The sequence below is a fragment of the Gymnoscopelus braueri genome (genome assembly GCF_963280865.1).
Source record: "Gymnoscopelus braueri genome assembly, chromosome: 21".
In the NCBI taxonomy this organism is placed as follows: Eukaryota; Metazoa; Chordata; class Actinopteri; order Myctophiformes; family Myctophidae; genus Gymnoscopelus; species Gymnoscopelus braueri.
The window spans coordinates 17351270-17423358 of record NC_137623.1 but is presented as its reverse complement, the minus strand read 5'-3'; the positions used below and the strand labels follow the sequence as shown (position 1 = coordinate 17423358).

General features: G+C 41.1%; 6 protein-coding genes across 9 annotated transcripts in view; 3 read left to right on the top strand and 3 right to left on the bottom strand.

Moving 5' to 3' along the window:
- The first annotated feature begins 13066 nt into the window (after positions 1-13066).
- LOC308077494 (leukocyte elastase inhibitor-like) lies at positions 13067-29394 on the top strand. 3 transcript variants are annotated; one of them, XM_080418206.1, is made up of 10 exons: positions 13067-13225; positions 14472-14657; positions 20227-20331; positions 20896-21036; positions 21631-21748; positions 22882-23024; positions 25757-25834; positions 26637-26726; positions 26816-26996; positions 28612-29394. In XM_080418206.1, the coding sequence occupies exons 2-10, from the start codon at positions 14481-14483 to the stop codon at positions 28845-28847; spliced, it is 1269 nt and encodes a 422-aa protein (XP_080274332.1). In that variant the 5' UTR covers positions 13067-13225; positions 14472-14480; the 3' UTR covers positions 28848-29394. The 3 variants fall into 3 exon arrangements, with proteins under 3 accessions (XP_080274332.1, XP_080274334.1, XP_080274333.1); XM_080418207.1 differs by having other exon boundaries at positions 13109-13225; positions 14475-14657; XM_080418208.1 differs by lacking the exon at positions 20227-20331.
- A 1968-nt stretch (positions 29395-31362) lies between these two features.
- Positions 31363-43269, bottom strand: LOC308077496 (leukocyte elastase inhibitor-like). 2 transcript variants are annotated; one of them, XM_080418212.1, is made up of 9 exons: positions 43219-43269; positions 41817-41999; positions 36375-36515; positions 34914-35031; positions 34394-34536; positions 34212-34289; positions 33802-33891; positions 33351-33531; positions 31363-32374 (listed from the first exon to the last, which is right to left on the bottom strand). In XM_080418212.1, the coding sequence occupies exons 2-9, from the start codon at positions 41991-41993 to the stop codon at positions 32145-32147; spliced, it is 1158 nt and encodes a 385-aa protein (XP_080274338.1). In that variant the 5' UTR covers positions 41994-41999; positions 43219-43269; the 3' UTR covers positions 31363-32144. The 2 variants fall into 2 exon arrangements, with proteins under 2 accessions (XP_080274338.1, XP_080274337.1); XM_080418211.1 differs by having other exon boundaries at positions 41817-42002; positions 43219-43228.
- A 2821-nt stretch (positions 43270-46090) lies between these two features.
- LOC308076903 (extracellular calcium-sensing receptor-like) lies at positions 46091-51261 on the bottom strand (the record flags this gene model as incomplete). The annotated part of the gene is made up of 10 exons (XM_080417420.1): positions 46091-47004; positions 47098-47221; positions 47317-47544; positions 48094-48369; positions 48459-48665; positions 49010-49279; positions 49912-49998; positions 50295-50568; positions 50683-50737; positions 51204-51261. 10 exons carry the CDS (start codon positions 51259-51261, stop codon positions 46091-46093), a joined length of 2493 nt encoding a protein of 830 aa, XP_080273546.1.
- Positions 51262-51770: 509 nt separating this feature from the next.
- LOC308076902 (extracellular calcium-sensing receptor-like) lies at positions 51771-62796 on the bottom strand (the record flags this gene model as incomplete). The annotated part of the gene is made up of 9 exons (XM_080417419.1): positions 51771-52684; positions 52774-52897; positions 52990-53217; positions 54077-54352; positions 54947-55153; positions 55442-55711; positions 56501-56587; positions 57016-57295; positions 62774-62796. The coding sequence occupies 9 exons, from the start codon at positions 62794-62796 to the stop codon at positions 51771-51773; spliced, it is 2409 nt and encodes an 802-aa protein (XP_080273545.1).
- A 1-nt stretch (position 62797) lies between these two features.
- LOC308077256 (glycosylphosphatidylinositol anchor attachment 1 protein-like) lies at positions 62798-64651 on the top strand (the record flags this gene model as incomplete). The annotated part of the gene is made up of 1 exon (XM_080417878.1): positions 62798-64651. One exon carries the CDS (start codon positions 62798-62800, stop codon positions 64649-64651), a length of 1854 nt encoding a protein of 617 aa, XP_080274004.1.
- Positions 64652-69576: 4925 nt separating this feature from the next.
- mrps18c (mitochondrial ribosomal protein S18C) overlaps positions 69577-72089 on the top strand; it is a gene marked incomplete at its 5' end in the record, with an annotated part of 7070 nt that continues 4557 nt past the window's right edge. The window contains 4 exons of the mRNA XM_080417161.1: positions 69577-69691; positions 69903-69955; positions 70369-70452; positions 71997-72054. Coding sequence (XP_080273287.1) covers positions 69577-69691; positions 69903-69955; positions 70369-70452; positions 71997-72054 — 310 coding nt within the window. The remainder of the gene's footprint in view (positions 69692-69902; positions 69956-70368; positions 70453-71996; positions 72055-72089) is intronic.

Here is a 72089-nt window from a genome sequence, read left to right as displayed (position 1 = left end):
TATCATAACAGCAATGCATTTCTGCTTGGAGAAACGGGCTCTAGCGATCCCAGAAGAATCTGAGAAGATTCAAATAGTTACTCAACACCTGATTCAACAGAATAACCTAAACCCAGTGTTTTACAAAGCCTTTGTTATTTCATGTAAGAATAAAGTTAACAGATGATCATAGACTCCATCACATCACAATGTCATAAATGCCCTGTGTGGCATTAACACTTGGGTGGGTGTGTGTGTGTGTGTGTGTGTGTGTGTGTGTGTGTGTGTGTGTGTGTGTGTGTGTGTGTGTGTGTGTGTGTGTGAGAGAGAGAGACAGTAAGCCATTGTGGTGTGGTGCCAAGGCAGCCAGATGAAAACCTACTGTAGGCTGATTGGGGTAATAAAGCCAGTTCCAACGGGAATGCATAGTAATCCACCATAAGTAATTGGTTTTGGTATGACATGGACATTTTCTTATACTTACTCTCTGGGAGCATAGGAAATGTGGGCATTCTGGAACCTGATGGCCGTGCAGGAGTAGATTAATCACCTAAGCAAAAATAAAGGTATAGCCATGACATTTAATCATAATCTTTGCATGTGCTACATTAACTGGAAACTAAAAACATGATTAATACTCACTAATGGACCAGCCCTCCACCACTGGGGAACTGTGTGGATCTGAGTAATGAACACCAGAAAAAGTAAATCATGATCAGTAGGGCTCTGTGATCTGACTGCATGATGATTTTATATGCAAGGAATGGAAATACTTACGACTATTTGACCTGTTTCGGCTATTGGACCTTGAAGAACCTGAAAAAAAACAAAACAGACTGTCAGTCATGAGCCATATACTGCTATTGATACGAATGCTGATTTGGTGTTCAGTGAATGTCAATACATACGGCTATTGGATCTGTGGCCCGTGGACCTGGATAGACCTGAGCAAACAAGACCAAAACATCCATCAATCAAACATAATCAGCAGTGCTAGTGCAAACCGTGTTCTGCTTGCCAATTTCAGACCTTGAATAAGAATACTTACGGGTGGTTGACCTATGATGTCCAGGGGACCTTGGTGAACCTGAGATATTCAAACCAGAGACAGTCAGTCAAAACCTATAGTGATACTGATCTGTGTACTCATTTGTTATTCAGTAAATGACTCACGATTGGTTGACCGGTTCCCATGACTTGATCTTCCCCTGCCAACAGTGCTGGGAGAACCTGAACAATCCAAACCAGAAACATTACTCACTCATGATCAATCCATGTAGTGCTAGTAGTCTGTATTCAGTGAATGCATACTCACGAGTAGTTGAACGGTTCCCATGAGTTGATCTTCCCCTGCCAACAGTCCTGGGAGAACCTGATGATTCCAAACAAGAAACATCAGTCAGTCATAACTAATATTGTGCTAGTGATGTGAATGCTGATTTGGTATAGATTCATAGACCTGTTTGACTATCTGTATGTTGGATTCATGTTAATTAATTCAGACCTTTAACCACATACTGTCAATACTTAGTAAACTTGACTGTTGGCTCTGAACTTGGTCTACTCTTTTTTTCCTTCGACACCAAACCTCTTTGCCGAAAATAGCTGAATAGCTCAACAAGCTCACAACTGTAGATCTGCTATTTTTGGCTAAAGTTCTCCTCAGAATAGGGATGCTAGGGTTCTAGTGGTTATTGTAATCTAAAAAAATCCTATCACAAAGATTTGGCGTCCCCCCTGCAGTACCTCTGAGGACCCCCTAGGGGTCCCGGACCCCTTGAAGACCCCTGACATAAAACATACAAAAACCTCAGAGACATATAGGCAGTATCAAAATTATTTCTTTTCAAACAGTGCAAAGAGAACAATGCTTCAAAGAGCTGAATCATTTCTTCTTCAGAGAGTGCAAACAATGCCTTAGAAAAAACTATATAGTACTGTTACAGTACAGTTCTGTTAAGACAAACTATTCACAGTATATCTTTGGCTGAGAAAATATTCAACTAACTGTTCTGTTAAACAAACGAAGATGTTGCTTAGAAATCACTCTGTACTGTTGGTACACTTCGTGCTTCGGGCAAACTGTACATGTGATATTTCCCTGTACAAAAACAAAGACTGCAAAATTTGGTCTCACCTCGATAGCTTAGGTCCTAGCAATTCTACTGAACATAAAATACTCTATTTATTTGGCAGTCAGACAGTCAATTTTAACCGTTATGTAAAACAAACAACAACTCTCTACACTTCACCTGTAACAGTTCTGTTTAACAAAAAAAAAAGTGTTCTCACTTTTGCTGAAAAACTAGTAACAATTTACAAAAAAACACTGCAATAACTATTTGGAATTGATGTATTTCTCTTTGGATATTTAACCTAGGTCAAGGAGGGTATAGCTGGAGTCAGAGTCGTAGCTTTCACTGCAGTTCGGGTTGTTCTGGGACTGGTGTGCAGGCTGGGACTGATGTGTAGGTTGGAACAGATCTGTAGGCCTGGACTAGTGTGTAGGCCTGGACTGGTGTGTAGGCTGGGACTGGGGTGCAGGCTGGGACTGCTGCGCAGGTTGGAACAGATCTGTAGGCCTGGACTGGTGTGTAGGCCTGGACTGGTGTGTAGGCTGGAACAGATCTGTAGGCCTGGACTGGTGTGTAGGCTGGAACAGATCTGTAGGCCTGGACTGGTGGGTAGGCTGGAACAGATCTGTAGGCCTGGACTGGTGTGTAGGCTGGAACAGATCTGTAGGCCTGGACTGGTGTGTAGGCTGGAACAGATCTGTAGGCCTGGACTGGTGTGTAGGCTGGAACAGATCTGTAGGCCTGGACTGGTGTGTAGGCTGGAACAGATCTGTAGGCCTGGACTGGTGTGTAGGCTGGAACAGATCTGTAGGCCTGGACTGGTGTGTAGGCTGGAACAGATCTGTAGGCCTGGACTGGTGTGTAGGCTGGGACTGGTGTGGAGGACCGCCGTAGCCTGGGTAGGGATGCTGGGGCATCTGAGGGGGGTACGGGAATACTGGAGCTCTGCCCTGAGGATATGGAGGGGTTTGAGGGAAGACAGACTTAAGGCCATCAAATAGTTGAGCCATGAGACGCTCGTTTGAGCGGGAGCTTTCTTCCATGAACCTCGAGAGGATCCTCTCTTCCCTTTGATGATTATTTTCCTGTTGTTCTTCAATCCAGCTGTTTTGAGCCTCTTGCATCTTCCCCTGGAAGGACTGTTGTTCAGTTGACCAGGTGTGCATATCTTTTGCATAAGCAGATGAGGGTGGTCTTCGTCCTAAAATGGCATTTGTGGAATACATCAATTAGTCTGCATGTATCGTATGAGATTCATTTTCCACATTTATTAAAAAGACATAATATGTACATATCAAGCTCAGAAAATTTGAATATTGTGGAAAAGTCAATTGTCTTCCGTAATATAATTCAAAAGTGAAACTTGCATATATTCTAGATGAATTGCGCACAAAGTGACATTTTTGAAAACTTGTTTTGATTAAGACTGAAGTCCATATCTCAAAATATTAGAATATTACATAAGACCACACAAAAAAAGGATTTATAATAATACAGAAATGTCGACCATCTGAAAAGTATGTTAATTCATGCACTCAATATCTGGTCTGGGCTACTTTTGAACAAATTACTTAATCAATGGGCCATGGCATGGAGGTGAGCCTGTGGTACTGCTGCGGTGTTATGGAAGCGCAGGTTTGCTTCGATAGCGGCCTTAAGCTCATCTGTGTGGTTGGGTCTGGTGTCTCATCTTGCTATTGACAAAACAACATAGAATCTCTGTGGGGTTCAGGTCGGGCCAGTTGGTTGGCCAGTTAAGCACAGTAATATCATGGTCAGTACACCAGTTACTAGTAGTTTTGGCACAAACCATGGTATTACTGTTCTGACTGGCTGACCAGCCAACTGACCTGACCTGAACCCCACAGAGAATCTCTGTTGTATAGTCAAGAGGAAGGTGTGAGACACTAGACTCAACAATACAAATGAGCTAGTGGTCTTATGTAATATTCTAATATTTTGAGATATGGATTTTAGATTTTCATGAGCTGTATGTCACTACCATCCAGATTAAAACGGTTTCAAATATTTCAGCGCAATTAATCTAGAATATTCAATTTCTTGTGTGTATTAAGGTAATATCTTCATTGAATTCATAGAACATGTTAACCTTTTTGTCCCCAAAATAAACTAGTGTAAAATGTAATTGAATTTTACAGCACCCGTTTTCTTTAACTAGCAAACACACATAACCTACTTTTGTTGGTGGTCCGTGGCTGTGCAGAGGTACTGGGACCACTGCCTTCCGTATCTGCTGTGGTCTGCTGAGTAGAGCTGTCATCTGTCTCTTCAAAGCTGGAATCCTCATCTGAGAGATGGGGGAAAACGGTTATAACAAGTTGTAGTAACCGTCTCTCTAATGCAACAAAATAGTCAGCTAGGACAGTTCTGAAATGTGTGAAAACACGCACGCACGTCTCTCTCTCTCTCTCTCACACTCACACACACACACACACACACACACACACACACACACACACACACACACACACACACACACACATATACATGTACTGTATAATGTCTTCATTAAGCAGGTCATAAAATACAAAATATAATCATGGTGCAATTAAACTAAGCTAAAAACCAACTGAAATTGATTACAGAGTACATACTGTGTGTTTATTGTGCATCTTGAGAAAAACAAATCTTCATTAAATTCATAGAACATGTTAACGTTTTTCCCCCCAAAAGAAACTAATCTAAACTGTAATTGAATTTTACAGCACCCGTTTACTTTAACTAACAAACACACATAACCTACTTTGGTTGGTGGTCCGTGGCTGTGCAGAGGTACTGGGACCACTGCCTTCCGTATCTGCTGTGGTCTGCTGGGTGGTCCGTGGCTGTGCAGAGGTACTGGGACCACTGCCTTCCGTATCTGAGGTGGTCTGCTGAGTAAAGCTACTATCTGTCTCTTCAAAGCTGGAATCCTCATCTGAGAGATGGGGGGAAAACGGTTATAACAAGTTGTAGTAACCGTCTCTCTAATGCAGTGCTTCTCAAACTTTTTCATGTCAAGGAATATATCTCTGGGACCCCAATTTATATTGTAAAATCAATATTAATGTAACTGAGTGTACAAATGGAACCAAATGGACCCGTCAGGGTCCATTTGGTTTCATTTGTTACACTGTCAGAGTTACAGACCCATATGAGTCCATTTGGTTCCTATCCATCATTTAGCTGGGGACCCCCTGGAACTCCCTCAAGGACCCCTGGGGTCACACTTTAAGAACCAATGCTCTAATGCAACAAAATAGTCAACTAACTGGTGTCCACAGAACCGGCTGTGTCTTATGCTGCAATTTCAGTGGAATATCCCACCTTATCAAGCTGTTGCGTGACTATGCTGAGAACAAGTGACACCTACTTACTGTATAAGAATGAATGAGTAGTTCAATTTAGGATTGAAAGGATATCCACGCCATCTACTGGACGTTATTATTTATTACATGGTTCAGTCGGCATGAGGTAGATGGCAATTGGTTTCAGCTGGTATGCCAGTAGCTAAAAAGTGGTTGATTGGAGAGCAAAAGTATTCAGCCTTGGTCAAACATATGTCTGTAAGTAAATGTTTTGTACTTTAAGTTTCCATGTGTTTAGTTGATTTGTTTGTTTTCTAACATTTGACAGTTCTGTCAATTGCTAATGTTGAGCTAAATTGCTGATTATTGAGCCAGTATACAGCCAATCTGGGAACCCATTTGGTTGTTTTTGCCTCTGGCAGCAACACCATAGATATGATGTCTATGAGCTGCAGCTAATTCAATTATTTGTTTGATTTGCATGTGCCAAGGAGCAAGCATTGGCAAATAAATCAAACATACCCACTATTAACTTTATGTACTATGTTTACTGCTATGACATGTCTGTGTAAAGGGACTATTACATCTGCTGCTTTGTTGTTGATAATAATAAGTGATGAAACAACACTATTATCATATAAAGTAAGAAGAATGTTTTGAAAAGCTTTGTGTCCTCCCCTCTCTTTCAGTTCAAAATCTACATGCAGGGACCAGTCTGAACGATCAGCATTTATATACCAGCCACTGGGAGAACTCAAACTCACCAGGATGGAAAAGCGTGCATATGGTGAGATGGATGGATGGACAGACTGATAGCAAGAAAAATCTTGAGTCTGAAATACTCAGTTAAAGTTACCGTGACGCAGAACCAAATATGAGGAGAGAATACTGAGTTCAATAAATTGGTTTATTCAGAGAATGCATTCTGAGACATACAGAGTAAAGCAACAGTTTACATACAGTCAGTAAGTCACTCCCCTCAACTTCAGTACAGACCTTTGAATACTTAAGTATTTTTTTAAAGCATGTACTTTTGAATACTTGAGTATTTTTAAAAGCAGTAGTCCAGTTCATTAACTCAAGTACAAATTCGACTGAGCAACTTTCACTTGTGGTTGAGTAATATTTGACCAGGAGTATCTACGTATACTTTGACTCAAGCACTGGAGTTATGAGTACTTTCTTTGTCCACCAATGCTCACCAGTCACCGACGCTGTCAGAATTATTTTTTGTGGAAATTATCGATCTACAAGCTAACAGCGTGAGTCTCTAGATAGACTATTTAATTATTTTCAATTTAGAAAATTATTAAATATTATGACATATTTGTTTACAAAGCCTAAAAGCCAATCAGTAATTTTTAAGTTCCAGTGTTCAATGCCAAAAACACAATTAAATAATTAATTGCAATTATTTCACAATTAATCATCAATTAACATGTCACGATCGTGACAGCCCTATGTCAGATGTTTGATATTAGGCTAACAAAATGTTATACTTATCCTAAATTGTAACCTAGACATTTCTGTTCTCAAATCTCCACATTTAACTGTGTGATTTCTGTGTGAATGAGATTCAGACGGTGATGAAGGAGACCTTGCACCAGTGAGGAAGAAGATGGCGCTTAGCCAGGAAGTGAAAAATGGTGGTGGTGCTTAATTACTTTCTTTCCTTTGTCCTTGTTCTTATGACATCCTTAATGTTCTACGTTTTATTTGCCAGTGTATTAATCAGATTGTTTTATGTCTTGATCCTAGTGAAAGGGCATGATCCTCTGAGAATAGTGCCACCTGTTGAGGACTCATTACATCAGACCGTTACACCTGTCACGCATTCTACTGTTGGAAACTACAGGGACCAGTCCAACGATGATGATGATGATGATGATGAAGAGGAGCGGCAGTTAGAGGGGGAGGAAGAATTAGAAATGAAAAATGTAGGCGAACAGGCAGTGGTGGACAGTAACTAAGTACATTTACTTGAGTACAGTTTTATTTTAAAACTCTTTTTCAACACAGCAATACATGTACATACAAAAGAAATGTAAATTGCACATTGGAATACTTTAGTATTTACTTGAGTACACTTTGTCCACCACTGCGAACAGGGAACAAAAGAAGAAGAAAAAACAACTAAAAGGAATGGAGAGAGTTATGAAGTAGTAGAAAGAGAAGAGGAGAAGACCAGCAAGAGGGACGTGAAGAAGGAGCAAGGAGGAGAGGAGGACAGGAAGGAGACTCCTAGCACTGCTCCTCCTCCAAGGTTGTTATCGTTTTGGATTTTCTTTCTTTCTTTTTTTCAGTTTAGTTTTAATTCGTTTTTAAAGTGGATTTGCTAGATTAGTTTTGTTATTTTACATATAGTTTAGTTTTTATTAGTTTGTAGTGTTAGTATCAGTTTTACTTACTGTAATAATTATGGTATAGTCAGGAGTAGCTGTAGTATACAACCCTCGTAGACGTATTTATGATTCTGACGTCTTCAATCTACGAGAGTTGTAGGGTTCACGCCCCATGGAGACTGGACTTTCTGCACTATGCCCCGTAGACACTCCAAACATGTACAAATGTGAAAATAAAGGTGCTTAACCCCAAGCCCCAAATGTTAACTGGCTCTACGGGGTAGTCGTTTAATGTAATAAGAAGTGTTTTAATGGCGTCTGTGGCCGAACGCCATTTTTTCACCCTCGTTTACTTCCTGTTTACATATAGTGTAATTCCGGGTTTCACCGGATGCGCCCCGTCACTACCCGTCACTACCACTACCATTGGAAACTTCCGACAGAATCGGCCACAGACGCCATTAAAACACTTCTTTATTTAAATATATGGATTATTACATTAAACTACTACCCCGTAGAGCCAGTTAACATTTGGGGCTTGGGGTTAAGCACCTTTATTTTCACATTTGTACATGTTTGGAGTGTCTACGGGGCATAGTGCAGAAAGTCCAGGTCTCCATGGGGCGTGAACCCTACAACTCTCGTAGATTGAAGACGTCAGAATCATAAATACGTCTACGAGGGTTGTATACTACAGCTAAGTCAGGAGCAAGATTCAAAAAGCTCAGAAAAATTGCGCGTAACAAAAAAGAGCTCACAACGTGTCGCTTTGCAATGCAGTTAGCGTTGTGAGCTTGTAGATTGTCCATTATATTCGCAATTTTTTTGGGGGATTTTTTTTGCAACATGACTTAAACTGCACTGAAATATCATAAGGACACTTTCTCTATGATTTCTGTTAGTTTTAGTTAGTTTTGAAAACACATAATACAGTTTAATTTTGTTCTTGATTTTCTAGGGGAGGCGAGATCGCGCTTGGGGTGGCGGCGGCCACCCTTGCCTGAATACGCCACTGCTCAGGGCTCTGTACTAGTGCCTTTTCTGTTTTCGCTCTACACTAGTTGCGACGCATTATGAGCTTGTAGATCTGCTATGCGAAACCTTTTTCCACAATACAATATCACGATTCAAGATTGCTTTTTTTGTCGGCAAGCAGCTTTAGAAAAAAAATCTAAGTTATGTTTCTCTTAGTTAAAGACAGCAGAAATTCGTAAAAGAATAAAATAAATAGTCACGAAAAATACTCAATCTGAATAAATAAATCCTAAAAACTAGAAGAATTCATGTCATAAAAATAAGCATAACCAGATAAAAACAGTATCAAAACTGAATGAATTTCATCCATAGAGTTCATCTCATCTATTTTAATGCATAGGAATGCATACCTCCCCAAGGTCATGTATCTACTAGTATAGGGAGATTGGAGTTCAAAAGTCTGATAGCCTGGGGAAAGAAACTGTTCCGCATCCTTTCCGTCCTTGCACTGATGCTCCTGTATCGTTTCCCAGACGGCAGAAGGGAGGATCAGGCTGTGAGAATACGGTTGCTGGGGTTTAAGTTGTTAATAACCCCACGCCTTCCTTCCAGGTGGGAGGACTTCTTCACCTCAGAGACGCTGACTGACACCCAAAACAGCCAATCACAATCCTGCTGCTCCCTCACAGGCCCCTCCCCTTCTAGAATGACTGGCGGCTCTCAAACCCCGGAGCTGTTCAGCGAGGATGAGGATGAGGCGGAGCTCACTTCCTCTCAGTCCACCTCTCTGTCCAATCAGGCCTTATCTGATCAGCACACGCCCATGACTGACACCCTCATCACCCAACCAGAGCAGAGAGTACATCAGTGGGAGGAGATTGGTAGCCAAAGCATCCAATCGGAGCCAGGGGAGCTGTCTGCGTCCAGCAAGGTCATTATAGTTTTGCATTTTTCATTAATTAAAACACATATTTTATTTTGTTAGTATTATTTTTTTATTTTTAAATGTATTTGGGAGGGACGGCACATAATGAACACCACACATACAATGCAATGTAAATACGCCGGATGTAGCAAGAATGCTAATTTCCATCCGTAGTCCCCATACAGAGAACAAGCAACATTACAAAAAAGAGCACATATAAACATTACTAAAAGGGTACAAACAGAAGAGAAAAAAGCAACAGTAAAAAAGGCCTAGTTTTAACCTAAAATACCAGACTCAGTTAAACTAAAAGAAACCAAAAAAAATTAAGCCTATTTAAAAATGTTTACATGTTTGATTGTCCATGATCCATCCTTTTAGTTGGACCTTAAAAGATGTAAAGGATGGACACTCACTTATGTTAGTGGGTAGATAGTTCCAAATTTCGCTTCCCTGAACTGAAAAGGAATTGTGCGTCTAGACTGAACCTCATGCTTCCGTTTTATAAATTAAAATTAAAACCATTTTAAGTATTAGTTAAGTATAACCTTTCCGTCCAATCAGGCCTTATCTGATCAGGACATGTCCATGGCTGACACCCTCATCATCCAACCAGAGGAGAGGAGGCGGGAACAAGGAGAGCCCGTCGTGAAAGACGGAGTGCATCAGGGGGAGGAGATTCGCAGCCAAAGCGTCCATTCGGAGCCAGGGGTGGAGCTGTCAGCGTCTCAGTCGTCTTCAGACTTTGACATTCCGTGCAGTCCAGAGTCACATCCTCCACCGCTACAAGAACTGGCACAACTGTACAGGAAGTTAGCATCAGGGGAGGAACTAGTGACTAGTCATTGGAAAGGAAGTCATGGCAAAGATGCTTAATTTAGGAACATACGCCATCCCATGCTTTGCCACTATACTGTAGGTGTGAAAATGGTACTCAAATGGTCTCCTAAGTGGGCACCGTCCGATGTCAGATCTTGTGTTACTGTTGCTAGATCACATGAGAGTGTGTTGCTGGGACAGAAAAAGGTCGATAACAAAGTTGATTTTCTCTTGATTTGCCTTTTTTGAAAAAATCTATTTTAGTGTCAGAATGTTGGGAAGATGTGTGACTTGTGATCAATGGGTCCAATGTTTAGTTCAGTGACCATGGGGCTAAAGAATGAGTCAGAAGCTGTGTTCACGTTCACTTCTCCCTTTGGAATTAATAGACTCATGACCTATGGTCTCCTAAAGGGTCAAGCACCTATGTCACAGATTCGGGAAGTAAAGTGAGATGTGCTGTCTTGCTTTTCTGTTGTTTGCCTTGGCTGTCAGAAGTCTGCATGAAGTTGGCATCAGTAGTAGTAGTAATTAGGAAAGGAAGTCAGGGTTCCTTATGATTGAGATGAACACTAAAGCACAGCCTGGCACTATTTGAATGCTTGCCTTTTCTACTCACTGGTTATGTTTACACATTTTATGGAATATTGATCCATATGTTATGTTGGTTATTTTAAGTTATATCATGGTCCGGTGGTCTGATGTTATTTTATTGTTTTCTTAGTTCCCTGTGTTCATATTTATAATGTTAATAATGATTATAATATTAATATTATGTTAATATTATTAATAGAGTAATTGTTTGTACTTTGTGCAATATAAATAAAGTTTTATTTTCACCTGTTAGCAATTCACATAATGGTGTTTACATTTTTTCAATTTACACATTACCACCACTACTGTAACTCCCCCCACATTTGACTCTGACTAGAAATACATTTGGTTTCAAAAAGAGACTTAGGGAAACTAGGTAACTTTTGGAAATTAGATTAGTTTAGGTTATTATTGGTATTTTCTGTTTTTTTATATAATTATTATGACGTTATGTTGCTTGAACACATATAGGATTTAACCACTTTCAACCTGGTGTCTATTTAGGACATAGGTTCTAAAGGTTTTCCATAATCTATGCAAAAAAGAAAACAGCAGATTTCAAGCTCAACGCACCACATTGTGTTGTGAATTGACTATTTTCAGGATAAAGTATAAAATGATATACTCACATTGTCAACATAATCATCATCATCGTTATTATCTATCGATCTATCTATATCTATCTATATATCAACATTTTCAGCGTTGGCATTTAGCAGACGCTCATCAGAGTGAGTTTAAAGTGCAAGATCAGAATAAGCAGACTAGCAGAGCAGCCTAAGCATGAACTCTAGTCAATAAACAAGGTAGCCTTGGTACCCATAAGGTCATTAGGAACATATCGGCCTATTCTTATGGTGTTGAATACTGTAAAACTCACAGCTGAAGTCAACCAACACAATCTTCATGTTCAAGGTGTTCTCAAAGTGGGGTCTAGGGACCCCTAGTGGTCTTTGAGGGGGTCCCCAGCCAAATGTGTCAATATAGCATCAAAATCAGTTAAACCACTTTGGCTTTGGCTATTTGAAAATATACAGCCAATGTACAAGCTCACAACATGGCACGATGCAACGCATTGTCAGCTTGTAGATCTGTTATTTGCAGTATTTGTATGGGGGTCCCTGGTACAACATTATTTTCAAATGGGGGTCCGTGGCCAAATAGCCCACATGTTAATGTGGGGGTCCTTGACATTAAAAGAACAACTGGTATACAATATACAACCCTCCTGGCTCCCGGTCAGGCCGGTATGCAAACTGATACAAATATGTTAAAACTTAAATTACATGTTTTAGCAGCACATCTAGCCATTGGTGTAAAGTAACTAAGTAAATGTACTCAAGTACTGTACTTAAGTACAATTTGAGTCATTTTTACTTTACTGGAGTATTTCCAAACTTCCAAAATTACTTGTACTCCACTACTGTACATCTCAGAGGCAAATATTGTACTTTTACGCCACTACAATTATTTGAAACCTTTAGTTACTAGTTACTTTGTAGATTTTGATTATTATTACAAAACATACATTAACCCTAGGCTATTTAAACTGGCTATTTGAAAATAGCCGATCTACAAGCTCACAACGCGTAGCGATGCGAAGCATTGTGAGCTTGTAGATCTGCTATTTTCAAAAGATGTTTATACATTTGAAAACTTGAAATGGGACATTCTGCATAATTAGTATTTTTACTTTTGGTACTTTAAGTATATTTTGATGCCAATACTTTTGTACTTTTACTCAGCACATTTTGAATTCAGGACTTTTTCCACCACTGTGTCTAGGCTATCTCTTGCAGTCTGCAGGGAGCATGAGGGAGCATGAGCATGACTGACTGTAATGTAATGAGTGAAACATGTCACCTGTAATAATGACCTGGTCCACATGAGGGCGACAAAGACAAAAACAGATGGGTGTGTTGTGCGTGGGCGAGGGGGCGAGGCTACAGTGACGCATGTTTTCCAGACCTAGGATAACTAATGAAGGAGAAGACAGGTTTGTCGTTTACATCATTGGCATCAGTGTTTTCCGTTGAGCTTCCGGCTCCATTTGCCTGACATCTGGCCTCTCCTTTACAATAATATCCTTGTTCTGAACGCGGAAGAAGAAGCTGGCAAGCTGAAGTGTGTTTTGGGCGTAACTTTCATTATCATGTTCATATTCTAGTTCTGTAAAAGTTGTTCAGTAGTAGGATAGTCACCACACTGGTAAGTTACACCTCAGACACCTCATGTTAAAACCATAGTGTACAGAAATCATTGCAGCAATGCTGTTATGAATATGTCATAGTAATAGTGTTTCATTTCATTTTGTATACAAGGTGATCAGTGTACAGTATTTATTTAATCATCCTAATCCTGTTCTTTAAATGGATACAGGAAGAGTGGGGACCTAAACAGTGTGGGCACCAGGACACTCAATGTTAAATTGGTTATTATTTATGTAAAAAAAAGAAAAGAAAAAAAGGAAAGACTTTGGGAAATGTTTGAACAATTGAAGATTTGAAGTTCTTGAACATTTGACATTTATGGCCTAATATTTCTACAATTGCTCCAAATTGCTCCAAACTTGTGGATATATCATTGTCATTGTGGGCATAAACAAGTTAAAGGGTAGATGTAGGTCTGATAATGATGTGATGTGATGTGCATGTTCAAATCATGTTAACTTTTCCATGTTTCATTTTATTTAGCCTACTTTCTTTCTTTCTTTTCTTTTTGTTCTTTTGGTGAAAAAAAGGCAATTTGATATTGAGGTCCCCACAATGTTAAGGTGGCTACTCCTTCTTGTATCCAAACATTTATTTGAGAGAGCTTTGTTTTTGTGACTTTGAATAGCAATAACTTCTATGATGATGTGGTATGACTTCCAAAGCCATTCAACTGTGTAAAGAGTTGTCTATACCGGTGTACACATGGTAAACAAACTGCAGTTGGATAATGTAAAGATTGTGTATGTAATGTATATACATTATTACAGTTTAATAATGAAAATATTAATATTGTGTATACACAGGGTACTAAATGAACTGCAGTTTAAAGGGGTCTCATTTTTGGATTCATTGAAAACGCATTACCCCTGGTTCTGGTCACTGATATTGACCTTCTAATAATGTATGAGGGGACTATAGGGGCTATTCTTATATTACTTTTTCATTTAATTTAAATTTTAAATTTGTTTTATTTTCTATCGCTAGGCATTTAAAATGTAATAAAAATAGTACCCCAGAAAAAAAGAAATACATTCAAACCGAGAAAGCCTCTGTGTCATTTTAAATGTTTGCGTTGGCTATTCAAAAATAGGCAAATAGATATACAAGCTCACTTGCTTGTGCATCTGCTATTTTTGAACATCTTTGAAAAATCTTGAAAGTGTGAGAAACAGATTCGGCCTCAGGTCTTAATGGGTTAATGATGTAAAGTGTCTGTGTCCGTTTTTTTTTCTTCTTCACAGCAGATCACCATGTCATCCTCCACCCCCCTGTCAGCCGCCTGCACCACCTTCTCTCTGTCTCTGTTCAAACAGCTGACGGAGAACAACGGCACAGGCAATGTCTTCTACTCTCCTATCAGCATCTCCTCTGCTCTGGCCATGGTGCTGCTGGGAGCCCGCGGAAACACACACACACAGATGACACAGGTGGGTGCACGCACGCACATTTCACAGTTTGTCATGATTGTATATACAAGGTGAATACAATACTATTTGAACTGGGGACCCCCCCCAAAATAATCATATTTGAACTGGGGACCCCCCACCCTGACAAGCACTTGGAATTGTAGGAGTTGAGGCATTGCATTTAGTTTGAATGGGTTCCACAGATAAATATTGTGACGCCTCGCGTCGCGAGGCACTGTTTTGCCTCTTTCTTATATTATCTGACAATTTGGCCAATGTTTGACCAGTTCTTATTGTATAGTTTGTTGATCATTTTTGATGCCGTAATGGTCTTTTTTTCATTTCATTTCTTTTCTTTTTTTGAGGTATTAAAAAGGCCTTAAAAGTCCTTAAATTGTCACTTTACTGTCATCTGGTGACCCTCCCTGGGGGTCCCAACCCGCAGGTTGAGAAAAGATTTGGTGTAGAGGGAAAAAAGACTAATTACAGAGTACAACGCACTGTGCGCAGGGCCCCATGTTCCTGAGAGGGCATCAAAACGGGGTGAGAGGGAAACCCTACAGACTCCAATATGATTATCAAGGAATATGTATATCCAATGTACAACAGGTGTTTCTAGGTCTGTTGTACATTATGTGAGTTTGAGTACAAAAGGAACAGAGTCCCCCTTTCGCAGTCAGGTGGGGATGGTATGCAACATAAAAGGATGATAAAAGTACGATCATATTTTTATTATGCACCTACGAAGGCTCTATGCCCAAACATTAGCATGCTACTCATGCATAATAGCATAATAAAGAATGTGAATCTGAGGTAACAGTATCAGTTGCATTTTTATTTTGGAGTGCCGCTACTACAGTTACAGTGCCACACATGTAGTACCTTTTTTACACACACACTCTTTGGTCAGTAAAATTATCAACACTAGATTTGAACACCCATTTAACCATTTAAGCCATATACTTGGTTAAAAGACGATAAATAGCTAACATAGCTGGAATGTTACTCAGCAATTTTATTACAAGTTTTATTACAGGAAATATGAGAGGCAGGACATCGTTTCTGCTGAAAAGCCAAACTCAAAAGCAAAGAGTGGTGAGCATGACTATGATAATGCAGTATTATCTTTGACAACCAGAAAACCCTGTTTCCTCACTCATTAGTTTAGCTTCGGTACCCAGGCTTTTTTTTTTCTTCTCCTCATCCATTGACTGAGAACCAGAAGATTCACATTGTAGGGCGGGTGTAACTTTCACATGGTGCAATGTATTCTGGAATGTTGTAGTAGAATGCTGTTGTGACCTGAGAAGTAGCATAATGGTACGGAGACAAATAAATGAATACAATTACATTTAAAACTAGCTCTTAAATAATGTACAATATAATAAATCCACATGCAGGGCCCAACCAATATGAGATGTTTGGTACCGATCCTATATATTTAGCAATCAAATTCAAATACTTTGTGACGTACTTCTTTGGTCTACTGGTAAGGACCATTCACACCAAGCACGATAACAATGACGATAACTATAAATAGGTCGTTTAACTCGAATGGATGGCAGCATCCACACCACGACTATAGCCGTGGACGATGTCGTTCGGATCACTTTCAGTGTGATTTTATGAACGAGAAGCATTGAAATGCTCTCATTTAAAATCCATCTGACATCTGGGATGCAATCTGTCACTTAATCTCGGAAAGTTTTGTTAATAATGGAGATGAGGAGACTATTATGAAGCTAACGCTGGCTGGTAGGCTAACTGTCGTTACCTCAGGTAGGCTACAACTATGAGAACCAGCCTCTCTCTCTCTCTCTCTCTCTCTCTCTCTCTCTCTCTCTCTCTCTTCCCCCCCCCCCCCCCTTTTCCAAATATGGTTTACACTTGAAGTCCGAGATCCACTTGAGAGCCACGCCATTATAACGTCTAGTTTATGCTGCGTCGGGCGATGGTGTCATGTGCCATAAATAGCCGTTCTATAAGCTCACAAGTATGTCCCATCTTGTTGAGGCACCACCTGCCACCGTTTATCCAATCTAAATGATGATCAGTAGATAGTGACATTACATAGAACAGGCGCGTCCATATTTGGAAATGTGAAAATACTGTAGGGCCAACTGCATCTCCTGATACTGTATACTGTGTCTTTGCACCATAAGAAAGTCACATACAAATGCATCACATTACAACAAATTTATTTTGTTGGTAGTGTAGTCAAATGTATAGAGTACAGAAGTCCTGACGTCACTCGTCCATCCCCTGGGTCGTAAAGTAATTTCTCTATGGAGAATAACATTGGGTCATCATAGAATTGTCTCATATAAGAATTGTGGTCCAAAAATAAGCAAACTGTCTCTGCGATATTGTCAGGGAGGTGGCTCTGTATCGTTTATGATAGTCAGTCACTCATATTTGAAACAGTCCGTTTCTGGAGAAAATGTAACTAATTCGGTGGAAGTAACATTCGCGTTTTCTCACCGTCAGTTGATGCTTCATATCCATAAGAGTCAAACCGCCGGGGTCATTTTTTTTTTTTTGGAACACAGTTCTTATTTAACGCGATATTAAACACGTCTATGGGAATTCAGAACGGGGGAAAAGAACACGACCCAGGTAGGATGTGTAAATGACGTCAGACTTCGGTGCTCAATGGTAAGTCACTTATCTGTGCTGTGAACAAAAACTAATCCAGTTCTTTTTTCAGCCTTTTTTCGCATGCATGCACCGCATTGCAATTATATAAAGTCCAATAAATTGTCTTTTGTTCAAATGGCAGTGTAACAAAATGTAACCAGTCTTACACATCTTGATAATGAGACAAACACAAGGAACAAGCAGTTATGAATCCTTTCAAATTCTCAATTCTCAATTCATTTTTAGGCGTAAATAATACATTTGAGGAAAGAAGCAGGCCTTATCAAATCTGCCCTCGTGCCACAATTGGCGTCCGGGCTGGACTTTGGACATGTCTGACATAGACCATGCTGGAATGTGTTATCGTCTGTCTCCATAGAGTCTGGGGTGTCAGAAATATTGTCACACTGTTGTCTTAGTAGGGCTGGGCAATTCACTGAAAATATAGAACCAATAACCGACTTGATCTTAACCACTTAAACCCTCTAGACTTGGTAAACTGGAAAAAAAATCTGTCTTCACCAAATGTCTTTGCCCCAAAAAAATGCAGATCTACAAGCTTACAATGCATCATGTTGCGACACATTGACAGCTTGTAGAGCTGTAAATAATTGAGAAGCAAGGAACCACTGGTTCTCTTCTAGATTGGATTCTTCATTTTCACTTAGGGGTGTTGAGTTACTAGTGTAGTGACACACCAACAGTCACAAATAGGATGTAATAAACTACTGTAGGATGTGATAAACTAATCAGCCCACAGTGTTGTTGGCTAATGTTTTATCAGTCTGTTACTTCTGTCTCCTAACAACAGACATACGGTATAAATGTCCAACACACATGCATATCTTTATTAATTCAGTATGTAATCCTGCAGGCATAATGTAAGTGGCCCTTTTGGAGGCAATCTTTGAGGGTTATATGCAATTTTAACGTATTATTGTATTCATGATTACAGGTGTTCAGTATTACTGTACATGTCTCAATATTTCAACTTTTGAAGGCTTTGGGTAAATCCTTAAGTGTTGTGCTAAGGAATTCATGTTTGGTCACGTTGGGTTGCACCAAAGCAAATTCTTCTCATGGCAAAAAAACTGCTCTGGCCATGATGACATAGTCCATTAGACTTTTTGAACGGCTCCACTCCTCACTTGGCACATTTGATGAACTTGGCACATACCATGCTTCAAATATTTAGTACTAATCCACCCACACATTGAGTTATTGCTCTTCTCAGATAGGCTAACGCTTTCTAAACGGAGGTCACGAGGTGATACCACTGTACAACATCATTGGTCATTGGTTGTCATATACTCCTTTATTAATCCTGAGGGAAATTCAAACATAAGTTGTCAGTTGGCAAAAATACAGGTAAGAGCGTAGAGAACAAGTACAGAGAAGCCAAACAAACAAAAAGGGTAACAATATCAAAAGAAGGTATAAAGATGACTTAACATCTGACCTTTCCTTCTTAGGGTTGGGATTTTAACAATTACGGTTCCTTAACGATTCCCTGTTAACGGTCCAATTCCTTAATGGTTCCCTTTAAATGATTCCTACAGTATGTGTATATATAAAAAAAATCCGATGAACACAAATTCAATCATACAGTATAGCATACATATCATTGTAGTGGTTCTCAAAGACCCTCTGGGTCAATTGAGGGGGTTCCAAATGGACCCTTACAGGTCTGTAACTCTGAGAGAACCCTTACGGGTCCATTTGGTTCCATTTGTACACTCTCAGAGTTATGGCGGTCAATTGTATAGCAGACGTGAAGTCCTCCACATACCAGCTCTGACAGTGTGATAAAACCGGTTTCGGGAACGGTTCCAAATGTGATGGAACTGATTCCGGTTCCTCAATGCTGGATCCAGCTCCTCCGGTTCCGGATACCAACCAGTGGCGTACCCACCATAGAGCCAAGGCAGGCGTCCGCCTGCCCAACTCAAATTTAGCCTCCCCTAGAAAATAAAGTAAAAGACTGGTTGAAAAACAAGCAGTGAAAAAATTCACACCGAATAGTGCCCGTCGAGCCATTAGCCCGCCTCCTCGTCCATTCACGCGGGCAGGCAGCCAATCACTACCGTATACAGTCAGTAGGGCGACACTCGTCTATAGTGATGCAAATGTATGCCTTTGTTTTCATGGCATGGGGTGCCAGGAATGCCAGGTGTGGGGGTCTGGGCCATCACCTGTACTCACCTGGCATAAAAGGGGCTCTGAGAGCAGCTTTAGCCATTCATTACCAAATATAATAATTTGTGCAGGACATCATGTTCGCCTTTTCTGTAATGCTGCTTTTTTGAGAATAAAAATACATACATTGAATATACTTGCATATTGTTTTTATTAACGTTTTTCAGTTTTGTAGTCAGTGTAGTGTTGTTGTTAACTTGTTTCCCCCAAGATTTTCCGTTTTCCCCCGAGTACCCCCCGGGGGGGGGGGGGGGGGGGGGGCGGGGGGGCGAAATCTCGCCTGCCTTAAATGTAATTCCTGGGAACGCCACTGATACCAACACTACTGCACCTGAACAGCTCAGGTGTGCATAGTGCACAGGTCACCAATAGGTGGAAATAAGTAACATTTGCATTCAGTCATCAACAAAAATGGCACATAAATACACCGGGCTACATCAATATGACATAAACGCGTATGTGTGTGCACAGCAAAGATCAGAGTGCTAATTTAACCCTGTGCACTTTAAGAAAACATTTAAGACTGACTTAACTAGCAGTGGTAAGTATTGAGGATTATGTGTACCTATGCTACTACATTGTCAGAAGGAAACCGAACAAAACATACGTTTTACTCGTATATACCTGCACAAGATGTAACAATAAAGTACAACCTTGAACATTGAGGATACACATACCACAGTAGAGTGACAAAGCATTTTTTCCCCCTTCTACTTTGTCCTAATTTTGACACACAACATGCTGATCGCACCTCCAGGTTCTCTGCTTTTCGAAGGCAGAGGAGCCCAGTCAGGCAGCAGCAGAACAGACACAGATGCAACAGCAGGTCCAGATGTCCAGACTACCTCTTCACCTGCAGAAGGTGCTACAGTAGCAAAGCTAACTAACTACTAAAGGGCTGTGTTACTAACTGGCAGCTGGGTTCTGACTCACTGGGTACTGACTCACTGGTGATGGGAATGTTCTCTCTTATCTGTATTGGTGGACTGTGTGAGAGAGTCTTTATGCGTCATTTGGTGTCAGGATTAATGGGCCGTGTCCACTGAGATGTTTTTTTCCCCCTGTGCACAGCATATGTTTTGAATTGTTTACAATGGAAGCGCCGTGTTTTTGGAAACCCCCGGCAACGAGGCGCTGGGTGTTTATTTTGCACCTATGTTATACTTACAATGGTGTCATGCAAAGATAGCGTGAATACAGCATTGTGAGACCTGCTATTTCCGCTACTTTTAACATGTTTTACAAATTTGAAAGTTGAAAGGGATTAACTTTTTGTAGCCCTATTGGACTTCATGGCCCTACTGTATTAAAAAAAGTCAAATTCGATTATTTTATTCAAATCTATTAGTACGATTAACGGTTGCACGCCTAATAAAAACAAATGTACTTCCCTCACTCAGTGGTCTAATGTTTTGATCTCCCACAGTCCCTGCACCTCCACAATGTCAAGGGTGACGTCCATGTGGACTTCTCCAAGCTCATGAGTGACCTGAACAAGACCGGAACGTCTTACTCCCTCAGCGTGGCCAACCGGCTCTACGGAGAGCAGTCCTACCAGTTTGTTGAGGTGTGTGTGCGTGCGTGTGTGCGTGGCAGTTGTACTGCTATTGACACAGCAGTACAACTCAGTGTATACTGGTAATCTTTTTGGCCTGCTCTACGTGTGTGTGTGTGTGTGTGTGTGTGTGTGTGGTGTGTGTGTGTGTGTGTGTGTGTGTGTGTGTGTGTGTGTGTGTGTGTGTGTGTGTGTGTGTGTGTGTGTGTGTGTGTGTGTGTGTGTGTGTGTGTGTGTGTGTGTGTGTGTGTGTGTGTGTGTGTGTGTGTGTGTGTGTGTGTGTGTGTCTGTGTGTGTCTACTGAGAATCATAACGAACCTTGGGCACAGATGTAGATTCTCTATACTCATATTTGGAAGCCTGGGCCATGTATATAAAATCACCACGAGTGGCCTAACAATCGCTGGCATCACAAAGAGCAAAGCCAAACAACTCGCTAAATATTGCTCTGTTTCAGCTGTTATAGGCAGTTTGTCTGTGTGGAGGAGAAGGTGCCGTGTGTATCCTTAGGTGCCATGAACTATCAACCCTGTTACATTTGTTTCCCTGTAAATTAATTGTAATTTGGATTCAAATAAAGAATTAAAATGTGTGTGTGTGTTCCAGGAGTTCTTAGGTGCCACCAAAAAACACTACAATGCACAGCTGGAGTCTGTGGACTTCAAGACCATGGCAGAGGCGGCCAGGGTCAACATCAACGGCTGGGTAGAGAAACAGACACAAGGTACACACGGACACGCACAGGACTTAGGTCAGAGTAGGTAATGAGAGACCATAGAAATACAATCAATCAATCAATCAATCAAAATCAACCTAAGGGCTCATCTATACTTTGTATAGTTGTGTCGTCACTCTGCGAAAAGAACAGACTTTAAACTGAAACTTAGGCTTAAAGGTTAGGAAAGTCGGCAGCTGTTTGGAAATTCAATGGTTTGAATCCATTATACCACTGGCAGAATACATTCTCAACCATTCAACAGTTACCAATGAGGTGTTTTTGAGCAAGGCACTTAGATAAAGACCGCTATTGTAAATGTCATTGTCTATAGACAGGGAGCTGCGTTCTCGCTTGGATCAGCCGTGGTCACACTGCGCTCCTCATGTGTGTATACGTGGGAAAAAGTTGACCACAATCCTGCTCTTGTTTCAGGCGGGCGTGTGCTTGAAACGAGCACAGCTGTTAGATTGCCCACGCCTCCCTACCTACCCGCTCGCCTCTCATTTTCTCCGCCAGGCCGGACGGCCGGAGACTAAGTTTTTGCCCCCCCCCTGTGTGTGTGTGTGTTTGTGTGTGTGTGTGTGTGTGTGTGTGTGTGTGTGTGTGTGTGTGTGTGCGCGCGCAACTAATCTCCGGCACCGTTGGACCAATCGGCATGAAACTTTTAACGCGCACCACACTCCCAGTAGGCCAAGGAAGAACCTCTACCCCAGTTTTTCAAATTGACCTCATGGTGGCACTATAAAAGGGCCCTTCATGTTTTGGCCTATAACTCTTGAGCCGTAGGTCGTACAACCCCCCCCCCAGAAAACCATTTTGTTTTCTTCAAAACACACTTTTTGCTAAGTACTCGTACTGATTTTGTCCAAGACGCATGTCAATCGGTAGACATGTCTGTGGTCACGTGAACGATGTATCTGACAGCTTTTTCAGATTCCATTCAGTTACTTCCCATCTGAAAAGTCCTACATCATACTAAACATTTTCCCTTCGAATGGATTCATTTTAGATTTTGTAATTCTCAATTATAAGCTAACTTTGACAAAAAAAGAATCCCTTATTGTCCCTTATTTGAAAAATCGGTTAACAGCCCCACACTTTAGTGTAGCTTGACTCCATGTGTTGTGTGTGTTGTTTAGATAAAATCAAGGATCTGCTGGCCGCGGGTGTGGTGGATGAGATGACCAAACTGGTGCTGGTCAATGCCATCTACTTCAAAGGCATGTGGGACAAGCCGTTCAAGGCCACCAGCACCCGTGATGCTCAGTTCAAAACCAGCAAGGTAACATGATGATACTCAGTTTACACTCAACAAGGTAACATCAGTGACAGCTAAGGTGTTGTTATAGTATATTGTATCTTGGCTTAAAGGAGAATTTTGGGCTAAGGTTTTCTTACCTTTTCTATGACGTTATGATATCTTAGGATGAATGGTACAGTAGAAAAATGTCATAACTCCATCCTGGGTCCGCCACAGCTTAAAACGTGCGCGGATAGGCCTTGCGTTAGATCGCATATTTTAATAGCTTTTTATTTAAAAAAGATTGGTGAGATCTGACGTTCATAGTGACAGAACAAAAAAAGAAACAGAAGTCTCGCTAGACGAGATTTCAATCTCGAGATTTCAATCTCGTCTAGCGTTTTTTTTTGGGGGTTTCATAGTGTTCTGTCACTATGAACAAAAAAAAGAAAAAAATATATTAAAATATGGGATCTAGCGCAAGGCCTATCCGTGCACGTTTTAAGCTGTGGCGGACCCTGTAAGGAGTTATTAAATGTTTCTACTGTACCATTCATCCTAAGATATCATAACATCATAGAAAATGTAAGAAAACCTTAGTCCTAAATTCTCCTTTAAGCAGGCATGTAGACGGATTTATAAAATGATTGAAACTGATTTATGTCATACTGTAGGTTTGTGGTTAGTTGTGAGAAGAGGATGGGTTAATATTCAGTGTACAGACAAAATAACACAAAATTGTTTATTTATTATCATTGTGGTGTCTTGAAAGGCTAAATAACTAAATTCAAGTTATTAAGAAGGGCCTTCTCAGAAGAACAATGTTCTTTAGTAGGGCAGGGGAATATTATTATACATAACAAAATCGCTTGCTTTATAAACAGTCCCCAAGTGGTGCAGAAAACCATGGAAAAGAGAAAACTAAGGCTAAAAAAAAACTTATAATATAAAGCATAGGCAATTAATTAAACAGACCAATGCATATCGATTATAAAGTCTAGTTCAGAGTAGTTGAAACTTGTGACCACCTGCAGCAGAAGGTCAGTGTGTAAAGAAAAGCACTCATGCATGCATCACTAGACTGAGCTTTTTGTGTGAGTGACAGAATCAGATTGGTGTGAGCAACGTGTTTTGTGTGATCAGAAATGTGTTGCGAGATTCTAAAACCCGTTCCATCATGTCGCAAATATTTGGTGTGAACTACGTAGGTTTAAAGTCTTCATCGGGCTGTGTTTGCGAGATCTTAGATGAAAGAAGAGGTGATCTCATTTCTGACATATTTACTAGTGTGCTTACAGTACCTCTTGTACAGTACATATACGAAGGGCTTATTTAAGGGTGGGTAGATTGGGTAGATACTGTGAACCTAATAAAGACCAAGTTGTATTGAACATATGACTAACCTTTTCCAGTACGGACAGACACACCCTCTTACCACGGACAGACAGTGTTCATACAAGAGATGTGCTGTGTGGCACAACGTGTGCACACACACACACACACAGTGGGGAAGTCACACAGACACACCCAGGTTGTGCAACCTGAGCCGTCCACACCTATCCTTACTTCTCTGTGTAAATGATTCACCAGGCTGGAAGTCATGGGGTTCATATGATCATCACACTGGTCTAACTTCCTCAGAGGGCTCGGAAGTGACATGATGACTTATGACCATTGCATAAGCTATGTGATACATTCACTATACAGTACGTGCTGTCAGGCAGAAACCTTGTATGCCCAATACTTTTCATTTTCAAGAAATGGAAAAAGAAAAAGCCTGTGTGCCAATGGATCCAGTGTAGTTATGATTTAGTCACAAGCTGTAGCTAATACTTTTCATCGGTTAAATATGTACAATAGTCGTAACCACTTTACACCTTGGGCATGTCATTGTAGGCAATTATTTTCAAAAAGTTTTTTGAAAAACAGATCACGCGAATCGGTGCAGAGTATCTCTATAGTCATGTGATCAACACGGATCTGTCCGATTTTCCATATTCCATCCTGATTGGCTAAGATTGGCTTCCAAAGTTTGTTTTGAACAAAATGCCTCAAATCATGAACACAGCTTGCGATTTCCGTGAGATTTTGCACGCACATTCCCGCTAGGCCGAGGAAGACATTTTCAAATCAGCCTTTTGGTGGCGAGTTTTTACCTATAACTGCAGCGATCTGCGTGAAACTTTGCACGAGGCCAAGGAAAAACCTTTGCTCTGTATTTTTCCACATCTGCCTTTTAGAGCGCCACCAGGAGGCTGCCTTTTGTAAAACTACTTTTTTGATATTGCTCCTTCAGATTCTGTCCAAAAATCATGCATTTTTCACATTGGCCTGTTATAGCGCCACCATCAGGTCTAATTTAGCAAAACACATTTTCGGAACAAAATGCCTCAAATCATGAATGCAGTGTCCGATTGCCGTGAAAGGCGTAAGAAGAAATGGCACCCTTTTCACATTAGCCTATTATAGCGCCACCAGGAGGCCACAATAACCTACTGTACCTGACCTGGCAGAGACCTGTGCTCCGAGCAGCATTTTTTTCTAGTTAGTTATTTTCGCTATTTTGAGAGATGGCTAAAATGAGCTTGTAGATCAGCTATTTTCGACCAAGAGATTTGGTGTATAGGGGAAAAAAAGAGGGGACCATGTATAGACTGCTGGGGGACCCCGTCAACAAAGTATATCTTTAAATCATAGTTTTTAAAGATGTCCATGCCATACTGTACTTGGCTCAATGCATTTTGTCTGTGTGTTGTTTTTGACATTGTTGGCAGACTGAAACCAAGCCGGTGAAGATGATGTACCAGAGCGCTAAGTTCCGCCTTGCCTTCATCCCTGATTTGAACTGTCAGGTAATCAATCAGTTATTCTTCCTTTTATTTAGATCTGTGTAAACGCAAAAGGACACTTTGGTAGGTTTGGGTTGTACCATGATGTAGCTCCAAATATTGGTGAGATATTGTGCTTGTACCTCTATGAGTGAGTGACAAATAGACCCTCCTTGATTCTCCACATAAAGTAACGCAAGTGTCAGGTTTTGTGATGTTACATATTGGCATTATCTGCTTTATTTGAGTTTGTTTATGTGCTAAAAGAGTGACTGAGGGCTGTTGGGACTTTTGGGACTCTTTGGCGATTGGTTCATACTGGATTACTGAATACTGCCCCCCCCCCCCTGGATTATCCCGATCCCGATTGGGTCGTTTAGATTTGCAAATGAGAAGAAGTTGCCTTTTACAGCGTCACCAGACCTGAATGCGAGGCTAGCGATTTCAGGGGCTGGAGCCAGGCTAATGGTGAAGCACACCCTTGAGTGTAATATTGCTTAAATCAATGACACAACTATTGAAGATATCTCACCAATATTTGGAGTAACTACGCTGCGCAACCTACCTGTAAACCTCCACCAAAGTGACATTTTGCCTTTAAGAAACAAGGAAATGGCTTCTCAGCTCAACCAACCAAGCAGTTTTTTTTATTGGGATACCCCATAAACCTTAACCACAGGTGATTTGATTAATCAGTCCATAATTAGTCAATGGTTTTCTATGTTATGTAAAAACATATTACCTTGAGTTTTGATTCATTCGTGTCAAATTGCTTCTACATTATTGTTTATTGGTTGTAAGCAGTATGTCCCACTGTGTTTGTCAGGTCCTGGAGCTGCCTTACACAGGGAAAGACCTGAGCATGCTCATCTTTCTGCCTATTGAGATGGAGGACAATACGACAGGCCTGGAGAAGGTAGGACACACTCCGCGCAGATTTGGGGGTAGCTATAAAGTCAATTCTCTCTCTCCAATCTCTGATAATCTAACCCATTATATCCCCAGCTAGAAAAGGCTCTGACCTATGAGAACTTTGTGGACTGGACCAACCCAGACATGATGGATGAGATGAAGGTTCAGCTGGGTCTGCCTAAATTCAAGTTGGAGCAGACGGTCGACATGAAGGAGGTCCTGACCAAGATGGGCATGGTGGACGCCTTTGACATCGCAAAGAGCGACTTCTCCGGTACGTGCTGCACAGTACCACTCGCAGCACAAACGATGGGCTTGCAAGTTTGACACACGGACTTGATAGGTGGACCTATAGAAAATAGACAACCCACAACAGAACACTAGCTTTATTGTATTATTATTGGTTTGTGTGTCCTATCAAGCCTACATGGTTATCCAAATAAAGGGAAAGATGGATTTAATATTTAGACGCACATTATGTCCTTATTGCTACCACAGGCTAATGCGTTTCATCAGGAGCCTTTTTCATCGAAAAGAAGTATACACGTTTTACGCTGCTCTGATGAAGGCTTCTGCCAAAACACCTTAGCCTGAGGTAGCAATAAAGACATGCATCTGACTCATCACCTTTACTAAATATCTGTGCTGGAAATATTTGCTGGTTAGATACTGTATGCCAGGGGTCTTCAACAGGGGGTCCGGGGGTCCTCAGAGTTACTACAGGGGGTCCGCCAAATCTTTGTGTGATATGATTTTTTTTTACCTTAACCACTTGAACCCTAGCATCCTTTTTCTGAGGAGAACTTTAGCAAAAAATAGCAGATCTACAAGCACACAACGGCAAGGCGTTGTGAGCTTGTAGATCGGCTATTTTTGGCAAAGAGGTGATTGGTGTAGAGGGAAAAAAGAGCAGACCAAGTAAACAAAAAAAGTTGAATCTAAAACACAATTTTATACAATATAGAGGGGGTCCCTGCTTCATCTCTCTCTCAGCTAGGGGGTCCTTGGCCTGAAAACGTTGAAGACCCCTGCTGTATGCCTTTCATTATAGTCAAACCTGCAACCTAATATCGTGATTCGAATCGTATCGTGAGTTGAGTGAATCGTTACATGCCTAGCTAGCACACTAAAGGTCCATTTATGCTTTGTGCAATGAACAATGTTTTGCACGATGAGAGTAACGTCAAGACGACAGAGGTGTGTCGCGGACGATCTTCGGAGAGGGTGCGGCGTACCTCTGGAAAAATGAACGGTCACAGACCTCATCATAAAATCTTGCATGCTCTGATTGGTCGGGAAGAGGAAGGACAGTAAGCTCCGTTTCCACGGAGACGTATGAGACTCTATTCACTCCGTTGTTTTCATTTTGTGTCGACGCTGTTGGCAAGTCGCAGAATGTTGTTGCAGAGACTTGAAACTTGCTTGTGATAGGTAACACACTAAATGTCACCGCACCACGAACAAAATGTTTATTTTACACAAACCAGAACTTTGTGAGACACGTAGTACAATCCGTTGTTTGACACTTGTCGGGCAAAGCATACATTTAACACATTGAGTGCCAAAAACGGCTATAGCTGTGCCGAGTGCCGCGCTATGAGCTTGTAGATCTGCTATTTTTGAAAAAACATGAAAAAGTGTGCATATCTTTGAATATTTATATTTTTTTTAAGCAAAAATGTACTGATATCTTGGCGGCCCCTGGCACAAAAAAATATCAAATGGGGGTCCGTGGCCAAATGTATAACAATTTAGGGGTCCTTGGCATGAAAAAGGTTGAAAACCACTAGTGTAGACAGTAAAAAAACATCCAGTTTTCTTAAGTCTACAGGTTTTAAGTGGTTAACCGATGTGTCCTTCCTCTTGTCTTGCCCTCGCGTCCTCTCCAGGCATGTCTCCAGCCAACGACCTGGTGCTTTCCAAGGTGGTTCACAAGGCGTTCGTGGAGGTGAACGAGGAGGGAACGGAGGCGGCGGCCGCCACCGCCGCCGTCATGATGATGCGCTGCGCCATGCCCCCCCCTGCTAGCTTCGTGGCCGACCACCCCTTCCTCTTCTTCATCCGACACAACCCCTCCATGAGCATCCTGTTTGCCGGCCGATACTGCTCCCCTCCGGCTTCTTGAGTTGGTTTCTCAACTCAACTCTGGTCCTGGTCAGCTGGACCATAGTCTCTCACACCAGACAACTTATTCCACACTCTCTGAAGTTCTGTAACTACACCTCCTGAAAGCTGACAACGCAAGCTGTCATCTGTTTGTCATTTCCATTCGCGGAAATGTATTTTCAAATATCTTTTCAAATTTGCTTCTCCATGGAACATGAGTGAATACTTCTCTGTCCCAGACATAATCAATTCTGGAGTGATTATTGCCTTCTTGTAGATTTTTTGTCAAAGGCAGGCCTGCAAAATGTTTCCACAAATGGAAGATTTGTATTAACTACTTCAATTCCTTACAAACTCTGCCCCCTGACTGAATCCCACTCCTTCCTGCCTTATCCTGCCCCTGTTTTGTTTTTTTATCTCTTCTTTTCTTTCTGTCTTTTTCTTAACTAAATCTTAGTTATCCTTAATCATGACGATCTGCTTTATCCAATTGTATTTTCAACGGTGTTCATTAAAATCCATACTGTATACTGTGCATTTTTGTGAAATAACACACAGATACTGCTTATATTGTCTTCTATTGTTTTTCTTTCCTGTGCACACAGAGATAAAGGAGAAAAAGTAAAGGGGGGGGGGGGTTACACATGAACTGTATTCTTTTCCCTAATAAAATATATTTATTTAAACTGGGATGCAAAAACAAATGCTCAAATAATTCAAATAAAAGGACAATGGATAGGTGAAAAACAAACATTGTTGGAGTAATGCGTTCACTCCATATTGATCAAAGATGAAACGGGAACATGTTTTAGTACCGTTGTTTTGTCACAAAATGGGGCACTTTCCTATCATGAGGTCATCAGTGGTGGAAAAAGTAAAAATGTTTTACTTGTAAAATGATCAATTCTGCCATGTAGAAATACTCTGTTAAAAGTAGAAGTCCGGTAATCAAAATGTACTTGAGTAAAAGTACAATAGTATTGGCATCAAAATTTGCTTTAAGTACCAAAAGTTAAAAATACTCATTATGCAGAAATGTCCATGAAGTCTTCTTATTCCTTGAAGTCTGTACATAAATGTTCATGTACAGACTTCAAGGAATAAGAAACCCTATGCATGTGGACCCCACTTTCTATCTAGACTAATTGAAATGCATTGGCAGAATCCGCCCTCATAGGTAGAACAAAAGTGTGGTGTGACCGTGCCCTTAAAGAGTATTTCTACATTGCAGTATTGATACTTTTACTTAAGTAAAAATACATTAGTACTTTTCCCACCACTGATTCTACCTAGAAATACGACTTTACACATTAGACAAACATTCAGGAGCATTAGAAGCATGTGGCTGGCTTGAGAGATGCACTGCCTGTATGCCTATACATGGTACAGTAGTACCCCCTAGAGGATAAAAACTAAACTGTAAACAGTCCTTCCCATTGAAAATGGAGTAACTGTAAAACGACTTACTGTACAAGCACTGTGGTGTAAAGTAACTTAGTACATTTACTCAAGTACTGTACTTAAGTACAATTTTGAGGTATTTTTTACTTTACTGGAGTATTTCTAATTTGCAAAACTTCTACCCCACTCAAGGGCGCCGATACTGTGGGTGCCTCGGGGCTAAAGCACCCAGGGGAAATGAAGAGCACCCATCACAAACTCATCACAAAAAAAGAAAAAAACACCGACATCTTCACTTCATGGAGTACATTTTTGGTACCAAATTAACCGAATTAACCGCATTAAAGTAACAAAACCCCCGCAAAAAGGTAACAAACCTGGAAAATAACCACACATTTCCGCGCGTGTGTGTAGCGCGCACGTAGCCTGGTAAACCCTCCCTCCTGAAATCTCATTTTCCAGGCTAGCGCGCACGTGGACCGGCCACGCATGCACGCGCGCGTTGCGCACCCAGAAGCGCGGACATAAATCGGCGCCCCTGACCCCACTACATCCCAGAGGCATATATTGTACTTTTACTCCATTACAATTATTTGAAGACTTTAGTAGTTACTTTGCAGATATGAATTATTATATTATAAAACATACATTAGCCACTTCAGCCCTATTTTATACCTAGGCTATTTGAAAACAGCCAATCTACTAGCTCACAATGGTGTGACCCGTTGTGAGCTTGTAGATCTGCTATTTACAAACATTTTAGTTGGCTACTTCTACTTTTGGTACTTCAAGTATATTTTGATGACGATACTTTTGTACTTTTACCCAAGTAGCATTTTGAACACAGGCCTTTTACTTGTAACAGAGCATTTTTATATTGTGATATTGCTACTTTTACTTAAGTAAAATATCGGAGTACTTCATCCACCACTGCTTACAAGAAGGACGTACAAGTAAGATATTGCAAGGAAATGGGCCATGTTATTCTCTGTACATGGAAGTGATGGAGTGGAAAAGATACAAAATCAACCCAATAGATGGCAGTAGATGTCATCTAGCACCTGTATTGTTACATCTGTCAGACTTAACATTTTGATTTGAAAACATATGAATAAAGTCAGAGGAAACACAAATTATAGACACTTCTTTATTTACTATGTAAAAGCACATTAATGTACCAATGGGGTCAATCAAAGTAAAACAAAAAAACACTAGGAAATATCGCCTTTATATTGTCTTTAGTTAACTGATTAGGCAAATGGTTGAATTACAAATTATTTGGATATAGAGGACATGTAAAAGCCATGTTATAGAGTACTGCATAGGGCATAATTGTAGATGTACAGTACATTCAGTGCCTTATGTTGACATTAAGCAAAACTTGGGTGAAGTCAAGTGTGACTGGGCAGCTTCTGCACTAAAATACTGTGTGTCAATTGTGATGACCATCCCATTAGTTGTTTGTTTTGGTTTCATTCCAATTGTGTTATTTTCTGTTCCTGTGGAGGAGGAGAGGGTCAGCCTGCTGAGGTCTGTCTTGAGGATGAGACACACCTGTTCCCAATCATCCCCTTGGTTATTAAGCAGGCTATCTCCCACTCTCTCCTACCAGGCAACATGTCTGCTTGTTTGTGTTTGTTTCGTTCCATTTAGTTTGCTTTCTGCACATACAGTGCACTTCACAGACACTACTGATCTCACTGACGACGATACACACCTCATTGTATTTCTAAATATATTGTGTCTTTTTTTGTAAGAAATAAAATAAATTAACACTGAGGATTCATTGTAATTATGTTATTGGGTTCCCTGGCACAAAATAATTTCAAAAGGGGGTCCGCAGCCTAATACATATGAATTTGGGGGTCCTTGACATGATGACAATTTTTGAGAACCACTGGAGTTGAGAACCAACTCAAGGAGGAGAGCAGTATCGGCCGGCAAACAGGATGCTCATGGTGGGGTTGTGTCGGATGAAGAAGAGGAAGGGGTGGTCGGCCACAAAATCGATCATCTCACTATTCTCACTGCCAAATTTTGCGGGAGCAGCGGTGGCGGCTGCTGCCTTTGTTCCCTCCTCGTTCACCTCCACGAAAGCCTTGTGAACCACCGTGGAAAGCACCAGGTCTTTGTCTGGAGACATGCCTGGAGAGGACAAGTGGCAGTGGTGGAAAAATAACTCAAATGTTTTACTTAAAGGTAGAGTAAGTGATTTGCAATTATTCAAATAATTGCAAAATAGCTCTATATTCTGATAGTACTCATTGCTACAGAGTGTTTGTTCAGTAAAAGGAGTCTCCCATATTTCTCCAGCTCTTTATTAAACAGAAAATGCATTTTCAGTGCTCTCTCCTGATTGGCTTAAATGTTGTCACCTACCTGAAAATGTACTATATTTTCTTTACTAAAGAGCTGGAGAGACCCCTGTGACCAAACACACGCTCTGTAGCAATGATTACTATCAGAATATAGCCTAGGTATAAAATAGGGCTAAAGTGGTAAATGTATGTTTTATAATGTAATAATTTATATCTGCAAAGTAACCAGTAACTAAAGTTTTCAAATAATTGTAGTGGAGTAAAAGTACAATATTTGCCTCTGAGATGTAGTGGAATAAAAGTAAAAGTACTGATAATTGGGAAATACTCCAAGTAAAAGTACCTCAAAATTGTACTTAAGTACAGTACTTGAGTAAATGTACTAAGTTACTTTACACCACTGCAAGAGGGCAAGCAAGATAAGAGGAAAAACACTTTGGTTGAGGGCAATTTATGCTAAGCCTGACAAGTGTCAAACGATGCATTTCATTAGGTCTCTCACGTAATGAAATGAGTGAGACACATTCTGAGCTTATAGGTTTATGTAAATTAAACATTTATTTAGTGTGTTGGATTGAGTGGTGGCCAAAGTACTCAACTAGTACTGAACAGATGCTCCTTGTAAAATATTACTAATATTATATTACCATTATTATTATTACTCCAGTACATTAACTCAAGTACTGAACATATTTGACTGAGCAACTTTCACTTGTAGTTGAGTTATTTTTGACCGGTCACCAGGCCTATTTGTACTTTGACTCATGCACAGGACTTCTTTGTCCTTCACTGGCAGCACGTACCAGAGAAGTCGATCTTTGTTGTGTCAAAGGCGTCCACCATGCCCATCTTGGTCAGGACCTCCTTCATGTCGTACGTCTGCTCCATCTTGAACCGAGGCAGACCCAGCTGAACCTTCACCTCTTCCAGCGTGCGTGGATTGGTCCAGTGCACAAAGTTGTTATACGTCAGCGCCTTTTCTAGCTGAGGATGTAATGGTTAGATTAGCAGAGATTAGAGAGAGAACTGACCTACTATTTGAGACAATAATAGCATTCATACAATTGTTGTTCTTAAAAGCTGATGTCCTCACAAGTATAGTAATACAAGTGTGTGTGCGTGCGTGCGTGCGTGCGTGCGTGCGTGTGTGCGTGCGTGCGTGCGTGCGTGTGTGTGTGTGAGAGAGAGAGAGAGAAAGAGAAAGAGAGAGTGAGCGTGCATGCTTGCTTGCATGCTTGCTTGCGTGTGTCCAACCTTCTCCAGGCCTGTCGTATTGTCCCCCATCTCAACAGGCAGAAAGATGATCATGCTCATGTGTCTCCCTGTGTATGGCAGGTCAAGTATCTGACAAAAACAGTGAAACAGCTGTCAAGCCGAAAGACAGGTTTGCCAGGTTTGCGATGTTACAGTATATATATACTGGCAAAATCTGCTTTGGTTATGTGCTGAAAGAGTGACTTTGAGAGTTGTTTCACCATACAATGTAAGTCAATGAGGAGAATATTTTTGAATATCAATTTGCAATCAACAGAGCAACTATTGAAGATATCTCGTCAATATTTGGAGTTACATCTTGGCAAGGCAACTACAATCAAACCTCTACCAAAGTGTTTATTTGTCTTTAACACAGATCAAAATAAAATGAAGAATAACTGATTGATTACCTGACAGTTCATATCAGGGATGAAGGCAAGGGGGAACTTAGCGTTCTTGTACATCATCTTCACCGTCTTGGTTTCAGTCTGCCGACACGCCAAAAACATCACACAGACAAAATGCATTGAGCCCACCACAGTATGGCAATGACATCTTTAACCAATTAAATCCTGAGTATCACTGATGTTACCTGGTTGATTCTGAACTGAGCATCAGCGGTGCTGCCCTCCTTGAACGGCTTGTCCCACTTGCCTTTGAAGTAGATGGCATTGACCAGCACCAGTCTGGTCATCTCATCCACCATACCCACAGCCAGCAACTCCTTGATTTGATCTAAACAACGACACACAACTCAAGCTACACTAAAGTGTGGGGCTGCTAACTGATTCCTCAAATAAGGGACATCTTACAGAGAAAAGACTTCATTGCCAAAGTTACCATATAGTTGAAAATTGATAGGAAAATGTTTATGTACAATGTATGGCTGAAGCTATAGACCAGTGTTTCTCATCCTTTTTTGGGCCAGGTTTTGGAAATCTCTATGGGAAAAATGAAAAGGCTTTTTCTGAGTGGAACCACAAAATGGCTACGCCACTGCTATGCCCTATACGGTCGTGGAATATCGCTGCAGTGAATGTGTGTGTGTGTGTGTGTGTGTGTGTGTGTGTGTGTGCGCGTGCGCGCGTGCGTGTGTGTGTGTGTGTGTGTACCTTGTGTCTGTTTCTGCACCCAGCGGTTGATGTCGACCCTGGTCACCTCTGCCTTGGTCTTGAAGTCCACAGACTCCAGGGCTGTGTTGTAGTGTTTTTTGGTGGCACGTATGAACTCCTAGGAAACACCAACACAACAGCTCAGCTGCATGACTTCATTCACAATCAACTGAGTGAAAACATATTTCCTACATTATAAAATCATTAGTGTCAATGTATGTAAATGTAATGTATGTTACATTTTTACACTCTCAAAGCAAAAATGGATACATTTACACAATGTTTACTGTGTATAATATCAATAATAATATTATATTTATGTAGCACCTTCCTTAACATTTATATAATACTTCCAAAATGTGCTTTGCAGAATTGAACACATACTGTAGAAAAATGTGCTCCTCGGAGCACAGGTCTCCGTCAGGCCGGCTTGCCTACCCAAGACCCGCAAACTTTGGAAGGCAGTCATAGCCACTTGGAATGGGATCTTAAAAATCTAACTCATACATCTTGATCACATGATCCCAGAGATAACGTGTACCGGTTTGTGTCAGTTTTGGACACTCACACAGCAGTAGCAAAAAGTGTGTTTTGGAGGCCAGGGAAAAACATTTTTATTGTACGAGCTACGGTTCAAGAGTTATTGGCCAAAACGTTAAGTGGGCTGTTGTAGCATCACCAGGAGGCTGATGTGAAAAATGGGGGTGGGGTGGAGGTTCTTCCTTGGCCTACTGTGAGTGTGTGTGCAAAGTTTCACGGCAATCGGGAGCTGTGTTCATGATTTGTGGCATTTTGTGCAAAACGAGCCACTCCTGCAAAGTTTGGAACTTTCCGATTGGTCCAGCAGTGCATGTGGCATTTTGTGCAAAATTGCCCACTCCCGCAAACTTTGAAAGCCAATCGTAGTCTAGTCAATCGGAAAATCTGACAGATACATCTTGATCACAATACTAGAAATAGTAGCAAAAAGTGTGTTTTGCGAAAAAGATAAAAATATTTGGGGAGTTGTGTAACAATCCAAGAAATCCAAGGGACGTCCAAGGGAAAACAACTTTGATTATATGACCTATGGTTCAAGAGTTATAGGCCGTTGCGTGAACCTATCTGTTATAGCGCCACCGCAAGGCCGATTAGAAAAATGTGAGCGGCATTTCTTCCTTGGCCTAGTGGGAATGTGCGCAAAGTACAGCAATCAGAAGTTCATGATTTGTGGCATTTTGTTCAAAACGGGCCACTCCTGCAAACTTTGGAAGCCAATCTTATCAGGATGAAATATGAAAAATATGACAGCTCCGTCTTGATCACATGACTATAGAGATAATGTGTACCGATTTGCGTGATGTTTGGACAAAATCTGTTGGAGTAATATAAAAAAAGGTGTTTTGCTAAAATCTGCCTCCTGGTGGCGCTGTAACAGACCGGTGTGAACATTTAGGGCAGAGGTTCTGCACAAACCCCTACCCCAATAAACTGGTAGGAATGCTCTCCGTAGAGCTTGTTGGCCATGCTGAGGGTGTAAGACGTTCCGGTCTTGTTCAGGTCACTCATGAGCTTGGAGAAGTCCACATGGACGTCACCCTTGATATTCTCGATGCACAGGGACTGTGGGTGATCAAAGCACACAACATTAGACCATCCATCCAGAAAATAGATATATCCATTTAAATAGTAAAGAATAAAAGTGTTGGTACATAGGAAAAAGCCATTTGAGAATTGAACTAGAAAAAGTGCTCCTCAGAGCACAGGTCTCCGCCAGGTCAGGTAGGTTAGTGTGGGCCAGCAATGTTCGGCATTCGCCAATCAGGCTGGAATGTGAAAAATCAGTCAGATTGGACGGATTGATGACTTGACTAAAGACATAATATGTGTCGATTTGCGTGATGTTTGGACAATACTTGTACGAGTAGGCTAATATAAAAACACTTGTTTTGCAAAAATCTGCCTCCTTGTGGCGCTATAATAGGGCAATGTTGAAAGGGTGGCATTTGTTCCTCTATGTAGTGGGAAAGTGTATGCAAAGTTTCACCACAAATCAATAAACTTACATGCTTCAAACAAGCAACAGTCCAGAGAATAAACTGACTCTGTCAGACTGAGATAAAGCAGCAGCATTGTGCCCATGACTTTACTGACCCATGGGCCTGAGACCAGACTGACTGAAATAATTTAACCTGGGTCTCTGCATGGTGGCCTCAACCATCTGGGACAGATAACTTCAACACATTCACCTACAGTACTAGTGAACTCAACAAAGAAATCATTTTCCAAACTTTGCAGAAATCATTAATCATCCAAAACGTAAGTATTAATCATGTTTTAGCAACACAACTCTATTATGACAAAATCATAATATATCATCTTACACAGAAAAATCCCACACTCCCCTGTCAAATGGTATGTCCCAATTACCATACCCCTCCATATAAGGAGCACTGTGGTCATGTGGTACTCTTTTCTGATCCTCAAACCAGGAAGAGGACATGGCAAGTATGTGTCATTGTTTGGTTTGGTGATAAGCTTTAAACTGTGGAGATTAATAAAGTGGTCATGTTTCAAACAAACAATTGTATCTGTGTTGTTTGTATAAATGAATATGAAATGAGTAGTATGATGAGAATGCATAATAAACAGAAAATAATTAAATCATTAGAAATATAATTGAACATGTGAGGATATAAAGGTAAAGTGGGAAAGGCAGTGTCTGTCTTTACCACAGCCTAGTAAATCACTTTACACATTCACCAGGATTCTGGATCGCTTGGTTCCAGGCTTAAAGGGCAAGAACACTTTGGTAGAGGTTTGGGTTGTGTAGTTACTTGCCATGATGTAACTCCAAAGGTGGACAAGAAATCAAAAATAATTGCTCCATTGATTAGAAATTGATAATTCTAAATATGCTCCTCATTGACTTACTTTGTACGCTGAAACAGCTCTCAACGTCACTCTTTTAGCACGTAAACGAACACAAACGAAGCTGATTCAGACAATATAGAACATCATCAAACCCATTACTGTTTGTTTTTTAAATAAAAATGTCAAGCTCCTGCTGATTTTACTATTTAAATATCCGGATCCACAGATCCAGTCCTGGTTTTCTTAATATAAAAATAGTAAAATCAACAGGAAGTTAACATTTGTATTTAAAAAACAAACAGTACTGGGTTTTGAGGTGTTCTATATTCTCAGAATCAGATTTGTTTGTGTTCGTTTATGTGCTAAAAGACTGACTTTGAGAGCTGTTTTACCGTACATTGCAAGTCAATGATTGAGGAGCATATTTTGAATTATCAATTTCTAATCAATGGAGCAATTATTTTTGATTTCTTGTCCACCTTTGGAGTTGCATCATGGCAAGGTAACTACACAACCCAAACCTCTACCAAGTGGTCTTGCCCTTTAACATAATTTATAAAAAATATTTTTGGAAATCTCTATGGGAAAAATGTATGGGTTTGACGCCAGGCCGCACTGCTATGCCCTATAAGTGTATACAGGGTATTTGCACATTTATAAAGTTACAATTTAATGACTTTTAATACTAAATTGGTCAAATAGTCAAATATTACCTGGTCAAACATTGTGAAAATAGCCGATCTACAAGCTCATGTATACGTATACTAGGCTGTGTATGCTGTGACAGGATTCAGTATACGTATACTAGGCTGTGTACTGTATGTTGTGACAGGATACAGTATATGTATACTAGGCTGTGTATGCTGTGACAGGATTCAGTATACGTATACTAGGCTGTGTATGTTGTGACAGGGTACAGTATACGTATACTAGGCTGTATGTTGTGACAGGATACAGTATACATATACAGTATGTGGCTCTCGGTTACTTGAATTCATCTTTCTTTATTTCTTTTTTTATTTCTTTCAGATACTCAAGGCTGGCAGAGGTGTTGCAGGGGGTACACCCCACTCTTCATTATAAGCCTGGACTATGCATTAAGACATCAGTGGAGGAGGGGAGCAAGAACTGGGCTTCACTACTACAACTAGGAGGTCTAGATGGCTCCCTGATGTAGTCTTTTTAAAATGTTTATAAACACACACACACAAACACACCCCACACACACACACACACACACCCACCCATACACCCACACACACACATACTGTACATATGACGATGCAGATGATATCTGCATCGTAAATGCCCAGAAGACTGAGGTTCTTACCTACAGTATAACACCATCCCAGACCATCCACCTCTAATAAAGTACTGGTGAAGCTAACCAGAGAGAAGTAAAGTACTGGTGAAGCCAACCAGATGTACGGAGGATGGAGATGTAAAGTACTGGTGAAGCTAACCAGATGTATGGAGGATGGAGATGGCGGGAGTCGCCGTTGGAAGGCTCATCCGAGGATGCCCTAACCTAGAGAACGAGATCTGGAGATCTCTCTCTATCCATGAGTTTGTCTGCATGGGGGATTCCTCCGAAGACTTGGTCCGCATGGTCAAACGGCCGAAGACCTCGTCCTTCTCGGGGTTTCCCCTGAAGACGGCTGATGAAGACTGCTCAAAGTAGGAACCTCTTTAGGACTGTCACGATTATGACATTTTACTTGGCGATTAATTGTCGCTCAAATAATTGCGATTAACGTATCTGTCGTACTCTGTCGTACACTGAATTAATTCATTTAAAACATTAATAAAAATAATCTGGCTTTTTAGGCTTCATAAACAAAAGGTGCACAGGGCACATATGACAAATAACTTGCATAATTCAATAACTTTATACTTAACTTACTTAAAAACATGAATAGTGGAGATAGCAGTCTGCTATTTCCACTATTTTTTTAATGTTTGAAAACATTAATATTTTTCAACATGGAAATGATTATGACGATTATCCGAAAAAGTATTGCGATTATCTCAAATACTTGCGAATAGGCGATCATGTTATAATTGTGACATACCTAATTTTTCCTTTTCCTTTGATGGATGCTGCTGCTGCAGTTTGTGTTGTATCATATTTTGGTGGATGCTGTTCGTGTCATGTGCTGATGTGGTTCAAGATGTAGGTCTGTTGCTGTTGGGGCCCGGTGTGGCAGTGAAACATGTTCAGTGACTGTTTGTTTGTGGCTCTGGAATCGAAGGCTGATGTGAATCTAGACTATGTCGGCTGTGTTGTGGCTGTTATTGGATGTGTGTGTGTGTGTGTGTGTGTGTGTGTGTGACAGAGAGAATTTGCATTAAATACTTTTTGGACATAGGCCTCTGTGAATCCGGGCCTGGACCTGGTCATTTGAAAGGTCACTTTTTGGTAGGTACCAAAAGGTCACTTTTTTTGAGACAATCTACTTTTACATTTAAAAGTTTGGATGACATCTGTTGGAGCACTGTAAAAAAGAAAAGTTTTGCAAAAGGTGGCCTCCTGGTGGCGCTATAACAGGCCCTTGTGAAAAATGTGGGGCAGAGGTTCTGAATTGGCATCCAGGGAGTCTGTGTGCACAGTTTCGTTGTGATCAAGCCAGCGGTGTGGGAGATTAGCTGTTCACGGACTGACGGGGTGCAAAACATACTCTCTCCCCATGCCTTTCGGCCTGGCAGAGACAATTAACTAGAAGTTCAGGCCTCAAATCTAGCGTGACGTACCGCCCACTTCGTAGCGTGCATGTATATATTACTTTTTTTTACTCATCGCTGTAATATTAGGGGAGCGTGTATTCCATAGCCTCTCTCTCTCTCTCCCTCCGTCTCTCTCTGTCTCCCTCCCTCCTAAATACTTAAATGTTTGGGTGCAAAAAAGGGCCCCTTCTCTGATTGTGTGGCAGGGATAAAGATACTGTATGTGTTTGTGGTTATGAGACAGAAGTAACAGACGGACCAACTGATTAAACATTAGCCAACAGATAATGGGCTGATAGTTCATCTCATCCTACAGTAAGACTTTATAAGTAACTGTTGTTGTTTTCACTAGGAACTCAACAGGGAACAGTGAAAATTAAGAATCCAATGTTGAAGAGAATAAAACAACAACATGTTTAAATCATTTTGCTGACAGTGGAAGTCACAAGTTAAATGTGCCTGCATGACAGTGTTCTCAAGTTCTGTCACACCCAAACACTCCACTAGAACAAAAACAAGACGAATATTTTCTAAAAATGCATTGCCATGGTTTGAGAAGTTTGGTACAGTATGTGATACATTTAAAGAAAAGTACTAAACACATAGGACACCTTGACCATTGCTATGCTAACAGGGGCATTGATATTGTTCACAGGGTTCACATGCAAACCAACAAGCCTGAGTGTGACGGCAGGTGGTGAGCTTATTCCTTTTTGTCTGAGTTTTCTAATTGCTCCGCATTCGACCATCAAGATGGACCGGTCAATTGAAAACACACGGTTGCCGTCCTCTGTTCTAGAATACAGAATGCATTGACTGTTATTGTAAAATGAAAGCGAAATATTTAAGATATATATAAAAACAAAAATAATAATAATTTACCAAAAGAACATTTAATAAAAAAAAGACTTTCTTTTTTTTATTGTTTTATTATGAACCATATTGATTCTTTAAGAGAATGCCATAATCCATATCATATGAGAGCAGGCACTTTTTCTTTCACATTATTTGAATTTGAAACCCTCCAGTGGTCTTATCAGTGGCTGGTCAACATACAGTACCCACACACCCATCTGGCACGATTAGGATAGGAAAGAAGGGTGTGACTCTACACTGACACTTGCATTTCACTCATATGTTACTCTATACTGTAGTCATTTGGCTCAATGTCCATGCCAAGCTTAGATGTAATTGTGAACGTAGATCCATTTGCCGGGAGCTAAGCTAGGAAACTGAGCCGTGCACACTACCAGTATAAGCCAATCATGACACAATTCAATGTGTGTGCATGCATGTGTGTGCATGTGCGTCCGTGCATGCACCCACCTGTGCGATCTGTGTGGCAGTGTTTCCGCGGGCTCCCAGCAGCACCATGTTCAAAGCAGAGGACATGCTGATAGGAGAGCAGAAGACATTGCCTGTGCCGTTGTTCTCTGTCAGCTGTTTGAACAGAGACAGAGAGAAGGTGGTGCAGGCGTGTGACAGGGGGGTGGAGGATGACATGGTGATCTGAAGAAAAATAAAAACGGACACAGCCTTAGATTATTAAAGGGCTTTATTTATTTTTAAAGCACTTAAAACACAACGATATAAAATGAAAAGGACAATATCAGTCACCAGAACCAGGGATATGTGTTTTAAATTAGTTCAAAATGAGACGTCTTTCAACAGGAGTTCATTTAGGCTACCATGTGTACTATTATAGGCACAATCTTTAGATTATTAAACTGTTGTTAATTTACCCTGTGTATATACACAATCTTGACATTATTAAACTGTTGTTAATTTACCCTGTGTATACACAATGTTGACATTATTAAACTGTTGTTAATTTACCCTGTGTATATACACAATGTTGGCATTATTAAACTGTTGTTAATTTACCCTGTGTATATACACAATGTTGACATTATTAAACTGTTGTTAATTTACCCTGTGTATACACAATCTTGACATTATTAAACTGTTGTTAATTTACCCTGTGTATATACACAATGTTGACATTATTAAACTGTTGTTAATTTACCCTGTGTATATACACAATCTTGACATTATTAAACTGTAATTCCTTTGAATTATCTGTTAGCTGACTCTGAGCTGTCAGTGTCTGTGAAAGTCAGAAACCCTCCAGTGGTCTTATCAGTGGCTGGTGAACATACAGTACCCACACACCCGTCTGGCACGATTAGGATAGGAAACAAGGGTGTATATACCATTTCTATATGCACAATCTTTACACAGTTGCATAGCTGCATGGCTTTTGGAAGTCATACCACATCATCATAAAAGTTATTACTATTTGTCAAAAACAAAAGTGGGCTGGAGAAATGCACCTTTACAATGAATTCCTGGTTAGGATTTTAGTTCTGTGAATTAGGCCCCTTTAGATACAGTTCCTACTATATTTTGCATTTTAGGCATTTAGGAGTAGCTCTACCCAGTGCAATTGACAATTTTTTCAAACAGGGGGTAGTGCTCAAGGAAAAACAAACACACAACAAACCTGACATCTATCTAAATGATCATATACCTGAAGTCCACGTGGTTTAGCTGAACTAGTGATTTAATGCTGAATGACGAATGTAAACCAGGTGCAATTCACCATATACAATCATGACAAAATTAAATTAAATTAAACACTATTACTATGACATAGGCCTATTTATAATAGCATTGCTGTAATGCTTTCTGTATAATATACTGTAAATGGATGAGGTGTTTAACTTACCAGTGTGATGACCAATGTCCTAATGATGATGACGTTACACCCAACACAGCCTATTCTATAGTTCTATAGAGTTCTATAATAGGCCCGCCCTGCCTACCTCTGATTGGCTTGTGTATAGGCCAGTGGTTCCCAAACTGGGGGTCGGGACCCCAAGGAGGGTCCCCAAATTATTTAGCAGGGTCCCCAGATGTGCAACATTGTTTTCTCACTCAACAACAAACCAACATACAGTATAAGTGTATACAGGGTATCTGCACATTTCTAAAGTTACAATTTAATGCCTTTTAAGAATCTTTTAATACCAAATTGGCCAAATGTGTCAAATATTACGTAAGAAAGAGGCAAACATTGTGAAAATAGCCGGCAAACATTGTGAAAATAACTGATTTATATACTATTTTCACAATATTTATCTGTGGAACCGAGTTTGTAATGCTTACAATTCAAAGTGCTTGTCAGGGTGGGGGGTCTCCAGTTCAAATATGATCATTTTGGGGGGTCGCGGCCTGAAAAGTTTTGGAACCCTTGGTATAGGTGACCAATAGGACTAGGCCCTGCCGTGGTAAAGGGGGCCCCTGTGTTTTATTATTGTTGTTTTTAATGTTGTTAGTGCAACATTGCTCAACGATGCACATTTTAGAGAAACTCTAATAAACACCATGTTAGTGGTGACATTGTGATTCATACTAATTTGCCAGTCAGCTACCTGACCTCCCAGTCAGGTAAGTGTTAGCGAGACAGTTCACTCACTGACATTAAGAGCAGCATTGCATTATTGAGTTGGAGTTTATTCAGTGCAGTCGCACCGGGGCCTGTGGGGTTGGGGGCCCGCTTCTACCCGTGGTCTGGAATAGTCTAACCCCATCCCTCAAAAAATGCAGTTCGCTGGGCTCATTCAAAACAGCCCTAAAAACTCATCTTCTGGAGGCCAAAAGAGGAGCTAGTACCAGTTTCCCTGTAGACAGACGACCCCCCTCCCCCCTTTTTTTTTTTTTTTATATATATTTTTTTTTTCATGCTTATTTTTGTACATAGTGGTATTTTTCTCTGTATTTTTATGTTGATTTTTGGTTTGGTTGCTACTATATATGTCTATGAAATTAATTCAAGGACCCCAACGGAAACAAGTCACAAACAAGTCACTGTTTTAACCCAGCAACCCTGTGTAAATTACGCCACTACTGGAAAGCATCCCAGCCCAAGCGTTAACGTAACCAATAATTGGGCCGCACGACCCGGAAATGACCGCAATAATCCTAAAACGGGTGGCCCACCGGCCCACTAGCCCAGCGGCCGTATGCCACATGGCCAGTCCGCCCCTGTGTTGAACGGGCTTTCTCTCTCTCTCTTGCTGCCCCCTGTCTCTCTCTCTCTCTCCCACAAATACACACTCGATTACAAGTTACACCTATTTCCTGTTAGTAATGTAATAATGTAAAATATGTTGCATTGGGAGGTAAAGGGGAGAAACTTTATTGTGAAGGGACGACCGAAAAAAGAGAGGAGCTTGTTGACAGTCGAGATTTTAGACAAAAAAATAATTCAAACGAGAGGGTGATACATAAGCAATTGGTGTTAATCATAAAGGTGGACCGTGGACACATACATTAAAGAGCTGGTGCCATGTTTTTGCACTTTTTCTGTTTTTCATGTGTCTATGAGGTTGATAGAACTTCATTAAGCCCCCCGGTGGTGTTTTTATGGTGTTTTATGTCTTCTCTGACTATTTGGAGTTTCTTCCTGGAGGCTGAAACCTTGAGGGTCAAACGTGCCAATAGATAAACAGCGCTTTAGTGACATCACAAAGCCATACCCTCCCCCTCATTATCATAACACAACAGGTGTGGGCATGAGGAGGAGGAGGGACTAGGACAGGTGGGTGGTGCTAAGGTGGTGGAGGAGGTGCTAAGGTGAGAACCAGGTATACTTAATGAACTGGTGGGTGTGTCTACATAAAAACAAAATTTTTACACTTACTGTACACTTTCTTTTTTTTTTTAAAAATCCTTACATAATAATACCTTATGATCAGGTTTTAGGGTTGAAAAATATCATGGCACTCCATCTTTAACGTTACCACTTGAACTGAAAAGCTATGAGGAGACTGTACAAGATCTCCACAAATGCTAAATCAACTTTTCAGAAGCTGTCCCAACCGCAGATGCACAGCCACACACCGTACCCACCACAGTATAACCTGTGAGTAGCCTATATTTTGGTTAGCTGAGCATTATGAAGGGTTATTCTGAAGTGTCTGTTATGTCCAGAGAATAACGCACGCTACTACTGAGGTGATCTCAACAGGTCCTTCTTTATTGAGCGCCAATACACATAAGCCGGCAAGCCGGTTGTCAACATACAGTACTCACTTATGGCCGCATGCATTGGCGTACTTACTGTCGTAAACATCATCAGTGTCGTAAACATTGCACGTCACACACCAGAGCCAACAGTACACTCATACACAACAGTGTCCATTTTTGTGGAGTGCCATTTGATTGTTCGTTACAATAATAGCTAATGGTAGGTTTGCAGATTTTTGATGATGCATAAACCAGATAAAGACGAGGGGCAATTCTTTTGATCGTATAGGTAAAAAATCTTCAAACGTAGCCTTATGGCAAGGTAATCAATTTCTGACAATTTTTTCTTTAGGATAGGCCTAATAGAGGTTTGCATCTGTCATTTTGGCATATGTGTGATGTTTTCTATACCAGATAAAACAGTAAACAGATAAAAGCAGTAATCTGATCTGGTGGAAAACAGAATCTACTAGTAACAAGGTTATCAGCAATCAAACCATATTGTACATTTACATTATACTGTATTCTTGTTATTAAAATACACATTTATTATCGTTACATTTCTGCTTCTACGTCTTGGCTACACCTCGACCCATGATGGACTTCTTAGTGTTTCTCTCAGGTTTCAGAAGGATTATATAACACTTTGGTCCAAACAGTGCCACCAAAATGCCAAAACTAGATGCTAAAATAGCAAATACCTCCACTACATCTGCATATTTGCCTGGAGAGCTGATATATGCTGGGATGAAGGCTATCCACACGGCACAGAAGATCAACATGCTGAAAGTGATTAACTTGGCTTCATTGAAGTTATCTGGAAGATTCCTTGCCATGAACGCTAGGACGAAGCTGAGGAGTGCCAGTAAACCTATATAACCTAATAACACTGCAAAACCAACTGTAGATCCCACATCACACTCATAGATTATCTTATCACTGTGGTATTGTGTATTTTTATAAGGAGTTGGTGAGGAAGACACAAGCCAGGCTATGCAGATTGCTGCCTGAATGGAAGTAAGGGCCAGAACTGTTCCTCTCTGCTGCATAGCACCAAACCACCTCAGAATGTCTGCACCCCCAGGCTTGGAGGCATTGAACACAGCCAATACCACCATAGTCTTTACCAGGATACACGAGACACACAGCACAAAGCTGATCCCAAATGCTGCATGCCTCAGCTGACAAGTCCAGAGTCTTGGACGGCCAATGAACAGAAGTGAGCACAAGAAACATAGTTTGAGTGACAGCAAAAGTTGGAAGCTGAGTTCTGAGTTGTTGGCGCGTACCATGGGTGTGCTTCTATGATAGATGAAGATTCCCAGGACAATGGCACAGATAAGTGTGCCTAGCAATGAGATGGTTGTCAAGGAGATACCCAGGGCCTCATGGAAGGAGAGGAACTCCAGGCTCTTAGGGACACAGTGGTCACGCTGGGGACTGGACCAGAAGTCCTCTGGACAACTGGTGCACTCTGTTAAGTCTAACAAAGATGACAAGGTTAAAAGGATAGAAGTAGAGTATTGTCCTAAAGATAAACTACTGTACATTGCTACAGTACATGACGTAAACCTACCAGTCTCGTTGCTGATCTCTCCCTCAGAGCAAGCAATGCAGTCAAAGCAGCAGACAGGTTCCCCTTTCCTTCTGGACACACGGGTTCCAGTGGAACAGCTCTCACTGCACACTGACCGAGGAGGCTAGAGAGGAAATGAACAATGATCAATTTCAGTCTAAACTGAATTACATTCACATCATGAGCTCAGCATGAGCTATTTTAGAAACCTGAAGTGACCTTTTTGGATTCAAAGTTCCAGAAGATTCTGTCTTCATCAAGGATGAGTTCTTCAACTCCGGAGGCTGACTTCTTGTACACACCTACATTGTTAACTGTAGTGCTTCCATCAGGGAGACTCACCAAGTTAACCACATCATAGATTGGTAAAGGATCACCATTCTCATCAAATGATACAGGATCACCAAAGGATGTGGTGAAGTTGACCTTTTCCAGATAATAGACGAGCTAAAAATGGTGATGAAGAGCAACAGACTCTTAAAAACCTACAGTACGCAATATACACAGTACTTCCTACGTTCTGTCCCTACTCAAGTTGTTACATTTTAACTCAGAAGCTGTCCGATTGGAACAATTCACATTTCTGTTAGGGGGATTGAGGGGGTTTCACTCATGGGCATTAAAACATCTAGACATTAGGGGGGAAAAAAAACAAAACAAAAACGGGACATTGAGTTTTTTCAGCATGAAAAACATTTTTTTCAGCATGAAAAACATTTTTGCTTTCTGTGTCTCATGTTCATGTTGCATGTACCTTGACACAGTAAGTATCCCATAAGGGCTGCTGTTTAATGTGTTACTGTTCCAAACACTGACACTGATAAACATTTACTGCCAGGCAATTAGTAATTCTGTTAATCACAATACGAAAAAAATAATATATAATACTGTTTTCATCCTAAGTCAATTGTTATGCTTTTTACCGTTGTTCTAATTCCATATCCATTATTATTAAACATTTTTAATTATCTAATTAACTATGAATTAATATTACACCTGCCATGGCTGTATTGTCTGCAAACTGGCACAGGTGTTCCCAGAGAAAGGCCCGCTTCCTGGCACACATTGCAACATGTCATGGAGGGCATGGGCCAGAGCATACACAGCCTTGTACACAGTATAATCTTGCCTGAGGTCAGACACATCCAGCAGTATTGTTTCTGCTGTTCCGAGGTCCTCTTGTCCAGTACACACCCCTCCACCAGCATTCACCCACTCTGACGGAAGTGGAGCAAATTTACAACGAAACGTGTGCTCCCAAAAGTGCCTCACCTGAAGGAGCACAATGAAATCTTCAGCATAAATCTAATAGCTTGGGAATAAAATGGCAGTTTAAACGCCAAATGAAACCACAAACTCACTATGGTATTGTCAGGGCCGTTGTCAGGGTCATTGTCAGGGTGGATTTCTAACAAGAAGTCCTTTAGACCTGGTATCTCTCCACGACGGATGGCAACACACAGAGTGCCTCTCAGGTACGGCATGAAATAATGATTCTGGAGTATAGTATCTGTCGTCCAGCCCTCACTGCCCATCCACTGCAGACCTGTGACATTCTGCTTTACCACCTGTTGACAGAATATATATGAGTACATTTAAAGGCAAATGAGCACAGCTACATTGTTCTATGAAGACAAATTCAATGTACTATCATTATAACAATATAACAATTAGTTATAGCAGAGAGATCAGTGAGTGGTGTGATTTTGATATTAGCTTATTAGCTTATATTGTGCAGAGAAGTCAGGGATCAAAATTGCTGAGCATTTAATTAAGATAGTGGTTAAATTGCATCGCTGTTACAAAATGTTTGCAATTAAAGTGCAGCTTATTTTTAAATATGATAGGATGTCTTCACTTCAATATGACTAATTTCAGATCCTTATGAATTAACATTTATCATAACACCAACCTCTAACAAGAGATCAACCATATAGGTCCCGTATACATATGCAATGACCACGCGAGCCGTGGACTTCTTCACCAGAGTGACGATCCTCTGAAGTTCAGCTGGGTCATGGTCCCAGGGCAGAACCTCCACATAGGCCAGACAACCCAATCCAGACTGGGCCAGGGCAGACTGGAAGGACTGGGCAGCATTGCGGCCGTAGGCATCCGCCATAAATAGCAGTCCTACCCAGGTCCAATCATACCGCCTCATAATCTGCAGCATAACTCGCACCTGATTAATATAAGATAAGACCTTTATTGATCCCGCAAAGGGAAATTCAGTCACCAAAGAGAGTACAGATTGGATGGTGAATATAGAGGGATGAAAGTGCTTAGTTTAGATTATTCACATAGTGGTAAAACAGTGAATCTCTTACAAGTTCCACAACGGAAAAGGTCAAATCATTGACTTATGATGCTGTCAACAAAGACCTTTAATACACACAATCAACAGAAAGGCGATAATGCATTATCGATTACATTCACTAGAGCAGTGGTTCTCATGTTTTTGTGCCAAGGACCACCCGAATTGATATATATTTGGCCGCGGACCCCCATCTGAATTTTTTTTGTGCCAGGGACCCCCAGAAGAAAAGATTTATGTCTAAAAAATAAAAAGCAGAAAAATTGCAGATGTCACAAGCTTGTACGAGCTTGTAGATCTGCTGTTTTTGAATAGCCAACGTACACATGGATAAAGTGGTTAAAATGATTGTGAAGCTATGTTAACTACCTTTACTGGATAACCTTGGAACCCCCCCAAGGACCCCTGGGGGTCCCCGAACCCCACTTTGAGAACCACTGCACTAGAGAGACGTTTTTCTTAAGTGTGTGGAGTTTGATCTTTTGTCTGTAGAAGTTCACCTGAAAGGTATCACTTGAGATTGTTCTAAAGAAGGATGGGAACTTATTCCGGTCACTCAGACAGGAGCAGGTGGAATAGTAACTTACCTGAAAAAGACACAAAATATATTCTGTAATGTACTCTTACATCATTTGTGACCATTTTCCCTGCAAGCAGAGCAGGGAGAAATCACGCTCCATGATCACGAGGCTGTTCTCTGCTCCACTGCTCAAAGACATTCCCTGCCACTCTGCTCAATATCGCTCACCACTCATCTAGATTTCCCCCCGCTTAGCTCACTGCTCCAAAACAAAAAAACAGAGAAAGAAATAACAATATAAAGTACAGTAGCAGCGGTGTTGTATTTTGCTGCAAATACACAATGTTCAAATAGGAAACTTACCATGGGAACTCTGTACAAACCTAATATACTAGAGATGGCAATAGAATGTGCTGAGGTATCACCACCTACAATTCCGAGCATTGGAGGGGAGCCAACACAGCTCTCATCCAATTGAAACTGTTCCTCTCCACCACTGACCAATGACAATGCTGCACGGAATGCACCTCCAAGAGTGAGACACGTATCATAGAGACTATATCCCAGAGTCACATTGGGTAGCAGGCTGGTGTTTCTGTTGATCTCAGTAATTGCGAAAGCCATGGTCTGGGCCCATCTGAACCTTTGAATGTCAAAACTAACACACAAAACACCACTGTAACTTTGAATATTTATCTCTGTAGAAATAAATGACCAGATGGTACTGTTTATCACAATATTTCTTACTCACCCATAGCAAGTGGGATCCAGCTGCTTGGAGGTGAAAGACAGCTCAGGGAAGACAGCTGAGGAATGGATATAAAACAAACCACCCAGAATGAAATCACCAGCCTTGAAAATTCTGTTGAGATTGAACTGTGCCTGTAACTCACAAGAAGACGAGGAAGGTGAGGAAGACAAAGGAGAAAAGAAAGTGAACATTATCAAGGACAAGTACACATATGCAAGCAGGTGTGTGTCTAGAGAAGCCCTCATGACTTTCCTTCTCTGTCTAACACCCCCCTTTTTCAAAATCCTTAGTCCAGTTGCTCCATTTTATACACAGTGCTAGGCCATCCCCTGTGCCACCTTATGCCATTACGTAATCTGTCACAACACCCATCTGGGCAGAGGCAGAAGTAGGGGGAGGGCTTATACATTAGCAATGATTTCATATCAAAATAACGAGTGAGTCCTCTACTTTGTCAACAACACTATGTCAACAAGGTTACATTGCCAACTATTCACACACTGTAGGTCTCCCGAACACACTATTGTGCGTTCTCCTCTGCCCCGCGGGCAGACAGAAACAGATAATCGTGATTTTCATGGTTTTTCGGTTCTCGGTTCAACAGTAAGAAAACAGAGCTCATGGTCATATGACAGTGTTGCTTCCTAGCTAAATTAAAAGTACACCAACTAACATGATTGAATAAAACACAATTTATTTGACATCAGTTTTATTTAAAGTTACATTCTTGTATGATTCATTTATGGTTGAAACAAACTGTCAATCAGTTCAAGAAATGCAATTAAAGTGATAATCAGTCATACTGTGTATATATATATATATATATATATATATATATATATATATATATATATATATATATATTCATATATTATATACAGTATGACTGATGTATATATATACTTTGCCTTTAAGGTAGGATAATGAACTTTTCACCAACTTTTCACCAACTTTTCTTTATTTATTTATTTTAATTTAATCTGAAAGAAAAATGTGTCTATTACTAACACGGTTAACAGCAATAAATCATATACACTTGTTATAAAATACACTCAGAACATTTATTGTTGTTGAATTTATGCATCTATCTATGTATCGGTGCTACCTCGACCCATGATGGACTTCTTAGTGTTTCTCTCAGGTCTAAAAAGGATAATGTAACACTTTGGTCCAAACAGTGCCACCAAAATGCCAAAACTAGATGCTAAAATAGCAAATACCTCCACTACATCCGCATATTTGCCTGGAGAGCTGATATATGCTGGGATGAAGGCTATCCACACTGCACAGAAGATCAACATGCTGAAAGTGATTAACTTGGCTTCATTGAAGTTATCTGGAAGATTCCTTGCCATGAATGCTAGGAGGAAGCTGAGGAGTGCCAGTAAACCAATATAACCTAATAACACTGCAAATCCAACCGTTGATCCCACCACACACTCATAGACTATCTTATCACTGTGATATTGGGTGTTTTTATTAGGAGTTGGTGAGGCAGACACAAGCCAGGCTGTGCAGATTGTTGCCTGGATGAAAGTAAGAGACAGAACTGTTCCTCTCTGCTGCATAGCACCAAACCATCTCAGAATGTCTGCACCCCCAGGCTTGGAGGCCTTGAACACAGCCAATACCACCATCGTCTTTACCAGGATACAAGAGACACACAGCACAAAGCTGATCCCAAATGCTGCATGCCTCAGCTGACAAGTCCAGATCCTGGGACGGCCAATGAACAGAAGTGAACACAAGAAACATAGTTTGAGTGACAACAAAAGAAGGAAGCTGAGTTCTGAGTTGTTGGCGCGTACCATGGGTGTGCTTCTATGATAGATGAAGATTCCCAGGACAATGGCACAGATAAGTGTGCCTAGCAATGAGATGGTTGTCAAGGAGATACCCAGGGCCTCATGGTAGGAGAGGAACTCCATGCTCTTAGGGACACAGTGGTCACGATTGGAACTGGACCAGAAGTCCTCTGGACAATTGCCGCACTCTGTAGAGTCTAATGAAGTTAGACACGGTTAAAGGGATATACAAGTACAGTATCAGCCTAAAGATAACCTACTACATACATACATGACTTAGACCTACCAGTCTCATTGCTGATCTCTCCCTCAGAGCAAGCAATGCAGTCAAAGCAGCAGACGGGTTCCCCTTTCCTTCTGGCCACACGGGTTCCAGGGGAACAGCTCTCACTGCACACTGACCGAGGAGGCTACAGAGGAAAGTAGCAATGATCAATTTAAGTTTAAACTGAATTACATTTACATCATGAGCTCAACATGAGCTGTTTTATAAAGAAGTGACCTTTTTGGGTTCAAAGTTCCAGAAGATTCTGTCTTCATCAAGGATGAGTTCTTCAACTCCGGAGGCTGACTTCTTGTACACACCTACATTAAGAACCTTTGTGCTTCCATCAGGGAGCCACGCCCAGTTGATGACATCATAGAATGGTAAAGCATCTCCATTCTCATCAAAGGATACATGCTCACCAATTGATGTGGTGAAGTTTATCATTTCCAGATAATAGACAAGCTAGAAATGGTGATGAGCAAAATTATAAAGAGCAAGAGACTTTAAAAAACCTACTGTATGCAATATGCATTGGACTGCAGTTGTATTAACTACACTTATAGTATTTACAACACAATACAGACATGAACTGTATTTTGTCCTAGCCCCTAGTCCCTACTCACCAAAAGTCTATGAATGGATTATTGCATTTCACCTCAGAAACCCTCAGATTGGAACTATTCATATTTTTGCAAAAAGAGGGTCTGGGCAGCAAAAAAGGGGCATTAATTTTTTTTTTTTAATTCTTCCACAAATGAAGGGTGCATGTAAACAAAATTGGGATTAGTCCATTCATTTGCAAGCTGGTTATTCAAATTATTTTATTTATTTTGCCAAATACCGGCTCATATTCTCATACATTTTTACATACAAAAAAAAGATTCTTGTAGTTTCCAGGGGTAAAATAATAATAAAAAACTGCATACCGTAGTTTAATTACCGGCTTTTCCCTCTGGGACACAACACGTCCGAAGGCGACCAAAGTAAACAATTCCAATGATTTTTTACACACACCCTTAATGTGTGGTTTAAATTAACTAAAATATGGCTCATGTGAAAAATAAAATTTTAAATGTTTTCATGACAATGGCCTTCTCTGTTCAAGTGTGTGTGTACCGCGACATAGTATCCCCCTCAAAAGCTTCTGTTTAACTGTGTTACTGCACAACACACTGATAAACATTTACTGCAAGGCAATTAGTATTACTATACATCACTATAAAACAATTATAATATATTTCTTGATTTTTAACAATGTCATACACATTCATTACAAATTTACTAGAAACATAAACAGGTAATCCGTGAATTAGTATTACACCTGCCATGGCTGTATTGTCTGCAAACTGGCACAGGTGTGCCCAATGAAAGGCCCTCTTCCTGGCACACATTGCAACATGTCATGGAGAGCATGGGCCAGAGCATACACAGCCTTGTACACATTGTACTCTGGCCTGAAGACTGACAAATCCAAAAGTATTGTTTCTGCTGTTCCTAGGTCCTCTTGTCCTGTACACATCATTCCACCGGCATCCACCCACTCTGACGGAAGGGGTGCAAATTTACACCGAAATGTGTACTCCCAAAACTGTCTCACCTGAAGGAACACAAAGAAAACGTAAAGGTAGGGTAAGTGACATTTCTGTGTTAAATATGTGTTAAATATCTCTATTTGAGATATGATGATAGTAATCATTGCTAGAGTGTTTGTTCAGTAACAGGACTCAGGAGACTCCCTGTCTGTCCAGCTCTTTATTAAACAGACAATTCCTTTTCAGGTTCGGGATACCAATTTCATCCAATCAGGAGAGAGAGAACTCTTAGGGGATACAGGATTAACTAGTGAAATTGGAAGTGATGACACAAAGTAATGAGCAGACACAATTGGAACTGGAACACTATAAAAAATCTGATAAACGGGGACTCTTTCCTGATTGGCTGAAATTTGCAACCCAACTGAAAACGAATTTCTTGTTTACTAAAGAGCTGGAGAGATAGGGAGATCCCTGTTACTGAACAAACACTCCATCGCAATGATTACTGTCAGAATATAGCTTTAACTTTTTAACAAAACACTATCGCTTTAACCAAAAAATACCACTTATCCTATATTTAATAATACATATAATACCATGTAAATAATTAAAAACAGACATGGCAGGTTAAATGCCAAATGAACCAAAATACTCACTATGCTATTTTCATGGCTGTTGTCAGGGTCATTGTCAGGATGTATATTTAACAAGAAGTCCTTGAGACCTGGTATCTGTCCACGATGGATGGCAATGCCCAGGACGCCTGTCAGGTACGGCAGGAAACGAGGAGACTCCAGTATGGCATATGATGTCCAGTCTTCACTCGCTATCCACTGCAGACCTGTCACATCCTGCTTTACCACCTGTTTATTATAACAATATAGCAATGTGTTATAGCAGTGAGATGTGTGCATGGTGTATGACGTGTTTGCTTACTGTGAAAAATACTGAAATATTGGAAGGGGGGGAATAAACAAAAAAATCTACACAATTTTTTTAGCAATTTGATTAGAACTTGGAAAAATTGCATTGCAGTTAAGTTTAGTTTTCTAAATTAAATTTAACTCAATTTAAATAAAAGCTATTTTCAGCTATTTCAGATTACTTGTAATTATGAATTACTAAATTAGCATCTATATCATAACCCTAACCTCTTCCATGAGATCGACTAGATAGCTCCCATATGGAAATACAATGACCACACGAGCTGTCGATTTCTTCATCACAGTGACAATTCTCTGAATTTCAGCTGGGTCATGGTCCCAGGGCAGAACCTCCACATATGCCAGACAACCCAAACCCGACTGGGCCAGGTCAGACTGGAAGGATCGGGCAGCATTGCGGCCATAGTCATCATCAGTAAAAAGCATCCCTGCCCAGGTCCAACCATACCGCCTCATTATCTGGAGCATAGCTCGTACCTAATTAGATAAAGAACGGAGGAATAAGTGCTTAGGCTATGTTATTCACATAGGGGTAAAACAGTGAATCTACTGCACAGATTCCACAATAGAAAAGGCCTAATCATTCTCTTTTAATGCTGTCAACAGAGACATTCAGCTCCAGCAGTAACACATATAAGCAATTGAGAGGCAATATGAAACATCAATTACACTCACTCCTAGAGACATGTCCAAAGTCCGGCCCGGGGGCCAATTGTGGCAGGAGGGCAGATTTTGTATGGCCTTCCTTCCTAAAAATGTATCATTTATGGTTCGCCAGGACTGTTCTGAAATTAACTAGGGCAGACAGGCTATTTCTCAGTAGAATTTCAAAGGATTCCTAACTGCTTGTTCCTTGTGTGGTTTCATTAAAAAAAAAAAATCTTTAAAAATTGTAATATTTTTGTAGAGGCCTTTTCACACCGGATTGCATTTGGCTACACGGCCATTTGAACAAAACTCAATTTATTTGAATATAAATATATTAGCAATGCAGTGCATTGTGGAAAAAAGGGGAGGGGAGGGGAGGGGAGGGGAGGGGAGGGGGGGGACTGAATCATTTTTGATATGTTCACAGCACAGAGTACTTACATATGGTTACACTGCCAATAAAAGAATATTGATGTTGCACTGTAGTTATATAAAAAATATTCTAATTCGATGCATTTGTGTTTGGCTTTGTTCTAGTCCAAAGGTAGAGTATGACAGTCGTGTGTGGAACATGTACTACTTGATACCAACAGATCTCTCTAGTCTGTAGAAGTTCACCTGGAAGGCATCACTTGGGATTGTTCTAAAGAAGGATGGGAACTGCATCTGGTCACTCAGACAGGAGCAGGCAGCATAGTAACTCACCTGAAAAAGACACAAAACATCTGCTCTGTTATACATTTTGTGAAAGGTTTTTCCTGTAAGCAGAGATCCTGTGTGCGGAGCAGAGCAGGGAGAAAACATTTAGTGAAAAACATGAATATTTACTCACAAGCCATAAAAATGGGTCCGCAACTCAAAATTGTTTGGCAAACACTGCTCTATGTTCCCTTCAGCACCATGGATAGCGACACTGTCATTTGTACTAAGACATGTGGACATTGGGTTTTGCGTAATACAGACAACAATAATCAATCACACAGTCCCTACTCTCTGTCTCTGTCTCTGTCTGTCTCTCTCAGACAGAGAGAGAGAGAGAGAGAGAGAGACTTTCAAGCTGTAAAAAGTCTCTCTCTGATTAAGCATGAATCAAATTGAGACTTGAAAATGGGATTTAAGTGTAGGAAACTTACCATGGGCACTCTGTATAAACCTAATATACTAGAGATGGCAATAGAATTTGTGGAGGAATCAGCACCCACTATTCCGAGCAATGGAGGGGACCCGACACAGCGCTCATCCAATTGAAACTGCTCCTCTCTTCCACTGACCAATGACAATGCTGTACGGAATGCAATTCCCAGCTTGTGACAGGTATCATAAATCCTATATCCTAGAGTCACATTGGGTAGTAGGCTGGGGTTTCTGTTGATCTCAGTAATTGCAAAAGCCATAGTCTGGGCCCATCTGAACCTTTGGATGTCAAAACTAACACACAAAATGCCCCATGTAACCTTGATTATGTATCTTTGTAGAAATATACACCATCACATTATCCTGTGGTAGTATTTTTCTAAACAAATAACCTGTTCTCTTATTTGCTTTTGTATTAGTGATACTCACCCATAGCAAGTGGGGTCCTGTGGCTTGGAGGTAAAAGACAGCTCAGGGAAGATAGAAGAGAGGTGGATATGAAACAAGCCACCCAGAATAAAGTCGCCAGCCTTGTAAATTTGGTTGAGATTAAACTGTGCCTGTAACTCACAAGAAGAGGAAGGGGAGGAAGACATAGGAGAGGAGGAATAGAACAAAATCAAGTACAAGTACACATATGAAAGCAGGTGTACGTCTAGAGAAGCCCTCATGATTGTCCTCCTCGGTCTAACCCCCCCTTTTCCAAGTCCTTTGTCCAGTTGTTACATTTTATACACAGTGCTATGCCGTCCCCTGTGCCAATGTATGTCATTACATAATCTGTCAGTAGGGGCAGGGCTTAAAGGGCAAGACCACTTTGGTAGAGGTTTTGGTTGTGTAGTTACCTTGACATGATGTAACTCCAAAGGTGGGCAAGAAATCAAAAATAATTTCTCCATTGACTAGAAATTGACGAAATATGCTCCTTATTGACTTACATTGTACAGCAAAACCACTCTGAGGCTCTTTTTCAGCCCGCAAACAAATGAAAACAAAGCTGATTCTATACAAAAAAATTAAAGTGTTCTATACTATTTCCATAGTACTATAGAAAACCCAGTACTGTTTGTTTTTAACAGAAATGTCAACTTCCTGTTGATTTAATTATTTGAAGATCCGGAGCCAGATATGCGGATACAGCCTGGGTTTTCTTCCTAATAGCCTGATCTGAGGCCCATTGACTTCCATTATGAAATTAAAGTCAAATATTTCAAAAATCAATGTATCTACTACTTAAATTGAAGTTGCCTCTGTCTGTCTGTGGGTGTGCCTGGATTATGCCCAAATGTGTAGTCTTACATCAAAAAAGGTAAACACATCCTCATGACACGCTTAAAAGCTTAACACCTTTGAATGCAGTTTCTAGCTCAAACTATGTGCAGGTAGTGTCACAGAAAATGGGGAGTGTAAATAAATAAATAATATAGAATAGACATGAGTGTGCTCACTTCCAATAGAGGAAGTGTTCATGTGCCCCGGCCCAGTGCCAGCTGTTCACCCTTCATTTGAAAATAGTAAATGATTTGAGCAGTATTTTAGTATTAGTAGTTTTGAGTTGTCTTGTTTAGGAGTAAAGTGTTGGACGATGAATTGATGGAGTGACCATCATCGCTGTCCTAGAGCCCCACTAGTTAGGCTAGAAAATATATTCTAAATCAGTGGTTCTGAGACCTTTTTAAGGTTCAAGGGCACCTCATAAGAGAGCAAACAGAACCAAATCCCTTTAATTCCATATAGACCTATAAGGGTTAGAACTTCCTTGAGGGGGTTCAAGGAAGTTTGAGAACCACTTCTCTAAATAACCACATGTATACACTTTTGGTATCAATGAGGAAAAGGGTAAAAGCCACGCCTGAGGTAGTCGCTGAACTTATCTCAGGCTCACGGTTCTCACATGTCGCCACGCCAACTATATTGGCGAAGCGGTACAGATCAGTGAACCGACGGGTCCGGTTAGCCAATCAGGGAAGACGATGCCTACATAACAAACAAATTGGTGCAGCGGCACAAACGTGATGGGAAGCTCGGCCAATCTGTGAAGCAGACGGAGACGGGTTGGGTTGGCCAATCAGGAGGCCGGTGCCCACACTCTCCAAAAATACAGAGATTCTTCCGCAGACCCGTGGACATTTGTGGTTCTTCTCTTTTTGGAAACTGGATCGAATTGCCACTCGACACTGAGGCCGTTCAGTCAGATGGTGCCCGATTTATGCCCAAGGCAGACAGACAGACAGACAGACAGACAGACAGACAGACAGACAGACAGACAGACAGACAGACAGACAGACAGGCAGGCAGGCAGGCAGGCAGGCAGGCAGGCAGAGATTTTGACAGATACTGTAGATATAGCCTAGAATAGATATATTATTTGGTATGCATGTGCACAAAGAGTGAAATGCTTACGAAGTTGAGACTGTAATTACAGTAAATATCAGGGTCAATGACAGTAGAGGTGGTAGCAGTATCCGAGTGACCAACTTCTCACTTCTCATGTAGCCTACAGAGGCCCATGATGCAACTGACTTGAAAGACACGTTCCAGTGGGAACTGAGATGGCAGAGTTGATGATGTTAGCTAGTTAAAGTGGCTGAGGTGTGAGGGAAAACAAGGTTGAAGCCTAAGGCAATAAGGCATCTTCAACTCACAGAGGTGTTCCTGCAATGAGCTCTGCTCCCAAATGACAGTCCCTTAGCTGAGTGATGTAATCTGACAAAACATGTTGTTTTTAATTAACCCAGGACTAGGAGACATACTGTATCAATAGGCCATTGAGAAGACACAAGGTTGAAACATTCCAAGAACACTAATTAAATATCACATGGGTCAATGCCTTGCAAAATCAGCTGTTTATTCTTTTCATTTTTTAGACTGTCTAAAGTGTAATTATCCTTATACAAATGCCTATTTCTCCTACAATGATGTGACTGTCACTTAAAATAATGTAACTTTAAAAGTCACTCTCGATAAGCACGTCTGATGAATGCCTACATTTTTATCGTAATTGAATAGTTTCATTGCATCGCTTTACTGATAGAACTGTCCACTTCATGTGACACGTGACGTGACCACTGGTCTTTTGCATAAAAGTCATCCAACATCACATCATAATACAGAACAGTCATTTGTGGGCCTCAGAACTGCTCTCAGTGGGCCGCGGAGGTATACTGCCCAAACGGTTTAAAAGTTTAATGAAAATATGGATAACAAACTACTGTCATGTCTTAATATTTGTTTTAAGCGCTGGAGAAGCGTAGTTAATTTTGCAACCATGCATTATGCAAGCATAAAGTTGACCTACTCTTTGCAGCATGTTTAAAATATGATTCTATATATATATATATATATATATATATATATATATAGTACAAGTACACATATCATCATTATTACATTTATTTTGGTATGTGGGCCCTGACCATCATCTTAACACATACCCAGGTGGGCCTTGAGTTACAAAGGGTAGAGAATTTCTGTTATAGAAGATTTGTAATTTTCTTCAGTGCTAATACATCCTCCTCCTATAACAGCGCAGGCCCCGTGAAAGATGACAGAATGAGCTTCAGAATAAATGTATAGGAGATGCAGGGTTTTCTGTAGGAAAAAAGTTAGGCCCGGTGCTACGGCTGGGGAGAGTCATGTGCGCCCGCATTGTATAAAAATGTAATAAAATTCTTTATTAATAGAATTAATGAATTCTTATTTTTTCCCTCAAAATATTAAGAGTTGGTGTGATGATGGAAGACACAACTGCATTATGCTATTGTTAGTCACATTTATTCAATGTTTTTGCCACACTGATCCCAGTACAACCCAACACTAAACACCTGGTTATAGAACAATGTCCAGTTCTACCAATTGATCCCAGTACAACCTGACAACCTGGTTATAATCTAGAACCAACCCACACTGATCCCAGTACACAGCCAACACCTGGTTATAGAACATGGGTCTTCAACAGGGGGTCCGGGACCCCTAGGTGGTCCTTAGATTTACAATAGGAGGGTCACCAAATGTTTGTGTGATAGGATTTATTTTACATTAACCACTTGAACCCTAGCATCCTTATTCTGAGGGGAACATTTCCAATCCAATCCAATCCACTTTATTTATATAGCACATTTCACAACCAGGGTTAAGGGTTTACAAAGTGCTGTACAGAAAATCATGCAAAATACAAGCTAAAATAAGCTAAAAACACAGAAAACACCATCAAAAACACAGAAAACAAATAGGACATAGACCACAGAAAACTCTCAAGCGGGGTTAAAATGCCAAGGTGTAAAAGTGTGTCTTAAGCCGAGATTTAAAAGTCTCAATGGTGGGGGCCCTTTTAACATGGGGGGGAGCGCATTCCATAGGGTGGGGGCTATGGCAGCAAAGGCTCGGTCGCCTCTGGTCTTTAATTTGGTCCTTACTGTGACCTCGAGACTTAGCTGGCCAGCAGACCGCAGTGACCTTGAGGGGGTATAGACCTTTATGAGGTCAGAGAGGTACTGAGGTGCCAAGCCATTCAGGGATTTAAAAACAAACAATACAATTTTAAAATCAATTCTGAAGCGAACAGGTAGCCAGTGGAGTGAGGCCAGCACGGGCGTAATGTGCTCACGCTTACTGGTTCCTGTCAGGAGGCGTGCCGCAGAATTTTGGACTAGCTGCAGGCGTGCCAAGGAGGCTTGATTTAGCCCGACATATAGCGCGTTACAGTAGTCCAGACGTGTGGAAATAAAGGCGTGAATGACTCGCTCAAAATCATTGAAGGACAGAACAGATTTAATTCGGGCAAGTAGTCTCAGATGGTAGAAACTGGAGCTGACCACAGCATTAACCTGTTTATCCAATTTGAGCAGATTGTCAAATTTGACTCCAAGGTTGGAGACAACAGGTTTCACATAAGACTGTAGGGGGCCCAGATTGGTGGGTATAATGCCAGGACCACTAGGCCCAAACACTATGACCTTTGCCGATCTACAAACTCACATTGTGACTCGTTGCGACATCTACTATTTTTGACGAATGTTGGCCACAGAATAGGCGATGGGTGCAAGTGGATGCGCCATCTATTCTCAAAGTGGGGTCCAGGGGTGTTCCAGGGGGGCCCCAGCAAAATGTGTTTATATCAAAATCAGTTTAACCACTTTAACCCTATATGCGATCTGCTATTTGAAAATGGCAGATCTACAAGCTAACAACTATATGCAAATCTGCACTCTGCTTCCCTTCCGGTGGCCGACTCTGGTAGTGCAGCTTCACCACAGTTGGGGCCCATTACATGAACGAGCGGAAAGGGTTTCGACCAATGGGTTCAACTCACGAGCTTGCACACAGAGGTAGACACTACTACGCATCCGAAGGCCCCCCGTGGACACTACTGCGCATGCAAAAGCAGGAACAAGGGAGTACTATAAGCTGGGTTAGCAGCTTTGAAAGGACGGGAATTGGCCGGTAATGGGCCTGTAATTTCCTGTTTTCGTTTTAAAACTCTATGGTCTCAACTCTCTCCTGATTATGTCATCATCTTCCCACGTCATCACTATGATGTTACAATGATGTACAGACATGCCCAAATACGGAGTTCCATGTCAGTCATGCCCAAGTATGGATGTTACCAAATAGTATTTGGTGTGGAGGAACATTGGGCACCCTTTCCTGGTTATATCACACGCCACATCATCGGTTTTGCAGTTTGACAATATTGGCCCTTTATAGTTGCCGAAGAAGGTTGCACCATCTTAAGTCGTGTTGTGCACAACACTTTACCCGGCCTGCAGGACAGCATTCATGATGGGACTACTGTTAGATCCAAACAGAAGGCGTGCTTTGACAAGCGTGCTCATCCGCCGGAAAGCCCTGATCTCTGTTATATGTTACATTGCAGGCGTGGCATGGTTCATGGGCCTTGCCTTTGAGCCGTTTATGCTGCGTCCACACATGGCAGAGAATGCCTTTTATCCCACTGTGTTTCAGGAGCATTTTACAGCAGGGGAGATGGCTATGGCCACTGGCAGGGAGTTTGCGGCTCACAAAAAGAAGGCGGATGGGATGCCCGTGGATTGGCTGGTGAAAACCATGCAGTCTCAAGGGCTGGAGGTGTTTACCCAGACTTTCGACCACACACTCCCCTTCCCTGATGAAAACAAAGAGAGATTTATTGTGAAAGGTACTAATGTATATGGGATTCTGCGGGCTCCTAGAGCACATCGCACCGAAGCCCTGGTGCTGAGTGCCCCCTCCAACCCAGGGAATAGCAACAACCAGGCTGTGGGCCTTCTGCTTGGCTTGGCACAGTCCTTCCGGAGTGAGATTTATTGGGCCAAGGATATAATCTTCCTGGTGAATGATCATGACCTGATTGGTATGCAGGCCTGGCTGGAGGGCTACCACCACACCAATACTACGGGTATGGACTGGTCTCCACTCCAAGGCCGTGGTGGCTCCATCCAGGCAGCATTGTCCTTGGAGCTCAGCAGTGATGTTATCACCAGCTTAGACCTGGTTCTAGAGGGGCTTAATGGTCAGCTGCCCAACCTGGATCTGGCCAACCTCTTCAATACCTTCTGCCAGATGATAAGGGTTCCCTGCACCATCCAGGGCAAGCTTCAGAGGAAAGACTGGGACACAGTGTCAGGTTACAGCCATAATGTCCAGACCATGTTGCTGATGGTAATGAAGCAGGCCAGTGGACGGCCCTGGGGTGACCACGGACTGTTCTTGCGCTACCACATAGATGCTGCCTCCATCAAGGGGATCAACAGTTTTCACCAGTACAAGGCTGATGCCACCAAAGTCGGCAGTCTCATGGAAGGAATGTATCGGAAGCTCAATAATCTCTCGGATCGCCTGCACCGCTCCTACTTCTTCTATCTCATGTCATCGCTCTCTCACTTCGTCTCCATTGCTAACTACATGCCAGCTTTTGGCCTGTTCGCTGTCATACCGTTGCTTCATGCTTTTGACTTATGGGTTCAACTTGTATCTCCACCATCAAGAGCAGACAATGGCGTCACTGACATCAAGCTGCCATCCAGCCCTCCGGGGGTGCTGTTGTCCGTGTTGACTCCGATCGTGATCAGCCAGCTGACAGGCGTGGCTCTGTACACCCTGCCCATCCGTTCTCAGAACATGGCTGTGGGACACTTCCCTCTGTCTGAGACGGAGGCTGTTGTCATGACGGTCATTGTCATCTACACAGCAGGCCTCGCTCTTCCTCACAGCACACACAGGCCGCTGTCAGGACAGCATACGGAGCAGGGTTGGAGAGTTCTGAAGCTGGTGGCTGTCTTGTACTTGACTCTGCTGCTGGGTTGCACGGCCTTCATCAACTTCTCCCTGGGCTTCATCTTGGCTCTCACCTTGGTGCCCCTGGCAGCCTTCATCACACCCGACGTACCAAAGTTTCTGTCAGCTTTCATCATGATCATCCTCAGCCCTGCCGGCACACTACTTTTCAGCGTGTTCTTCTTCCAGGAGCTGCAGGAAATGCCTGTCAGCTTCCTGGATGGCTGGATACTCTTCCTGTCTGCCATCTCACAGGGAATCCTGGACAACTCCCTGTATGGCTCTCTGGTCTACCCTCTTGTGGCCTTGATGATCTACCCCTGCTGGCTGCTGCTCTGGAATATTCTTTTCTGGAAGTAGTACTAGTAGATACTGTCAGCAGGCCAAGAGCTGCAATCACTTTTTGGCAATAGGAAATCTCAGTGTTTGGTGTTGTATTGGTTCTCTATTTCAACCGGTAGATTGCACAGGGTGTAATGTCTCTAAATAGAAACCTTCAAGAACTAGAGAAAATGCTCCTCGGAGCACTGCCAGACCCCTAGTGGTTGAAGATCAGAGCACTACGTCAGGCGAAGCTTGGCCAATCAAGGGGACAGGTAGGAAAAGAGGGACAGACTGTAGGAAAAGAGGGACACAGGTAGGAAAAGAGGGACAGACCGACAAAGCCTCATGTAGGCCGACCCTCTGGGTCTGGCAAAAAGTCATTATGAGGGCAGATACAAGCTTACAGTCAGCAGGTAGGAGCTGCAATCACTTTTGAGATTTTTCAGAACTTAAGTTTTATTAAGAGTGAAGGACATTGGATGTTCAAATGCCATAGTGGACAGATACACAGTAGCTTGAGCTTCTCTAGCTCACACTGCTTCTGATGCACTTCATATTTATGTTTGAGGATTGTTCACCGTATAATGAGACCCTCGTTACTTCATATTTATAGCCTATTTCAGTATCAAACCCTCAGCAAGCGGTATAGTGAGACCATCATATTCATATTTCAGAATGGTCTTTATTTTTCTCTTCAAGAATCTTAACGGTCACACCTTTTTGCGAACGCGGAAGGAGGAGCGGCGAAGGCGAAGCTCTGATTAAAATGCACAACAGCCTGCAAAACACACACACACACACACACACACACACACACACACACACACACACACACACACACACACACACACAATGTCAATGTTCTCTCCCCATCACGGTGAAATAACACGGATTACAAGTCCGTAAATTCACAATATTTTCGAGCTGCGTTCGCTTCCAGCGTTCGCACGTCTTACTTGTTATAGTGGTGACCTGTCAGAGCTCAATGGGTAGGCCTATTTCTAAGAATGTTTTTCCAAGCTGTTGGAAACATTGTTTCACTGTCCTATGAATAAAGAAATACATGCAAATTAAGACAAATATGACTACTGAATACTTTCAACACTGAGTGTGTGCGTGCGTGCGTGCGGACATATAGCACACATTTAGCAGCCAGTATAACCTAATGAAAAGACCGTAAGACATGATGAAGTGTGTGTGTATTCATGTGACAACCAGAATGGTAACACAAGCATCAAGAAGATTCCGCGAGATTCTGAATCTCACAGTGTAATGAAGTTGTTTTGGAGCTTATACGTTATTTTTTAAATATAATGTATCATATTATTAATAAAACTACTAATACTAATATCTACAAGTTCACAACACTTTGGGAGCTTGTAGATTGATTGATTGATTGATTGAATACTTTATTTAGAAAGACACGGAAGTACAATTCACAATACAAGGTCCTCTAAACTGGATCGCTCATAAAAGCGCTTGGCTTATTTAAAATGAGATTCCTTATTTTTAGAACTGCTATTTTTGGTTGGTGTAGTGGGAAACTAGAAAAGGTGCTCCTCGGAGCACTACCAGACCCACGTTGAAATCTGAATGGCCGGATTTCGCATGACGTGTGTGCAGAGGAAAAGAGGGACAGCAGATGTACAAGAGGGATAGCAGAGGGATAGCAGATGTACAAGCGCAACGCGTCACTTGTACATCTGCTATTCTTGAACATTTTTTTAATGTGTTTGGAGAAAAAAAAAAGAGATATTTTTAGATTTTTTTTGTACACAAATCTTCTCTTCTGGGGGGGTCCCTGGTACAAAACAAATTCAGATGGGGGTCCGCGGCCAAATGCATATAATTTTGGGGACGGGATCCTTGGCACAAAAGAGTTTGAGAACTACTGATTTAGAAGGCATTTGTAGAATCGGCCTCAGGTCGGGGGGGGAGTGTCCAACCAGATTTTGACTTTTTTTCTAAGACACAACATTTTTAGAGACACTTGGTCCATTTCTTTTTTACAGTCTATGGTCAGTTCCCACCTGATGTCGTGTGGGAGTTCCGACCGTTCCAGACCATAATGAATAACCGCTAGCTTGCATAACATCTTTAGACTAGGACTTAAGTCTAGAATGTACAAGTCATAAGTGGATGTTATGTTGACGTGTGTGTTTCGTCCATCAAATTCATATTTACGAAAGTTCCTCCCTCCAACAATGACGATGCGATCTCCCACCATGCAGCAGCACATGTAATTCGTCTGAGGCGGGCTTTTCCCCTTGGTCTCAACCTTATTCCAAGAGAAGGCCGCTGGATTGAATTTCCACACATCAAATGTCGGGCTGATGTGGTCACCACCACATATGTACAACTCTTCATTATAGGCAAAGGCTGAATGACCTCTGTGTCCTTCTGGAAGAAGCTGCGAAGAAGGCGTGCTCAGCCAGCAGTTGGTCTGTGTGTCAAATACCCTGATGTTTTGGCTGTAGGTGTTGCTCCCCTGGCCACCGGCACCATAGCCCCCTAATACAAACATATTTTTCCCGATGATGGTGGAAGAATGAGATCCTGAAACAGGTGGGCGAGGGCCTCTGCTGTTAATTAAAGACCAGACCATCGTGGTGGTGTCCAACTTGTAGGTGTCGTTAGTGTATTCAGTCGACCTCGACCCCCCATGGATGTACATGACCTTCACGAGGACACAGGCTGAGTGGTCACGCCTTGCGTCTGGTACAGTCCCAGAAACCTTGGGTTTGAACCATCTCTGAGTGCCGACATCAAATGCATGAAGCTCATTGTAGCACTGATATGGCCAGCTGTCAAACCCTCCCCAGATGTAGATGATATCTTCTATCAGCACAGCTGTGTAGGACATGCGCCTGGTGGGAATCTCAAGGGGACGATCTCCTCTTCCACTGGTCACTGGGGACCACTTCATCCAGCGCACAGATACTGTGTTGAAGATGTACATTTCCATATGATCAGTGTCGTGTATTGTCATGTATTTCATAAAAATGTACAGCTTGAGTCCGACTACCACAGCACGATGGCAATGCCTTTCTCTCCCTTTCAGATGTACCGTCCAACGAAACATTATTACAATTCACTGAGGATCTCTGAAAGCAGGTGAATGTCTTGGTCCAAATTGCTAAATTGCCATTTAGTTTATTGTACAGTCATTTTAAAGGACAACGACATGGTTGCGATGATGTTGCGATGATGTTGCGTGATGACGTCATTAGGTAGAAATAGGACGGTGCCGAAGTCAGGCTTCTGTCATTGACCATGTTGTAGAAACATCTCACATTTGAAAAGATATGCCAGGGACTCAACCATTTTAATTTATTGGGGGTCCCAATCTACACCGTAGTATCATCATCAGTGTTAATGTAATTCCATTTGTACACTCTCAGAGTTACAGACACATAAGGGTCAATTTCAGGGTCAAATACATATCATTTTTGCCGGACCCAGGGGGTCTGGCTTACATGAGGCTTTGTACCTGTTTTCTCCATACATGGGCATGGTCACTTTGTCCCAGGCCCCAGCCATAAAAGTCTGTCCCCCTTTCGTCCATACATGGGCATGTTGTTTACCTGTTTTCTCCATACATGGGCAAAAAAATGGTTTTGGTCACTTTGTCCTTAGGCCCCAGCCATAAAAGTCTGTCCCCCTTTCGTCCATACATGGGCATAGACACAGGCTGACACGTCATGTGAAGTCTGAGTCTGGCAGAACCAGGTCTCCTGGTCTTGTTTAATTGCCCAAAGTATAAAATAATGGTTATGGCTAAAACTAGAAAAGGTGCTCCTCGGAGCACTGCCAGACCCACGTTGAAATCTGAATGGCCGGACTTCGCATGACGTGTGTGCAGAGGAAAAGAGGGACAGACCGACCGACCGACCGACCCACCGACCGACCGGCAAAGCCTCATGTAGGCCGACCCTCTGGGTCTGGCAAAAAGAGCAGACCAAGTACACACTAAATGGAACTAGAAAAGGTGCTCCTCGGAGCACTGCCAGACCCCTAGTGGTTGAAATCTGAATGGCCGGACTTCGCATGACGTGTGTGCAGAGGAAAAGAGGGACAGACCGACCGACCGACAAAGCCTCCTGTAGGCCGACCCCCTGGGTCTGGCAACAAAAATACACATCAACATTAACATGAATCCAATATATTAATAGAAAAGACAATGTGTAAACACACCAAAACATACATTTTCACAACACTGATGATAGCACTGTCAAATAAGTCCAAGCTATTTATGAAATTTACAAAAAAAGTTTAAACGTGCAACACAATTTTATACAATGTGTAGTGGGGGTCCCTGCTTCATTTATCTCTCAACTAAGGGTCATATGGCCTGAAAAACGTTGAAGACCCGCTGTTGCAGGCTCTGGGAACCGAGTTCAATAAAACATCCATCATAGTAGCCCTGAAAAATGACTATGACAATGACAGTCATGCCATGGATAGACTTCAACCTGGTGTTAGCACTTTCTCTAATTACGGCCCGTACATCTACATCAACGTTCAGATTTCAAATCTTTAATACCCCATGGCCACGGATGTTACAATTATGTGTGGCCCCTCAGAAGTACCTGTATCGTCCGTATTGTTTAATAAAAAGCATTTTAATCCGATTGGTGGCCATTTTCTAATAATGTATCAGAGTGCAATACACCTCCCAACCGATAGGGTCTCGTAGTTGAAAGCATAATGGAGAAAGTGCGGAGAAAATGGCCACCGATCGGATTAAAATGCTTTTTATTGAACAATACGGAAGGTACAGGTACTTTTGAGGGTCCGAACATAATTGTAATATCCGTGGCCATGGGGTAAGCACTTTATATTTGAAATCATAAAGTTTATGTAGATGTACAGACCACAATGATTGTCATGATGATATGACAGCCATGTTTCAGGGTAGGAATTACAAGATACGCTGTAACACCGACCGAGTTTAACACGGAATGGATTGGCGGTCGCACCGACATCCTCTTTCGTGTCAGTTAGTCCGTCAGGTCAACATGTCTCTTCTCAGAGGATTACAGACACTACAACGACTCTTTACACCCAGAATCTCAAGTAAGATTACATTCCCTCTACGTATTCCGATAGATACACATCACGAGACTAACGTAAGTCAAATGTTTTAGAGCGTTTTGGTGTCAGTGTGACACGGTAAGCCGGAAGAGTGGCAGTGGTGGAAAAAGTACTCAAATGTTTTACTTAAGTAAAAGTATCAATAATATATGCTGTATGCTGTTTTAACATGTGTGACTTTTGTCTGTTCCAGATGTAAAGAGTCTGTCCACCATCCCAAGTGTGACTCAACACAACGATGACATGGTATGAACACTATAACTAACACCAGTGGGACAAAGTACTCAACTCCAGTTCTTGAGTCAAAGTATAGATAGTCCTGTTCAAAGTTTCTCTTTTCAAATGTGTACTTGAGTTAAAAATACTTATTTATTTTAATATAATATGCATATTCTTGTTATTATCAATGAATTGCTGTATTGAAATTTAGGGGGATTTACTTTAGATTTCCAGAAATGTTCAACAAAATGGTTAAAATAGCAGATCTTTGTAAACCCGTTGTGAGCTTGTAGATTGGCTATCTTTATTACTTTAAAAAAAATTGAGTTAATCGTTTCCCCCCCCCCCCCAATGAACTGCTGCACCCCTACTCATGTTATAACTTACTTGATGCACATTGTCTCTAACAGCAAATCTTTTATGTGCTCTTCACTCAAAAGCCTGTACAGATGGACAATCCGTTCAAGCAACCACCCAAAGTCTGTATTCTTCACCATATCACAGTGGATTATAAGAATATCCAGGTTAGTATCGAAAACATGTATTTATGTATTTGTTTGTTTAGTTTTTTGTCCATTTTATTAAACAATGGAGCAAGTACAGTGTGAGTGCCTCTAGAATTGCATTGTGTAATGTTACAGATAGTCACAAGGTCTTATGTTTTTTTTTGTTAATTGAGACATGACATAATTTTGATTGAAGTCTTATATGTGCTCATATAATGGATACCTTATAAAAAAACATTTTTACAAACTAGTCTATTAAATAGACAACAATCAGTAGATTTTTTTCTTCTTTTTTAAGAGTTATATTGTAATAAATTGGGAAAGGTTCTGAAAAGGTGACTGTACGGTAGCAGAATTGCAAGTGTTGTGAGCTTGTAGATTGGCTATTTTTGTACGCCACCTTGTACAATGAATTATGATACAAGGGTAATGATAGGGTAAGTGATTGAATAACTCCAAGAAATGAGCAGACAAAATTGGAACTGGAACACTATAAAATTAGAGATGATAAATGGGTACTCTCAACCCAACCCACCTGAACATTTATTTTCTGTTTATTAAAGAGCTGGAGTGACGGGAAGACCCCTGCTACTGAACAAACCCTTTATAGCAATAATTACTATCAGAATATTAGAGCTTTAACATTTTAACAAAATAAATATAATACATATCACTTACCCTACCTTTAGTGGTTAATCAGACAAACGAACATCTATTAGAATTTTGATTAATTGGTTTTGATATATTTTCAGTTAACCCATTAAGACCTGAAGCTGATTCTACAAATGTCTTCTAAATCCCAACAGTATTCTGAAAAAAACGTATGTTTCTATATCAGTGGTGCTCAAACTTTGTCATGTCAAGGACCCACAAGATGATATGTATATGGCCGCCGACCCCCCATCTCAAAATATTTTGTTCCAGGGACCCCCAGAAGCAAAGAATAGAGTTAAAAATGTTCGCTTAGTTTAAACAATATATACTCAAAGATTTGCACACATTTTCACGATTATTCAAAAATAGCAGATCTACAAGCTCATAGCGCGGCACTCGGTGCCGCGCTATGAGCTTGTATATCTGCTATTTTTGAATAGCCAAAGTGTAAAATAATGCTTTTTAGCTCAAATCAAAAAGTGACACGGATGCGTTCCAGGTCTCAATTAGGTTAATTGCCCAGCCCTAATTCGTTACCTGTTTACTCACAATAGCAGAACCATAGGTTGGCTTCATCATGCAGCAGATATATTGCTTTCGCTAATAAATCAGCTATTATTTGACATTGGTAACGCAATTATACAGATTATTTATTTTTTTACCTCTTTCCACCTGGTATCCCTATTTTGGGTACCGGTATTGTCGTAATACACTCTTTTTGTAACTGGATTTGAAATTTAAAAAAAACTTCAATTGAGAATTCAAATTATGCTGTTCCAAATTATACAATAAAAATTCTAGTGGCTCTATCTTGCTTTATATTATCTTGCTTTATATTGAAGTTGCATTCAAATTGAAGTTGAAGTTGCATCAAATTAATTTAACCTGCTCTGCTCTTTTCTTTACAGCTTTTGTCCCAGTTCATATCTCCTCATACCGGTAGAATTTATGGCCGACACATAACAGGTAAAGAAGTATATCAATTGTATATAACGCACAAG

Excerpts from the sequence above, each read along its gene's own strand:
- LOC308077496 (XM_080418212.1), bottom strand. The coding sequence starts at position 41,993 with ATGTCATCCTCCACCCCCCTGTCACACGCCTGCACCACCTTCTCTCTG. Across the intron at positions 36,516-41,816 it reads CTGCCACACAGATCGCACAG|TCCCTGTGCATCGAGAATAT; the intron begins GTGGGTGCATGC and ends GATCACCCACAG. Across the intron at positions 33,532-33,801 it reads ATACGACAGGCCTGGAGAAG|CTAGAAAAGGCGCTGACGTA; the intron begins GTTGGACACACG and ends TTACATCCTCAG.
- LOC308077494 (XM_080418206.1), top strand. The coding sequence starts at position 14,481 with ATGTCATCCTCCACCCCCCTGTCAGCCGCCTGCACCACCTTCTCTCTG. Across the intron at positions 14,658-20,226 it reads CACACACACAGATGACACAG|GTTCTCTGCTTTTCGAAGGC; the intron begins GTGGGTGCACGC and ends TCGCACCTCCAG. Across the intron at positions 26,997-28,611 it reads CGCAAAGAGCGACTTCTCCG|GCATGTCTCCAGCCAACGAC; the intron begins GTACGTGCTGCA and ends CGTCCTCTCCAG.